Source organism: Elephas maximus, chromosome Y (assembly GCF_024166365.1).
Source record: "Elephas maximus indicus isolate mEleMax1 chromosome Y, mEleMax1 primary haplotype, whole genome shotgun sequence".
NCBI classification, from domain to species: Eukaryota; Metazoa; Chordata; class Mammalia; order Proboscidea; family Elephantidae; genus Elephas; species Elephas maximus.
The window spans coordinates 3,236,018-3,306,762 of NC_064847.1; positions in this window are offsets into that span (position 1 = coordinate 3,236,018).

Here is a 70,745-nt window from a genome sequence, read left to right on the forward strand (position 1 = left end):
CTGGGTACTGTCTCAAGGCCTTCCGTCTGAGGTAACTCTGGGTACAGTCACTGGACCTTTCTTCCGAGGTACCTCTGGGTACTGTCACCAGGCCTTCATTCCGAGGTAAATTTTTGTACTGTCACCTGGCCTTCCTTCCGAGGTACCTCTGGGTACAGTCACTAGGCCTTCCCTCTGAGGTACCTCTGAGTACAGTCAGCAGGCCTGCCTTCTCAGATACCTCTGGGTACTGTCAGCAGACCTTCCTTCTGCGGTAGCTCTGGGTACAGACACCAGGGCTTCCTTCGGAAGTACCTCTGGGTAAGGTCATCAGGGCTTCCTTCCGAGGTATGTATGGGTAGAGTCACCAGGGCTTCCTTCTAAGGTACGTCTGAGTACAGTCACCAGGCCTTCCTTCCGAGGTATCTCTGGGTACAGGCATCAGGCCTTCCCTCCGAAGAACGTCTGGGAACAGTCATCAGGCCTTCGTACCGAGTTACATCAGGGTACAGTCACCAGGCCTTCCTTCCGAGGTACCTCTGTGTTCAGTCACCAGTCCTTCCGAGGAACCTCTGGGTACAGTCACCAGGCCTTTTTTCCGAAGTACCTCTGGGAATAGTCACCAGGCCTTCGGTCTGAGGTACCTCTGGGTACAGTCAGCAGGCCTTCCTTCTCAGATACCTCTGGGCACAGTCACCAGGGCTTCCTTCTTAGGTACCTCTGAGTACAGTCACCAGCCTTTCTTCTCAGGTACCTTTTGGTACACTTACCAGGTCTTCCTTTTGAGGTACCTCTGTGGACTGTCACCAGGCCTTCCTGCTGAGGCACCTCTGGGTACAGTCACAAAGCCGTCCTTCCCAGTTACGACTGGGTACTGTCACCAGGCCTTCCTTCCGAGGTACCTCAGGGTACAGGCACCAGGCCTCGTATCCAAGGTACCTCTGGGTACAGTCACCAGGCCTTCCTTCCGAGGTACCTCTGGGTACAGTTACCAGGCCTTCATTCTCAGGCACCTCTGTTTACAGTCACCAGGCCTTCCTTCCGAGCTACCTCTGGGTACTGTCACCAGGCCTTCCTTCGCAGTTATCTCTGGGTACAGTCACCAGGCCTTCCCTCCAGGGTTTCTCTGGGTACAGTCACCAGGCCTTCCTTCCAGGTACCTCTGGGTACAGTCCGTAGGCCTTCCTTCTGAGGTAACTCTGAGTACAGTCAGGAGGCCTGCCTTCTCAGACACTTCTGGGTACTGTCACCAGGCCTTCCTTCTGAGGTACCTCTGGGTCCAGTCATCAGGCCTTCCTTCCTAGGTATGCATGGGCAGAGTCACCAGGCCTTCCTTCTGAGGTACCTCTGGGTATAGTCACCAGGCCTTCCTTCCGAGGTACGTCTGGGTACAGTCTCTAAGCCTTCCTTCCGAGGTTTGTCTTTGTACACTTTCCAGGCCTTCCTTCTGAGGTACCTCTGGGTACAGTCACCACGCCTTCCTTCTTAGGTACCTCTGGGTATAGTTACCAGGCCTTCCTTCTCAGGTACACCTGGGTACTGTCACCAGGCCTTCCTTCTGAGGTACCTCTGGGTACTGTCACCAGGCCTTCCTTCCGAGGTACCTCTGGGTACAGGCACCAGCCATTGCTTCCGAAGTAACTCTGGGTACAGTCACCAGGCCTTGTATCCAAGGTAACTCTGGGTACAGTCAGCGGGACTTCCTTCCGAGGTACTTCTCGGTATAGTCAGTAGGCCTGCCTTCTGAGGTACCTCTGGGTAATGTCTCCTGGGCTTCCTTCTCCAGTACCTTTGGGTACAGTCACCAGACCTTCATTCTCAGCTACCTCGGGGTACAGTCACCAGGCCTTCGTTCTGAGGTACCTCTGAGTAGAGTCAGCAGGCGTGCCTTCTCAGATGACTCTGGGTACTATCACCAGGCCTCTCTTCCGAGGTAACTCTGGGTACAGATAATCAGACCTTTCTTCCGAGATACCTCTCGGTAGAGTGACCAGGCCTTCCTTCCGAGATAACTCTGGGTACAGTCAGTCGGTCTTCCTTCTGAGGTACATCTGGGTGATGTCACCAGGCCTTCCTTCCGAGGTACCTCTGGGTACAGTCACCAGGCCTTCCCTTCACGGTTACTCTGGCTACACTCACAAGGCCTTCCTTCCGAGGTACCCCAGGGTACAGACACCAAACGTTTCTTCCATGGTAACTCTGGGTACAGTCACCAGACCTGCCTTCCGAGGTACCTCTGTTTACTGTCACCTGTCCTTCCTTCCGAGGTAAGTCTGGGTACAGTCACCAGGATTTCCTTCCGAGGTACCTCTGGGTTAGTCACCAGGCCTTCCTTCCGAGGTACGTCTGGGTACAGTCACCAGGCCTTTATTCTGAGGTACCTCTGGGTACAGTCACCAGGCCTTCCTTCTGAGGTACCTCTGTTACAGTCACCAGGCCTTCCTTCTGAGATACCTGTGGTTACAGTCACCAGACCTTCCTTCTCAGGTTCCTTTGGCTGCAGTCACCAGGCCTTTTTTCCGAGTACCTCTGAGCACAGTCATCAGCCCTTTCTCCCGAAGTACCTCTGGGAATAGTCACCAGGCCTTCCTTCTGAGGTACCTCTGGGTACAGTCAGCAGGCCTTCCTTCTCAGATACCTCTGGGCACAGTCACGAGGGCTTCCTTCTTAGGTACCTCTGAGTACAGTCACCAGCCTTCCTTCTGAGGTAGCTTTTGGTACACTTACCAGGTCTTCCTTTTGAGGTACATCTGTGGACTGTCACCAGGCCTTCCTGCTGAGGCACCTCTGGGTACACTCATTAGACACTCCTATTTAGGTACCTCTGGGTACAGTCACCAGGCCTTCCTTCCAAGGTATCTTTGAGTATATTCACCAGTCCTTCCTTCCGACGTACCTCTGGGTACTGTCACCAGGCCTTCCTTCTGAGGTAAGTCTGGGTACAGTCAGTAGGCCTTCCTTCTGAGGTACATCTGGGAAATGTCACCAGGCCTTCCTTCCGAGGTATCTCTGGGTACAGTTACCAGGCCTTCATTCTCAGGCACCTCTGGGTACAGTCAATAGGCCTTCCTTCTGAGGTAGCTCTGGGTACAGTCACCAGGCCTTCCTTCCTAGTTACCTCTGCGTATAGACATCTGGCCTTCCTTCTGAGGTACCTCTGGGTACAGTCACCAGGGCTTCCTTCCGAGGTACGACAGTGTACAGTCACCAGGCCTTCCTTCCGAGATACGTCAGTGTGCAGTCACCAGGCCGTCCTTCCCAGGTACCTCTGGGTACAGTCACCGGGCCTTCCTTCCAAAGAACCTCTGGGTACTGTCTCCAGGCCTTCCGTCTGAGGTAACTCTGGGTACAGTCACTGGACCTTTCTTCCGAGGTACCTCTGGGTACTGTCACCAGGCCTTCATTCCGAGGTAAATTTTTGTACTGTCACCTGGCCTTCCTTCCGAGGTACCTCTGGGTACAGTCACTAGGCCTTCCCTCTGAGGTACCTCTGAGTACAGTCAGCAGGCCTGCCTTCTCAGATACCTCTGGGTACTGTCACCAGACCTTCCTTCTGCGGTAGCTCTGGGTACAGACACCAGGGGTTCCTTCGGAGGTACCTCTGGGTAAGGTCATCAGGGCTTCCTTCCGAGGTATGTATGGGTAGAGTCACCAGGGCTTCCTTCTAAGGTACGTCTGAGTACAGTCACCAGGCCTTCCTTCCGAGGTATCTCTGGGTACAGGCATCAGGCCTTCCCTCCGAAGAACGTCTGGGTACAGTCATCAGGCCTTCGTACTGAGTTACCTCAGGGTACAGTCACCAGGCCTTCCTTCCGAGGTACCTCTGTGTTCAGTCACCAGTCCTTCCTTCCAAGGAACCTCTGGGTACAGTCACCAGGCCTTCTTTCCGAAGTACCTCTGGGAATAGTCACCAGGCCTTCGGTCTGAGGTACCTCTGGGTACAGTCAGCAGGCCTTCCTTCTCAGATACCTCTGGGCACAGTCACCAGGGCTTCCTTCTTAGGTACCTCTGAGTACAGTCACCAGCCTTTCTTCTGAGGTACCTTTTGGTACACTTACCAGGTCTTCCTTTTGAGGTACCTCTGTGGACTGTCACCAGGCCTTCCTGCTGAGGCACCTCTGGGTACACTCATTAGACACTCCTATTTAGGTACCTCTGGTACAGTCACCAGGCCTTCCTTCCAAGGTACCTTTGGGTATATTCACCAGAACTTCCTTCCGAGGTACCTCTGGGTACTGTCACCAGGCCTTCCTTCTGAGGTAAGTCTGGGTACAGTCAATAGGCCTTCCTTCTGAGGTACATCTGGGAAATGTCACCAGGCCTTCCTTCCGAGGTATCTCTGGGTACAGTTACCAGGCCTTCATTGTCAGGCACCTCTGGGTACAGTCACCAGGCCTTCCTTCTGAGGTAGCTCTGGGTACTGTCACCAGGCCTTCCTTCTGAGTTACCTCTGCGTATAGTCACCAGGCCTTCCTTCTGAGGTACCTCTGGGTACAGTCACCAGACCTTCCTTCTGAGGTACCCCTGGGTACTGTCACCAGGTTTTCCTTCTGAGGTAACTCTGCGTACTGTCACCAGGCCTTCCTTCCGAGGTACCTCTGGGTATAGTCAGTAGGCCTTCCTTCTGAGGTACCTCTGGGTAATGTCTCCAGGGATTCTATCTCCAGTACTTCTGGGTACAGTCAGCAGGCCTTCATTCTCAGGTACCTCTGGGTAGAGTTACCAGCCCTTCATTCTCTGGTACCTCAGAGTACGGTCTCCAGGCCTTCTTTCCGAGGAACCTCTGGGTACAGTCACCAGACCTTCCTTCTGAGGTACCTCTGGGTATCGTCACCAGGCCTTTCTTCTGAGGTAACTCTGGGTACAGTCAGCAGGCCTTCCTCCTCAAATACCTCTGGGCACAGTCACCAGGCCTTCCTTCTTAGGTACCTCTGGGTACAGTCACCAGGCCTTCCTTCTCAGTTACCTTTGGGTACACTTACCAGGTCTTCCTTCTGAGGTACCTCAGTGGACTGTCACCAGGCCTTCCTTCCAAGCTACCTCTGGGTATAGTCACCAGTCCTTCCTTCCGAGGTAACTCTGGGTACAGTCATCAGACTTTTTCCGAGGTAACTGTGCGTACAATCATCAGACCTTTCTTTCGAGATACCTCTGGGTAGAGTGACCAGGCCTTCCTTCCGAGGTACCTCTGAGTACAGTCAGTAGGCCTTCCTTCTGAGGTACCTCTGGGTACAGTTACCAGGCCTTCCTTCTCAGGCACCTCTGGGTACAGTCACCAGGCCTTCCTTCTCAGGCACCTCTGGGTACAGTCACCAAGCCGTCCTTCCCAGTTACGACTGGGTACTGTCACCAGGCCTTCCTTCCGAGGTACCTCAGGGTACAGGCACCAGGCCTCGTATCCAAGGTACCTCTGGGTACAGTCACCAGGCCTTCCTTCCGAGGTACCTCTGGGTACAGTTACCAGGCCTTCATTCTCAGGCACCTCTGTTTACAGTCACCAGGCCTTCCTTCCGAGCTACCTCTGGGTACTGTCACAAGGCCTTCCTTCGCAGTTATCTCTGGGTACAGTCACCAGGCCTTCCCTCCAGGGTTACTCTGGGTACAGTCACCAGGCCTTCCTTCCAGGTACCTCTGGGTACAGTCCGTAGGCCTTCCTTCTGAGGTAACTCTGAGTACAGTCAGGAGGCCTGCCTTCTCAGACACTTCTGGGTACTGTCACCAGGCCTTCCTTCTGAGGTACCTCTGGGTCCAGTCATCAGGCCTTCCTTCCTAGGTATGCATGGGTAGAGTCACCAGGCCTTCCTTCTGAGGTACCTCTGGGTATAGTCACCAGGCCTTCCTTCCGAGGTACGTCTGGGTACAGTCTCTAAGCCTTCCTTCCGAGGTTTGTCTTTGTACAGTTTCCAGGCCTTCCTTCTGAGGTACCTCTGGGTACAGTCACCACGCCTTCCTTCTTAGGTACCTCTGGGTATAGTTACCAGGCCTTCCTTCTCAGGTACGCCTGGGTATTGTCACCAGGCCTTCCTTCCGAGGTACCTGTGGGTACTGTCACCAGGCCTTCCTTCCGAGGTACCTCTGGGTACAGGCACCAGCCATTGCTTCCGAAGTAACTCTGGGTACAGTCACCAGGCCTTGTATCCAAGGTAACTCTGGGTACAGTCAGCGGGACTTCCTTCCGAGGTACTTCTTGGTATAGTCAGTAGGCCTGCCTTCTGAGGTACCTCTGGGTAATGTCTCCTGGGCTTCCTTCTCCAGTACCTTTGGGTACAGTCACCAGACCTTCATTCTCAGCTACCTCGGGGTACAGTCACCAGGCCTTCGTTCTGAGGTACCTCTGAGTAGAGTCAGCAGGCGTGCCTTCTCAGATGACTCTGGGTACTATCACCAGGCCTCTCTTCCGAGGTAACTCTGGGTACAGATAATCAGACCTTTCTTCCGAGATACCTCTCGGTAGAGTGACCAGGCCTTCCTTCCGAGATAACTCTGGGTACAGTCAGTCGGTCTTCCTTCTGAGCTACATCTGGGTGATGTCACCAGGCCTTCCTTCCGAGGTACCTCTGGGTACAGTCACCAGGCCTTCCCTTCACGGTTACTCTGGCTACACTCACAAGGCCTTCCTTCCGAGGTACCCCAGGGTACAGACACCAAACGTTTCTTCCATGGTAACTCTGGGTACAGTCACCAGACCTGCCTTCCGAGGTACCTCTGTTTACTGTCACCTGTCCTTCCTTCCGAGGTAAGTCTGGGTACAGTCACCAGGATTTCCTTCCGAGGTACCTCTGGGTTAGTCACCAGGCCTTCCTTCTGAGGTACCTCTGGGTACAGTCACCAGGGCTTCCTTCCGAGGTACCTCTGGGTACAGTCACCAGGGCTTCCTTCCGAGGTACGACAGTGTACAGTCACCAGGCCTTCCTTCCGAGATACATCAGTGTGCAGTCACCAGGCCGTCCTTCCCAGGTACCTCTGGGTACAGTCACCGGGCCTTCCTTCCAAAGAACCTCTGGGTACTGTCTCAAGGCCTTCCGTCTGAGGTAACTCTGGGTACAGTCACTGGACCTTTCTTCCGAGGTACCTCTGGGTACTGTCACCAGGCCTTCATTCCGAGGTAAATATTTGTACTGTCACCTGGCCTTCCTTCCGAGGTACCTCTGGGTACAGTCACTAGGTCTTCCCTCTGAGGTACCTGTGAGTACAGTCAGCAGGCCTGCCTTCTCAGATACCTCTGGGTACTGTCAGCAGACCTTCCTTCTGCGGTAGCTCTGGGTACAGACACCAGGGCTTCCTTCGGAAGTACCTCTGGGTAAGGTCATCAGGGCTTCCTTCCGAGGTATGTATGGGTAGAGTCACCAGGGCTTCCTTCTAAGGTACGTCTGAGTACAGTCACCAGGCCTTCCTTCCGAGGTATCTCTGGGTACAGGCATCAGGCCTTCCCTCCGAAGAACGTCTGGGAACAGTCATCAGGCCTTCGTACCGAGTTACCTCAGGGTACAGTCACCAGGCCTTCCTTCCGAGGTACCTCTGTGTTCAGTCACCAGTCCTTCCGAGGAACCTCTGGGTACAGTCACCAGGCCTTCTTTCCGAAGTACCTCTGGGAATAGTCACCAGGCCTTCGGTCTGAGGTACCTCTGGGTACAGTCAGCAGGCCTTCCTTCTCAGATACCTCTGGGCACAGTCACCAGGGCTTCCTTCTTAGGTACCTCTGAGTACAGTCACCAGCCTTTCTTCTGAGGTACCTTTTGGTACACTTACCAGGTCTTCCTTTTGAGGTACCTCTGTGGACTGTCACCAGGCCTTCCTGCTGAGGCACCTCTGGGTACAGTCACCAAGCCGTCCTTCCCAGTTACGACTGGGTACTGTCACCAGGCCTTCCTTCCGAGGTACGTCAGGGTACAGGCACCAGGCCTCGTATCCAAGGTACCTCTGGGTACAGTCACCAGGCCTTCCTTCTCAGGCACCTCTGGGTACAGTCACCAGGCCTTCCTTCTCAGGCACCTCTGGGTACAGTCACCAAGCCGTCCTTCCCAGTTACGACTGGGTACTGTCACCAGGCCTTCCTTCCGAGGTACCTCAGGGTACAGGCACCAGGCCTCGTATCCAAGGTACCTCTGGGTACAGTCACCAGGCCTTCCTTCCGAGGTACCTCTGGGTACAGTTACCAGGCCTTCATTCTCAGGCACCTCTGTTTACAGTCACCAGGCCTTCCTTCCGAGCTACCTCTGGGTACTGTCACCAGGCCTTCCTTCGCAGTTATCTCTGGGTACAGTCACCAGGCCTTCCCTCCAGGGTTACTCTGGGTACAGTCACCAGGCCTTCCTTCCAGGTACCTCTGGGTACAGCCCGTAGGCCTTCCTTCTGAGGTAACTCTGAGTACAGTCAGGAGGCCTGCCTTCTCAGACACTTCTGGGTACTGTCACCAGGCCTTCCTTCTGAGGTACCTCTGGGTCCAGTCATCAGGCCTTCCTTCCTAGGTATGCATGGGCAGAGTCACCAGGCCTTCCTTCTGAGGTACCTCTGGGTATAGTCACCAGGCCTTCCTTCCGAGGTACGTCTGGGTACAGTCTCTAAGCCTTCCTTCCGAGGTTTGTCTTTGTACAGTTTCCAGGCCTTCCTTCTGAGGTACCTCTGGGTACAGTCACCACGCCTTCCTTCTTAGGTACCTCTGGGTATAGTTACCAGGCCTTCCTTCTCAGGTACGCCTGGGTACTGTCACCAGGCCTTCCTTCTGAGGTACCTCTGGGTACTGTCACCAGGCCTTCCTTCCGAGGTACCTCTGGGTACAGGCACCAGCCATTGCTTCCGAAGTAACTCTGGGTACAGTCACCAGGCCTTGTATCCAAGGTAACTCTGGGTACAGTCAGCGGGACTTCCTTCCGAGGTACTTCTCGGTATAGTCAGTAGGCCTGCCTTCTGAGGTACCTCTGGGTAATGTCTCCTGGGCTTCCTTCTCCAGTACCTTTGGGTACAGTCACCAGACCTTCATTCTCAGCTACCTCGGGGTACAGTCACCAGACCTTCGTTCTGAGGTAACTCTGAGTAGAGTCAGCAGGTGTGCCTTCTCAGATGACTCTGGGTAGTATCACCAGGCCTCTCTTCCGAGGTAACTCTGGGTACAGATAATCAGACCTTTCTTCTGAGATACCTCTCGGTAGAGTGACCAGGCCTTCCTTCCGAGATAACTCTGGGTACAGTCAGTCGGTCTTCCTTCTGAGGTACATCTGGGTGATGTCACCAGGCCTTCCTTCCGAGGTACCTCTGGGTACAGTCACCAGGCCTTCCCTTCACGGTTACTCTGGCTACACTCACAAGGCCTTCCTTCCGAGGTACCCCAGGGTACAGACACCAAACGTTTCTTCCATGGTAACTCTGGGTACAGTCACCAGACCTGCCTTCCGAGGTACCTCTGTTTACTGTCACCTGTCCTTCCTTCCGAGGTAAGTCTGGGTACAGTCACCAGGATTTCCTTCCGAGGTACCTCTGGGTTAGTCACCAGGCCTTCCTTCCGAGGTACGTCTGGGTACAGTCACCAGGCCTTTATTCTGAGGTACCTCTGGGTACAGTCACCAGGCCTTCCTTCTGAGGTACCTCTGTTACAGTCACCAGGCCTTCCTTCTGAGATACCTGTGGTTACAGTCACCAGACCTTCCTTCTCAGGTTCCTTTGGCTGCAGTCACCAGGCCTTTTTTCCGAGTACCTCTGAGCACAGTCATCAGCCCTTTCTCCCGAAGTACCTCTGGGAATAGTCACCAGGCCTTCCTTCTGAGGTACCTCTGGGTACAGTCAGCAGGCCTTCCTTCTCAGATACCTCTGGGCACAGTCACCAGGGCTTCCTTCTTAGGTACCTCTGAGTACAGTCACCAGCCTTCCTTCTGAGGTAGCTTTTGGTACACTTACCAGGTCTTCCTTTTGAGGTACATCTGTGGACTGTCACCAGGCCTTCCTGCTGAGGCACCTCTGGGTACACTCATTAGACACTCCTATTTAGGTACCTCTGGGTACAGTCACCAGGCCTTCCTTCCAAGGTATCTTTGAGTATATTCACCAGTCCTTCCTTCCGACGTACCTCTGGGTACTGTCACCAGGCCTTCCTTCTGAGGTAAGTCTGGGTACAGTCAGTAGGCCTTCCTTCTGAGGTACATCTGGGAAATGTCACCAGGCCTTCCTTCCGAGGTATCTCTGGGTACAGTTACCAGGCCTTCATTCTCAGGCACCTCTGGGTACAGTCAATAGGCCTTCCTTCTGAGGTAGCTCTGGGTACAGTCACCAGGCCTTCCTTCCTAGTTACCTCTGCGTATAGACATCTGGCCTTCCTTCTGAGGTACCTCTGGGTACAGTCACCAGGGCTTCCTTCCGAGGTACCTCTGGGTACAGTCACCAGGGCTTCCTTCCGAGGTACGACAGTGTACAGTCACCAGGCCTTCCTTCCGAGATACGTCAGTGTGCAGTCACCAGGCCGTCCTTCCCAGGTACCTCTGGGTACAGTCACCGGGCCTTCCTTCCAAAGAACCTCTGGGTACTGTCTCCAGGCCTTCCGTCTGAGGTAACTCTGGGTACAGTCACTGGACCTTTCTTCCGAGGTACCTCTGGGTACTGTCACCAGGCCTTCATTCCGAGGTAAATTTTTGTACTGTCACCTGGCCTTCCTTCCGAGGTACCTCTGGGTACAGTCACTAGGCCTTCCCTCTGAGGTACCTCTGAGTACAGTCAGCAGGCCTGACTTCTCAGATACCTCTGGGTACTGTCACCAGACCTTCCTTCTGCGGTAGCTCTGGGTACAGACACCAGGGCTTCCTTCGGAGGTACCTCTGGGTACTGTCACCAGGCCTTCCTTCTGAGTTACCTCTGCGTATAGTCACCAGGCCTTCGTTCTGAGGTACCTCTGGGTACAGTCACCAGACCTTCCTTCTGAGGTACCTCTGGGTACTGTCACCAGGTTTTCCTCCTGAGGTAACTCTGCGTACTGTCACCAGGCCTTCCTTCCGAGGTAATTCTGTGTTCAGTCAAGAGTCCTTCCTTCCGAGGAACCTCTGGGTACACTCACGAGGCCCTGTATCCGAGGTACGTCTGGGTACAGTCACCAGGCCTTCCTTCCGAGGTACCTCTGGGTATAGTCAGTAGGCCTTCCTTCTGAGGTACCTCTGGGTAATGTCTCCAGGGATTCTATCTCCAGTACTTCTGGGTACAGTCAACAGGCCTTCATTCTCAGGTACCTCTGGGTAGAGTCACCAGCCCTTCATTCTCAGGTACCTCAGAGTACGGTCTCCAGGCCTTCTTTCCGAGGACCCTCTGGGTACAGTCACCAGACCTTCCTTCTGAGGTACCTCTGGGTATAGTCACCAGGCCTTTCTTCTGAGGTAACTCTGGGTACAGTCAGCAGGCCTTCCTCCTCAAATACCTCTGGGCACAGTCACCAGGCCTTCCTTCTTAGGTACCTCTGGGTACAGTCACCAGGCCTTCCTTCTCAGTTACCTTTGGGTACACTTACCAGGTCTTCCTTCTGAGGTACCTCAGTGGACTGTCACCAGGCCTTCCTTCCAAGCTACCTCTGGGTATAGTCACCAGTCCTTCCTTCCGAGGTAACTCTGGGTACAGTCATCAGACCTTTTTTCCGAGGTAACTGTGGGTACAATCATCAGACCTTTCTTCCGAGATACCTCTGGGTAGAGTGACCAGGCCTTCCTTCCGAGGTACCTCTGAGTACAGTCAGTAGGACTTCCTTCTGAGGTACCTCTGGGTACAGTTACCAGGCCTTCCTTCTCAGGCACCTCTGGGTACAGTCACCAGGCCTTCCTTCTCAGGCACCTCTGGGTACAGTCACCAAGCCGTCCTTCCCAGTTACGACTGGGTACTGTCACCAGGCCTTCCTTCCGAGGTACCTCAGGGTACAGGCACCAGGCCTCGTATCCAAGGTACCTCTGGGTACAGTCACCAGGCCTTCCTTCGCAGTTATCTCTGGGTACAGTCACCAGGCCTTCCCTCCAGGGTTACTCTGGGTACAGTCACCAGGCCTTCCTTCCGAGCTACCTCTGGGTACTGTCACCAGGCCTTCCTTCGCAGTTATCTCTGGGTACAGTCACCAGGCCTTCCCTCCAGGGTTACTCTGGGTACAGTCACCAGGCCTTCCTTCCAGGTACCTCTGGGTACAGTCCGTAGGCCTTCCTTCTGAGATAACTCTGAGTACAGTCAGGAGGCCTGCCTTCTCAGACACTTCTGGGTACTGTCACCAGGCCTTCCTTCTGAGGTACCTCTGGGTCCAGTCATCAGGCCTTCCTTCCTAGGTATGCATGGGCAGAGTCACCAGGCCTTCCTTCTGAGGTACCTCTGGGTATAGTCACCAGGCCTTCCTTCCGAGGTACGTCTGGGTACAGTCTCTAAGCCTTCCTTCCGAGGTTTGTCTTTGTACAGTTTCCAGGCCTTCCTTCTGAGGTACCTCTGGGTACAGTCACCACGCCTTCCTTCTTAGGTACCTCTGGGTATAGTTACCAGGCCTTCCTTCTCAGGTACGCCTGGGTCCTGTCACCAGGCCTTCCTTCCGAGGTACCTCTGGGTACTGTCACCAGGCCTTCCTTCCGAGGTACCTCTGGGTACAGGCACCAGCCATTGCTTCTGAAGTAACTCTGGGTACAGTCACCAGGCCTTGTATCCAAGGTAACTCTGGGTACAGTCAGCGGGACTTCCTTCCGAGGTACTTCTTGGTATAGTCAGTAGGCCTGCCTTCTGAGGTACCTCTGGGTAATGTCTCCTGGGCTTCCTTCTCCAGTACCTTTGGGTACAGTCACCAGACCTTCATTCTCAGCTACCTCGGGGTACAGTCACCAGGCCTTCGTTCTGAGGTACCTCTGAGTAGAGTCAGCAGGCGTGCCTTCTCAGATGACTCTGGGTACTATCACCAGGCCTCTCTTCCGAGGTAACTCTGGGTACAGATAATCAGACCTTTCTTCCGAGATACCTCTCGGTAGAGTGACCAGGCCTTCCTTCCGAGATAACTCTGGGTACAGTCAGTCGGTCTTCCTTCTGAGCTACATCTGGGTGATGTCACCAGGCCTTCCTTCCGAGGTACCTCTGGGTAGAGTCACCAGGCCTTCCCTTCACGGTTACTCTGGCTACACTCACAAGGCCTTCCTTCCGAGGTACCCCAGGGTACAGACACCAAACGTTTCTTCCGAGGTAAGTCTGGGTACAGTCACCAGGATTTCCTTCCGAGGTACCTCTGGGTTAGTCACCAGGCCTTCCTTCCGAGGTTCGTCTGGGTACAGTCACCAGGCCTTTATTCTGAGGTACCTCTGGGTACAGTCACCAGGCCTTCCTTCTGAGGTACCTCTGTTACAGTCACCAGGCCTTCCTTCTGAGATACCTGTGGTTACAGTCACCAGACCTTCCTTCTCAGGTTCCTTTGGCTGCAGTCACCAGGCCTTTTTTCCGAGTACCTCTGAGCACAGTCATCAGCCTTTTCTCCCGAAGTACCTCTGGGAATAGTCACCAGGCCTTCCTTCTGAGGTATCTCTGGGTACAGTCAGCAGGCCTTCCTTCTCAGATACCTCTGGGCACAGTCACCAGGGCTTCCTTCTTAGGTACCTCTGAGTACAGTCACCAGCCTTCCTTCTGAGGTAGCTTTTGGTACACTTACCAGGTCTTCGTTTTGAGGTACATCTGTGGACTGTCACCAGGCCTTCCTGCTGAGGCACCTCTGGGTACACTCATTAGACACTCCTATTTAGGTACCTCTGGGTACAGTCACCAGGCCTTCCTTCCAAGGTATCTTTGGGTATATTCACCAGTCCTTCCTTCCGAGGTACCTCTGGGTACTGTCACCAGGCCTTCCTTCTGAGGTAAGTCTGGGTACAGTCAGTAGGCCTTCCTTCTGAGGTACATCTGGGAAATGTCACCAGGCCTTCCTTCCGAGGTATCTCTGGGTACAGTTACCAGGCCTTCATTCTCAGGCACCTCTGGGTACAGTCAATAGGCCTTCCTTCTGAGGTAGCTCTGGGTACAGTCACCAGGTCTTCCTTCCTAGTTACCTCTGCGTATAGACATCTGGCCTTCCTTCTGAGGTACCTCTGGGTACAGTCACCAGGGCTTCCTTCCGAGGTACCTCTGGGCACAGTCACCAGGTCTTCCTTCCGAGATACGTCAGTGTGCAGTCACCAGGCCGTCCTTCCAGGTACCTCTGGGTACAGTCACCGGGCCTTCCTTCCAAAGAACCTCTGGGTACTGTCTCCAGGCCTTCCGTCTGAGGTAACTCTGGGTACAGTCACTGGACCTTTCTTCCGAGGTACCTCTGGGTACTGTCACCAGGCCTTCATTCCGAGGTAAATTTTTGTACTGTCACCTGGCCTTCCTTCCGAGGTACCTCTGGGTACAGTCACTAGGCCTTCCCTCTGAGGTACCTCTGAGTACAGTCAGCAGGCCTGCCTTCTCAGATACCTCTGGGTACTGTCACCAGACCGTCCTTCTGCGGTAGCTCTGGGTACAGACACCAGGGCTTCCTTCGGAGGTACCTCTGGGTAAGGTCATCAGGGCTTCCTTCCGAGGTATGTATGGGTAGAGTCACCAGGGCTTCCTTCTAAGGTACGTCTGAGTACAGTCACCAGGCCTTCCTTCCGAGGTATCTCTGGGTACAGGCACCAGCCATTGCTTCCGAAGTAACTCTGGGTACAGTCACCAGGCCTTGTATCCTAGGTAACTCTGGGTACAGTCAGCGGGACTTCCTTCTGAGGTACTTCTTGGTATAGTCAGTAGGCCTGCCTTCTGAGGTACCTCTGGGTAATGTCTCCTGGGCTTCCTTCTCCAGTACCTTTGGGTACAGTCACCAGGCCTTCATTCTCAGATACCTCGGGGTACAGTCACGAGGCCTTCGTTCTGAGGTACCTCTGAGTAGAGTCAGCAGGCGTGCCTTCTCAGATGACTCTGGGTACTATCACCAGGCCTCTCTTCCGAGGTAACTCTGGGTACAGATAATCAGACCTTTCTTCCGAGATACCTCTCGGTAGAGTGACCAGGCCTTCCTTCCGAGATAACTCTGGGTACAGTCAGTCGGTCTTCCTTCTGAGCTACATCTGGGTGATGTCACCAGGCCTTCCTTCCGAGGTACCTCTGGGTACAGTCACCAGGCCTTCCCTTCACGGTTACTCTGGCTACACTCACAAGGCCTTCCTTCCGAGGTACCCCAGGGTACAGACACCAAACGTTTCTTCCATGGTAACTCTGGGTACAGTCACCAGACCTGCCTTCCGAGGTACCTCTGTTTACTGTCACCTGTCCTTCCTTCCGAGGTAAGTCTGGGTACAGTCACCAGGATTTCCTTCCGAGGTACCTCTGGGTTAGTCACCAGGCCTTCCTTCCGAGGTACGTCTGGGTACAGTCACCAGGCCTTTATTCTGAGGTACCTCTGGGTACAGTCACCAGGCCTTCCTTCTGAGGTACCTCTGTTACAGTCACCAGGCCTTCCTTCTGAGATACCTGTGGTTACAGTCACCAGACCTTCCTTCTCAGGTTCCTTTGGCTGCAGTCACCAGGCCTTTTTTCCGAGTACCTCTGAGCACAGTCATCAGCCCTTTCTCCCGAAGTACCTCTGGGAATAGTCACCAGGCCTTCCTTCTGAGGTACCTCTGGGTACAGTCAGCAGGCCTTCCTTCTCAGATACCTCTGGGCACAGTCACCAGGGCTTCCTTCTTAGGTACCTCTGAGTACAGTCACCAGCCTTCCTTCTGAGGTAGCTTTGGGTACACTTACCAGGTCTTCCTTTTGATGTACATCTGTGGACTGTCACCAGGCCTTCCTGCTGAGGCACCTCTGGGTACACTCATTAGACACTCCTATTTAGGTACCTCTGGGTACAGTCACCAGGCCTTCCTTCCAAGGTATCTTTGGGTATATTCACCAGTCCTTCCTTCCGAGGTACCTCTGGGTACTGTCACCAGGCCTTAATTCTGAGGTAAGTCTGGGTACAGTCAATAGGCCTTCCTTCTGAGGTACATCTGGGAAATGTCACCAGGCCTTCCTTCCGAGGTATCTCTGGGTACAGTTACCAGGCCTTCATTCTCAGGCACCTCTGGGTACAGTCAATAGGCCTTCCTTCTGAGGTAGCTCTGGGTACAGTCACCAGGTCTTCCTTCCTAGTTACCTCTGCGTATAGACATCTGGCCTTCCTTCTGAGGTACCTCTGGGTACAGTCACCAGGGCTTCCTTCCGAGGTACCTCTGGGTACAGTCACCAGGGCTTCCTTCCGAGGTACGACAGTGTACAGTCACCAGGCCTTCCTTCCGAGATACGTCAGTGTGCAGTCACCAGGCCGTCCTTCCCAGGTACCTCTGGGTACAGTCACCGGGCCTTCCTTCCAAAGAACCTCTGGGTACTGTCTCCAGGCCTTCCGTCTGAGGTAACTCTGGGTACAGTCACTGGACCTTTCTTCCGAGGTACCTCTGGGTACTGTCACCAGGCCTTCATTCCGAGGTAAATTTTTGTACTGTCACCTGGCCTTCCTTCCGAGGTACCTCTGGGTACAGTCACTAGGCCTTCCCTCTGAGGTACCTCTGAGTACAGTCAGCAGGCCTGCCTTATCAGATACCTCTGGGCACTGTCACCAGACCTTCCTTCTGAGGTAGCTCTGGGTACAGACACCAGGGCTTCCTTCGGAGGTACCTCTGGGTAAGGTCATCAGGGCTTCCTTCCGAGGTATGTATGGGTAGAGTCACCAGGGCTTCCTTCTAAGGTACGTCTGAGAACAGTCACCAGGCCTTCCTTCCGAGGTATCTCTGGGTACAGGCATCAGGCCTTCCCTCCGAAGAACGTCTGGGTACAGTCATCAGGCCTTCGTACCGAGTTACCTCAGGGTACAGTCACCAGGCCTTCCTTCCGAGGAACCTCTGGGTACTGTCACCAGGCCTTTCTTCTCAGGTACGTCTGGGTACAGTCACCAGGCCTTCCTTCCGAGGTACGTCTGGGTACAGTTACCAGGCCTTCCTTCTCAGGTTCCTCTGTGTACAGTCACCAGGCCTTCCTTCCGACCTACCTGTGGGTACTGTCACCAGGCCTTCCTTCGGAGGTAACTCTGGGTTCAGTCACCAGGCCTTCCCTCCAGGGTTACTCTGGGTACAGTCACCAGGCCTTCCTTCCAGGTACCTCTGGGTACAGTCCGTAGGCCTTCCTTCTGAGGTAACTCTGAGTACAGTCAGGAGGCCTGCCTTCTCAGACACTTCTGGGTACAGTCAGTAGGCCTTCCTTCTGAGGTACATCTGGGAAATGTCACCAGGCCTTCCTTCCGAGGTATCTCTGGGTACAGTTACCAGGCCTTCATTCTCAGGCACCTCTGGGTACAGTCACCAGGCCTTCCTTCTGAGGTAGCTCTGGGTACTGTCACCAGGCCTTCCTTCTGAGTTACCTCTGCGTATAGTCACCAGGCCTTCCTTCTGAGGTACCTCTGGGTACAGTCACCAGACCTTCCTTCTGAGGTACCTCTGGGTACTGTCACCAGGTTTTCCTTCTGAGGTAACTCTGCGTACTGTCACCAGGCCTTCCTTCCGAGGTAATTTTGTGTTCAGTCAAGAGTCCTTCCTTCCGAGGAACCTCTGGGTACACTCACGAGGCCCTGTATCCGAGGTACGTCTGGGTACAGTCACCAGGCCTTCCTTCCGAGGTACCTCTGGGTATAGTCAGTAGGCCTTCCTTCTGAGGTACCTCTGGGTAATGTCTCCAGGGATTCTATCTCCAGTACTTCTGGGTACAGTCAACAGGCCTTCATTCTCAGGTACCTCTGGGTAGAGTCACCAGCCCTTCATTCTCAGGTACCTCAGAGTACGGTCTCCAGGCCTTCTTTCCGAGGAACCTCTGGGTACAGTCACCAGACCTTCCTTCTGAGGTACCTCTGGGTATAGTCACCAGGCCTTTCTTCTGAGGTAACTCTGGGTACAGTCAGCAGGCCTTCCTCCTCAAATACCTCTGGGCACAGTCACCAGGCCTTCCTTCTTAGGTACCTCTGGGTACAGTCACCAGGCCTTCCTTCTCAGTTACCTTTGGGTACACTTACCAGGTCTTCCTTCTGAGGTACCTCAGTGGACTGTCACCAGGCCTTCCTTCCAAGCTACCTCTGGGTATAGTCACCAGTCCTTCCTTCCGAGGTAACTCTGGGTACAGTCATCAGACCTTTTTTCCGAGGTAACTGTGGGTACAATCATCAGACCTTTCTTCCGAGATACCTCTGGGTAGAGTGACCAGGCCTTCCTTCCGAGGTACCTCTGAGTACAGTCAGTAGGACTTCCTTCTGAGGTACCTCTGGGTACAGTTACCAGGCCTTCCTTCTCAGGCACCTCGGGGTACAGTCACCAGGCCTTCCTTCTCAGGCACCTCTGGGTACAGTCACCAAGCCGTCCTTCCCAGTTACGACTGGGTACTGTCACCAGGCCTTCCTTCCGAGGTACCTCAGGGTACAGGCACCAGGTCTCGTATCCAAGGTACCTCTGGGTACAGTCACCAGGTCTTCCTTCCGAGCTACCTCTGGGTACAGTTACCAGGCCTTCATTCTCAGGCACCTCTGTTTACAGTCACCAGGCCTTCCTTCCGAGCTACCTCTGGGTACTGTCACCAGGCCTTCCTTCGCAGTTATCTCTGGGTACAGTCACCAGGCCTTCCCTCCAGGGTTACTCTGGGTACAGTCACCAGGCCTTCCTTCCAGGTACCTCTGGGTACAGTCCGTAGGCCTTCCTTCTGAGGTAACTCTGAGTACAGTCAGGAGGCCTGCCTTCTCAGACACTTCTCGGTACTGTCACCAGGCCTTCCTTCTGAGGTACCTCTGGGTCCAGTCATCAGGCCTTCCTTCCTAGGTATGCATGGGCAGAGTCACCAGGCCTTCCTTCTGAGGTACCTCTGGGTATAGTCACCAGGCCTTCCTTCCGAGGTACGTCTGGGTACAGTCTCTAAGCCTTCCTTCCGAGGTTTGTCTTTGTACAGTTTCCAGGCCTTCCTTCTGAGGTACCTCTGGGTACAGTCACCACGCCTTCCTTCTTAGGTACCTCTGGGTATAGTTACCAGGCCTTCCTTCTCAGGTACGCCTGGGTCCTGTCACCAGGCCTTCCTTCCGAGGTACCTCTGGGTACTGTCACCAGGCCTTCCTTCCGAGGTACCTCTGGGTACAGGCACCAGCCATTGCTTCTGAAGTAACTCTGGGTACAGTCACCAGGCCTTGTATCCAAGGTAACTCTGGGTACAGTCAGCGGGACTTCCTTCCGAGGTACTTCTTGGTATAGTCAGTAGGCCTGCCTTCTGAGGTACCTCTGGGTAATGTCTCCTGGGCTTCCTTCTCCAGTACCTTTGGGTACAGTCACCAGACCTTCATTCTCAGCTACCTCGGGGTACAGTCACCAGGCCTTCGTTCTGAGGTACCTCTGAGTAGAGTCAGCAGGCGTGCCTTCTCAGATGACTCTGGGTACTATCACCAGGCCTCTCTTCCGAGGTAACTCTGGGTACAGATAATCAGACCTTTCTTCCGAGATACCTCTCGGTAGAGTGACCAGGCCTTCCTTCCGAGATAACTCTGGGTACAGGCAGTCGGTCTTCCTTCTGAGCTACATCTGGGTGATGTCACCAGGCCTTCCTTCCGAGGTACCTCTGGGTACAGTCACCAGGCCTTCCCTTCACGGTTACTCTGGCTACACTCACAAGGCCTTCCTTCCGAGGTACCCCAGGGTACAGACACCGAACGTTTCTTCCGAGGTAAGTCTGGGTACAGTCACCAGGATTTCCTTCCGAGGTACCTCTGGGTTAGTCACCAGGCCTTCCTTCCGAGGTTCGTCTGGGTACAGTCACCAGGCCTTTATTCTGAGGTACCTCTGGGTACAGTCACCAGGCCTTCCTTCTGAGGTACCTCTGTTACAGTCACCAGGCCTTCCTTCTGAGTTACCTGTGGTTACAGTCACCAGACCTTCCTTCTCAGGTTCCTTTGGCTGCAGTCACCAGGCCTTTTTTCCGAGTACCTCTGAGCACAGTCATCAGCCTTTTCTCCCGAAGTACCTCTGGGAATAGTCACCAGGCCTTCCTTCTGAGGTACCTCTGGGTACAGTCAGCAGGCCTTCCTTCTCAGATACCTCTGGGCACAGTCACCAGGGCTTCCTTCTTAGGTACCTCTGAGTACAGTCACCAGCCTTCCTTCTGAGGTAGCTTTTGGTACACTTACCAGGTCTTCCTTTTGAGGTACATCTGTGGACTGTCACCAGGCCTTCCTGCTGAGGCACGTCTGGGTACACTCATTAGACACTCCTATTTAGGTACCTCTGGGTACAGTCACCAGGCCTTCCTTCCAAGGTATCTTTGGGTATATTCACCAGTCCTTCCTTCCGAGGTACCTCTGGGTACTGTCACCAGGCCTTCCTTCTGAGGTAAGTCTGGGTACAGTCAGTAGGCCTTCCTTCTGAGGTACATCTGGGAAATGTCACCAGGCCTTCCTTCCGAGGTATCTCTGGGTACAGTTACCAGGCCTTCATTCTCAGGCACCTCTGGGTACAGTCAATAGGCCTTCCTTCTGAGGTAGCTCTGGGTACAGTCACCAGGTCTTCCTTCCAAGGTATCTTTGGGTATATTCACCAGTCCTTCCTTCCGAGGTACCTCTGGGTACTGTCACCAGGCCTTCCTTCTGAGGTAAGTCTGGGTACAGTCAGTAGGCCTTCCTTCTGAGGTACATCTGGGAAATGTCACCAGGCCTTCCTTCCGAGGTATCTCTGGGTACAGTTACCAGGCCTTCATTCTCAGGCACCTCTGGGTACAGTCAATAGGCCTTCCTTCTGAGGTAGCTCTGGGTACAGTCACCAGGTCTTCCTTCCTAGTTACCTCTGCGTATAGACATCTGGCCTTCCTTCTGAGGTACCTCTGGGTACAGTCACCAGGGCTTCCTTCCGAGGTACCTCTGGGTACAGTCACCAGGGCTTCCTTCCGAGGTACCTCTGGGTACAGTCACCAGGCCTTCCTTCCGAGATACGTCAGTGTGCAGTCACCAGGCCGTCCTTCCCAGGTACCTCTGGGTACAGTCACCGGGCCTTCCTTCCAAAGAACCTCTGGGTACTGTCTCCAGGCCTTCCGTCTGAGGTAACTCTGGGTACAGTCACTGGACCTTTCTTCCGAGGTACCTCTGGGTACTGTCACCAGGCCTTCATTCCGAGGTAAATTTTTGTACTGTCACCTGGCCTTCCTTCCGAGGTACCTCTGGGTACAGTCACTAGGCCTTCCCTCTGAGGTACCTCTGAGTACAGTCAGCAGGCCTGCCTTCTCAGATACCTCTGGGTACTGTCACCAGACCTTCCTTCTGCGGTAGCTCTGGGTACAGACACCAGGGCTTCCTTCGGAGGTACCTCTGGGTAAGGTCATCAGGGCTTCCTTCCGAGGTATGTATGGGTAGAGTCACCAGGGCTTCCTTCTAAGGTACGTCTGAGTACAGTCACCAGGCCTTCCTTCCGAGGTATCTCTGGGTACAGGCATCAGGCCTTCCCTCCGAAGAACGTCTGGGTACAGTCATCAGGCCTTCGTACCGAGTTACCTCAGGGTACAGTCACCAGGCCTTCCTTCCGAGGTACCTCTGTGTTCAGTCACCAGTCCTTCCTTCCGAGGAACCTCTGGGTACAGTCACCAGGCCTTCTTTCCGAAGTACCTCTGGGAATAGTCACCAGGCCTTCGGTCTGAGGTACCTCTGGGTACAGTCAGCAGGCCTTCCTTCTCAGATACCTCTGGGCACAGTCACCAGGGCTTCCTTCTTAGGTACCTCTGAGTACAGTCACCAGCCTTTCTTCTGAGGTACCTTTTGGTACACTTACCAGGTCTTCCTTTTGAGGTACCTCTGTGGACTGTCACCAGGCCTTCCTGCTGAGGCACCTCTGGGTACACTCATTAGACACTCCTATTTAGGTACCTCTGGTACAGTCACCAGGCCTTCCTTCCAAGGTACCTTTGGGTATATTCACCAGAACTTCCTTCCGAGGTACCTCTGGGTACTGTCACCAGGCCTTCCCTCTGAGGTAAGTCTGGGTACAGTCAGTAGGCCTTCCTTCTGAGGTACATCTGGGAAATGTCACCAGGCCTTCCTTCCGAGGTATCTCTGGGTACAGTTACCAGGCCTTCATTCTCAGGCACCTCTGGGTACAGTCACCAGGCCTTCCTTCTGAGGTAGCTCTGGGTACTGTCACCAGGCCTTCCTTCTGAGTTACCTCTGCGTATAGTCACCAGGCCTTCCTTCTGAGGTACCTCTGGGTACAGTCACCAGACCTTCCTTCTGAGGTACCTCTGGGTACTGTCACCAGGTTTTCTTCTGAGGTAACTCTGCGTACTGTCACCAGGCCTTCCTTCCGAGGTAATTCTATGTTCAGTCAAGAGTCCTTCCTTCCGAGGAACCTCTGGGTACACTCACGAGGCCCTGTATCCGAGGTACGTCTGGGTACAGTCACCAGGCCGTCCTTCCGAGGTACCTCTGGGTATAGTCAGTAGGCCTTCCTTCTGAGGTACCTCTGGGTAATGTCTCCAGGGATTCTATCAACAGTACTTCTGGGTACAGTCAACAGGCCTTCATTCTCAGGTACCTCTGGGTAGAGTCACCAGCCCTTCATTCTCAGGTACCTCAGAGTACGGTCTCCAGGCCTTCTTTCCGAGGAAACTCTGGGTACAGTCACCAGAAATTCCTTCTGAGGTACCTCTGGGTATCGTCACCAGGCCTTTCTTCTGAGGTAACTCTGGGTACAGTCAGCAGGCCTTCCTCATCAAATACCTCTGGGCACAGTCACCAGGCCTTCCTTCTGAGGTACCTCTGGGTCCAGTCATCAGGCCTTCCTTCCTAGGTATGCATGGGCAGAGTCACCAGGCCTTCCTTCTGAGGTACCTCTGGGTATAGTCACCAGGCCTTCCTTCCGAGGTACGTCTGGGTACAGTCTCTAAGCCTTCCTTCCGAGGTTTGTCTTTGTACAGTTTCCAGGCCTTCCTTCTGAGGTACCTCTGGGTACAGTCACCACGCCTTCCTTCTTAGGTACCTCTGGGTATAGTTACCAGGCCTTCCTTCTCAGGTAAGCCTGGGTACTGTCACCAGGCCTTCCTTCCGAGGTACCTCTGGGTACTGTCACCAGGCCTTCCTTCCGAGGTACCTCTGGGTACAGGCACCAGCCATTGCTTCCGAAGTAACTCTGGGTACAGTCACCAGGCCTTGTATCCAAGGTAACTCTGGGTACAGTCAGCGGGACTTCCTTCCGAGGTACTTCTTGGTATAGTCAGTAGGCCTGCCTTCTGAGGTACCTCTGGGTAATGTCTCCTGGGCTTCCTTCTCCAGTACCTTTAGGTACAGTCACCAGACCTTCATTCTCAGCTACCTCTGGGTACAGTCACCAGGCCTTCGTTCTGAGGTACCTCTGAGTAGAGTCAGCAGGCGTGCCTTCTCAGATGACTCTGGGTACTATCACCAGGCCTCTCTTCCGAGGTAACTCTGGGTACAGATAATCAGACCTTTCTTCCGAGATACCTCTCGGTAGAGTGACCAGGCCTTCCTTCCGAGATAACTCTGGGTACAGTCAGTCGGTCTTCCTTCTGAGCTACATCTGGGTGATGTCACCAGGCCTTCCTTCCGAGGTACCTCTGGGTACAGTCACCAGGCCTTCCCTTCACGGTTACTCTGGCTACACTCACAAGGCCTTCCTTCCGAGGTACCCCAGGGTACAGACACCAAACGTTTCTTCCATGGTAACTCTGGGTACAGTCACCAGACCTGCCTTCCGAGGTACCTCTGTTTACTGTCACCTGTCCTTCCTTCCGAGGTAAGTCTGGGTACAGTCACCAGGATTTCCTTCCGAGGTACCTCTGGGTTAGTCACCAGGCCTTCCTTCCGAGGTACGTCTGGGTACAGTCACCAGGCCTTTATTCTGAGGTACCTCTGGGTACAGTCACCAGGCCTTCCTTCTGCGGTACCTCTGTTACAGTCACCAGGCCTTCCTTCTGAGATACCTGTGGTTACAGTCACCAGACCTTCCTTCTCAGGTTCCTTTGGCTGCAGTCACCAGACATTTTTTCCGAGTACCTCTGAGCACAGTCATCAGCCCTTTCTCCCGAAGTACCTCTGGGAATAGTCACCAGGCCTTCCTTCTGAGGTACCTCTGGGTACAGTCAGCAGGCCTTCCTTCTCAGATACCTCTGGGCACAGTCACGAGGGCTTCCTTCTTAGGTACCTCTGAGTACAGTCACCAGCCTTCCTTCTGAGGTACCTTTGGGTACACTTACCAGGTCTTCCTTTTGAGGTACATCTGTGGACTGTCACCAGGCCTTCCTGCTGAGGAACCTCTGGGTACACTCATTAGACACTCCTATTTAGGTACCTCTGGGTACAGTCACCAGGCCTTCCTTCCAAGGTATCTTTGGGTATATTCACCAGTCCTTCCTTCCGAGGTACCTCTGGGTACTGTCACCAGGCCTTCCTTCTGAGGTAAGTCTGGGTACAGTCAGTAGGCCTTCCTTCTGAGGTACATCTGGGAAATGTCACCAGGCCTTCCTTCCGAGGTATCTCTGGGTACAGTTACCAGGCCTTCATTCTCAGGCACCTCTGGGTACAGTCAATAGGCCTTCCTTCTGAGGTAGCTCTGGGTACAGTCACCAGGTCTTCCTTCCTAGTTACCTCTGCGTATAGACATCTGGCCTTCCTTCTGAGGTACCTCTGGGTACAGTCACCAGGGCTTCCTTCCGAGGTACCTCTGGGTACAGTCACCAGGGCTTCCTTCCGAGGTACCTCTGGGTACAGTCACCAGGCCTTCCTTCCGAGATACGTCAGTGTGCAGTCACCAGGCCGTCCTTCCCAGGTACCTCTGGGTACAGTCACCGGGCCTTCCTTCCAAAGAACCTCTGGGTACTGTCTCCAGGCCTTCCGTCTGAGGTAACTCTGGGTACAGTCACTGGACCTTTCTTCCGAGGTACCTCTGGGTACTGTCACCAGGCCTTCATTCCGAGGTAAATTTTTGTACTGTCACCTGGCCTTCCTTCCGAGGTACCTCTGGGTACAGTCACTAGGCCTTCCCTCTGAGGTACCTGTGAGTACAGTCAGCAGGCCTGCCTTCTCAGATACCTCTGGGTACTGTCACCAGACCTTCCTTCTGCGGTAGCTCTGGGTACAGACACCAGGGCTTCCTTCGGAGGTACCTCTGGGTAAGGTCATCAGGGCTTCCTTCCGAGGTATGTATGGGTAGAGTCACCAGGGCTTCCTTCTAAGGTACGTCTGAGTACAGTCACCAGGCCTTCCTTCCGAGGTATCTCTGGGTACAGGCATCAGGCCTTCCCTCCGAAGAACGTCTGGGTACAGTCATCAGGCCTTCGTACCGAGTTACCTCAGGGTACAGTCACCAGGCCTTCCTTCCGAGGTACCTCTGTGTTCAGTCACCAGTCCTTCCTTCCGAGGAACCTCTGGGTACAGTCACCAGGCCTTCTTTCCGAAGTACCTCTGGGAATAGTCACCAGGCCTTCGGTCTGAGGTACCTCTGGGTACAGTCAGCAGGCCTTCCTTCTCAGATACCTCTGGGCACAGTCACCAGGGCTTCCTTCTTAGGTACCTCTGAGTACAGTCACCAGCTTTTTTTCTGAGGTACCTTTTGGTACACTTACCAGGTCTTCCTTTTGAGGTACCTCTGTGGACTGTCACCAGGCCTTCCTGCTGAGGCACCTCTGGGTACACTCATTAGACACTCCTATTTAGGTACCTCTGGTACAGTCACCAGGCCTTCCTTCCAAGGTACCTTTGGGTATATTCACCAGAACTTCCTTCCGAGGTACCTCTGGGTACTGTCACCAGGCCTTCCTTCTGAGGTAAGTCTGGGTACAGTCAATAGGCCTTCCTTCTGAGGTACATCTGGGAAATGTCACCAGGCCTTCCTTCCGAGGTATCTCTGGGTACAGTTACCAGGCCTTCATTGTCAGGCACCTCTGGGTACAGTCACCAGGCCTTCCTTCTGAGGTAGCTCTGGGTACTGTCACCAGGCCTTCCTTCTGAGTTACCTCTGCGTATAGTCACCAGGCCTTCCTTCTGAGGTACCTCTGGGTACAGTCACCAGACCTTCCTTCTGAGGTACCTCTGGGTACTGTCACCAGGTTTTCCTTCTGAGGTAACTCTGCGTACTGTCACCAGGCCTTCCTTCCGAGGTAATTCTGTGTTCAGTCAAGAGTCCTTCCTTCCGAGGAACCTCTGGGTACACTCACGAGGCCCTGTATCCGAGGTACGTCTGGGTACAGTCACCAGGCCTTCCTTCCGAGGTACCTCTGGGTATAGTCAGTAGGCCTTCCTTCTGAGGTACCTCTGGGTAATGTCTCCAGGGATTCTATCTCCAGTACTTCTGGGTACAGTCAACAGGCCTTCATTCTCAGGTACCTCTGGGTAGAGTCACCAGCCCTTCATTCTCAGGTACCTCAGAGTACGGTCTCCAGGCCTTCTTTCCGAGGAACCTCTGGGTACAGTCACCAGACATTCCTTCTGAGGTACCTCTGGGTATCGTCACCAGGCCTTTCTTCTGAGGAAACTCTGGGTACAGTCAGCAGGCCTTCCTCCTCAAATACCTCTGGGCACAGTCACCAGGCCTTCCTTCTTAGGTACCTCTGGGTACAGTCACCAGGCCTTCCTTCTCAGTTACCTTTGGGTACACTTACCAGGTCTTCCTTCTGAGGTACCTCAGTGGACTGTCACCAGGCCTTCCTTCCAAGCTACCTCTGGGTATAGTCACCAGTCCTTCCTTCCGAGGTAACTCTGGGTACAGTCATCAGACCTTTTTTCCGAGGTAACTGTGGGTACAATCATCAGACCTTTCTTCCGAGATACCTCTGGGTAGAGTGACCAGGCCTTCCTTCCGAGGTACCTCTGAGTACAGTCAGTAGGACTTCCTTCTGAGGTACCTCTGGGTACAGTTACCAGGCCTTCCTTCTCAGGCACCTCTGGGTACAGTCACCAGGCCTTCCTTCTCAGGCACCTCTGGGTACAGTCACCAAGCCGTCCTTCCCAGTTACGACTGGGTACTGTCACCAGGCCTTCCTTCCGAGGTACCTCAGGGTACAGGCACCAGGTCTCGTATCCAAGGTACCTCTGGGTACAGTCACCAGGTCTTCCTTCCGAGGTACCTCTGGGTACAGTTACCAGGCCTTCATTCTCAGGCACCTCTGTTTACAGTCACCAGGCCTTCCTTCCGAGCTACCTCTGGGTACTGTCACCAGGCCTTCCTTCGCAGTTATCTCTGGGTACAGTCACCAGGCCTTCCCTCCAGGGTTACTCTGGGTACAGTCACCAGGCCTTCCTTCCAGGTACCTCTGGGTACAGTCCGTAGGCCTTCCTTCTGAGGTAACTCTGAGTACAGTCAGGAGGCCTGCCTTCTCAGACACTTCTGGGTACTGTCACCAGGTCTTCCTTCTGAGGTACCTCTGGGTCCAGTCATCAGGCCTTCCTTCCTAGGTATGCATGGGCAGAGTCACCAGGCCTTCCTTCTGAGGTACCTCTGGGTATAGTCACCAGGCCTTCCTTCCGAGGTACGTCTGGGTACAGTCTCTAAGCCTTCCTTCCGAGGTTTGTCTTTGTACAGTTTCCAGGCCTTCCTTCTGAGGTACCTCTGGGTACAGTCACCACGCCTTCCTTCTTAGGTACCTCTGGGTATAGTTACCAGGCCTTCCTTCTCAGGTACGCCTGGGTCCTGTCACCAGGCCTTCCTTCCGAGTTACCTCTGGGTACTGTCACCAGGCCTTCCTTCCGAGGTACCTCTGGGTACAGGCACCAGCCATTGCTTCTGAAGTAACTCTGGGTACAGTCACCAGGCCTTGTATCCAAGGTAACTCTGGGTACAGTCAGCGGGACTTCCTTCCGAGGTACTTCTTGGTATAGTCAGTAGGCCTGCCTTCTGAGGTACCTCTGGGTAATGTCTCCTGGGCTTCCTTCTCCAGTACCTTTGGGTACAGTCACCAGACCTTCATTCTCAGCTACCTCGGGGTACAGTCACCAGGCCTTCGTTCTGAGGTACCTCTGAGTAGAGTCAGCAGGCGTGCCTTCTCAGATGACTCTGGGTACTATCACCAGTCCTCTCTTCCGAGGTAACTCTGGGTACAGATAATCAGACCTTTCTTCTGAGATACCTCTCGGTAGAGTGACCAGGCCTTCCTTCCGAGATAACTCTGGGTACAGGCAGTCGGTCTTCCTTCTGAGGTACATCTGGGTGATGTCACCAGGCCTTCCTTCCGAGGTACCTCTGGGTACAGTCACCAGGCCTTCCCTTCACGGTTACTCTGGCTACACTCACAAGGCCTTCCTTCCGAGGTACCCCAGGGTACAGACACCAAACGTTTCTTCCGAGGTAAGTCTGGGTACAGTCACCAGGATTTCCTTCCGAGGTACCTCTGGGTTAGTCACCAGGCCTTCCTTCCGAGGTTCGTCTGGGTACAGTCACCAGGCCTTTATTCTGAGGTACCTCTGGGTACAGTCACCAGGCCTTCCTTCTGAGGTACCTCTGTTACAGTCACCAGGCCTTCCTTCTGAGATACCTGTGGTTACAGTCACCAGACCTTCCTTCTCAGGTTCCTTTGGCTGCAGTCACCAGGCCTTTTTTCCGAGTACCTCTGAGCACAGTCATCAGCCTTTTCTCCCGAAGTACCTCTGGGAATAGTCACCAGGCCTTCCTTCTGAGGTACCTCTGGGTACAGTCAGCAGGCCTTCCTTCTCAGATACCTCTGGGCACAGTCACCAGGGCTTCCTTCTTAGGTACCTCTGAGTACAGTCACCAGCCTTCCTTCTGAGGTAGCTTTTGGTACACTTACCAGGTCTTCCTTTTGAGGTACATCTGTGGACTGTCACCAGGCCTTCCTGCTGAGGCACGTCTGGGTACACTCATTAGACACTCCTATTTAGGTACCTCTGGGTACAGTCACCAGGCCTTCCTTCCAAGGTATCTTTGGGTATATTCACCAGTCCTTCCTTCCGAGGTACCTCTGGGTACTGTCACCAGGCCTTCCTTCTGAGGTAAGTCTGGGTACAGTCAGTAGGCCTTCCTTCTGAGGTACATCTGGGAAATGTCACCAGGCCTTCCTTCCGAGGTATCTCTGGGTACAGTTACCAGGCCTTCATTCTCAGGCACCTCTGGGTACAGTCAATAGGCCTTCCTTCTGAGGTAGCTCTGGGTACAGTCACCAGGTCTTCCTTCCTAGTTACCTCTGCGTATAGACATCTGGCCTTCCTTCTGAGGTACCTCTGGGTACAGTCACCAGGGCTTCCTTCCGAGGTACCTCTGGGTACAGTCACCAGGGCTTCCTTCCGAGGTACCTCTGGGTACAGTCACCAGGCCTTCCTTCCGAGATACGTCAGTGTGCAGTCACCAGGCCGTCCTTCCCAGGTACCTCTGGGTACAGTCACCGGGCCTTCCTTCCAAAGAACCTCTGGGTACTGTCTCCAGGCCTTCCGTCTGAGGTAACTCTGGGTACAGTCACTGGACCTTTCTTCCGAGGTACCTCTGGGTACTGTCACCAGGCCTTCATTCCGAGGTAAATTTTTGTACTGTCACCTGGCCTTCCTTCCGAGGTACCTCTGGGTACAGTCACTAGGCCTTCCCTCTGAGGTACCTCTGAGTACAGTCAGCAGGCCTGCCTTCTCAGATACCTCTGGGTACTGTCACCAGACCTTCCTTCTGCGGTAGCTCTGGGTACAGACACCAGGGCTTCCTTCGGAGGTACCTCTGGGTAAGGTCATCAGGGCTTCCTTCCGAGGTATGTATGGGTAGAGTCACCAGGGCTTCCTTCTAAGGTACGTCTGAGTACAGTCACCAGGCCTTCCTTCCGAGGTATCTCTGGGTACAGGCATCAGGCCTTCCCTCCGAAGAACGTCTGGGTACAGTCATCAGGCCTTCGTACCGAGTTACCTCAGGGTACAGTCACCAGGCCTTCCTTCCGAGGTACCTCTGTGTTCAGTCACCAGTCCTTCCTTCCGAGGAACCTCTGGGTACAGTCACCAGGCCTTCTTTCCGAAGTACCTCTGGGAATAGTCACCAGGCCTTCGGTCTGAGGTACCTCTGGGTACAGTCAGCAGGCCTTCCTTCTCAGATACCTCTGGGCACAGTCACCAGGGCTTCCTTCTTAGGTACCTCTGAGTACAGTCACCAGCCTTTCTTCTGAGGTACCTTTTGGTACACTTACCAGGTCTTCCTTTTGAGGTACCTCTGTGGACTGTCACCAGGCCTTCCTGCTGAGGCACCTCTGGGTACACTCATTAGACACTCCTATTTAGGTACCTCTGGTACAGTCACCAGGCCTTCCTTCCAAGGTACCTTTGGGTATATTCACCAGAACTTCCTTCCGAGGTACCTCTGGGTACTGTCACCAGGCCTTCCCTCTGAGGTAAGTCTGGGTACAGTCAGTAGGCCTTCCTTCTGAGGTACATCTGGGAAATGTCACCAGGCCTTCCTTCCGAGGTATCTCTGGGTACAGTTACCAGGCCTTCATTCTCAGGCACCTCTGGGTACAGTCACCAGGCCTTCCTTCTGAGGTAGCTCTGGGTACTGTCACCAGGCCTTCCTTCTGAGTTACCTCTGCGTATAGTCACCAGGCCTTCCTTCTGAGGTACCTCTGGGTACAGTCACCAGACCTTCCTTCTGAGGTACCTCTGGGTACTGTCACCAGGTTTTCCTACTGAGGTAACTCTGCGTACTGTCACCAGGCCTTCCTTCCGAGGTAATTCTATGTTCAGTCAAGAGTCCTTCCTTCCGAGGAACCTCTGGGTACACTCACGAGGCCCTGTATCCGAGGTACGTCTGGGTACAGTCACCAGGCCGTCCTTCCGAGGTACCTCTGGGTATAGTCAGTAGGCCTTCCTTCTGAGGTACCTCTGGGTAATGTCTCCAGGGATTCTATCAACAGTACTTCTGGGTACAGTCAACAGGCCTTCATTCTCAGGTACCTCTGGGTAGAGTCACCAGCCCTTCATTCTCAGGTACCTCAGAGTACGGTCTCCAGGCCTTCTTTCCGAGGAAACTCTGGGTACAGTCACCAGAAATTCCTTCTGAGGTACCTCTGGGTATCGTCACCAGGCCTTTCTTCTGAGGTAACTCTGGGTACAGTCAGCAGGCCTTCCTCATCAAATACCTCTGGGCACAGTCACCAGGCCTTCCTTCTGAGGTACCTCTGGGTCCAGTCATCAGGCCTTCCTTCCTAGGTATGCATGGGCAGAGTCACCAGGCCTTCCTTCTGAGGTACCTCTGGGTATAGTCACCAGGCCTTCCTTCCGAGGTACGTCTGGGTACAGTCTCTAAGCCTTCCTTCCGAGGTTTGTCTTTGTACAGTTTCCAGGCCTTCCTTCTGAGGTACCTCTGGGTACAGTCACCACGCCTTCCTTCTTAGGTACCTCTGGGTATAGTTACCAGGCCTTCCTTCTCAGGTAAGCCTGGGTACTGTCACCAGGCCTTCCTTCCGAGGTACCTCTGGGTACTGTCACCAGGCCTTCCTTCCGAGGTACCTCTGGGTACAGGCACCAGCCATTGCTTCCGAAGTAACTCTGGGTACAGTCACCAGGCCTTGTATCCAAGGTAACTCTGGGTACAGTCAGCGGGACTTCCTTCCGAGGTACTTCTTGGTATAGTCAGTAGGCCTGCCTTCTGAGGTACCTCTGGGTAATGTCTCCTGGGCTTCCTTCTCCAGTACCTTTGGGTACAGTCACCAGACCTTCATTCTCAGCTACCTCTGGGTACAGTCACCAGGCCTTCGTTCTGAGGTACCTCTGAGTAGAGTCAGCAGGCGTGCCTTCTCAGATGACTCTGGGTACTATCACCAGGCCTCTCTTCCGAGGTAACTCTGGGTACAGATAATCAGACCTTTCTTCCGAGATACCTCTCGGTAGAGTGACCAGGCCTTCCTTCCGAGATAACTCTGGGTACAGTCAGTCGGTCTTCCTTCTGAGCTACATCTGGGTGATGTCACCAGGCCTTCCTTCCGAGGTACCTCTGGGTACAGTCACCAGGCCTTCCCTTCACGGTTACTCTGGCTACACTCACAAGGCCTTCCTTCCGAGGTACCCCAGGGTACAGACACCAAACGTTTCTTCCATGGTAACTCTGGGTACAGTCACCAGACCTGCCTTCCGAGGTACCTCTGTTTACTGTCACCTGTCCTTCCTTCCGAGGTAAGTCTGGGTACAGTCACCAGGATTTCCTTCCGAGGTACCTCTGGGTTAGTCACCAGGCCTTCCTTCCGAGGTACGTCTGGGTACAGTCACCAGGCCTTTATTCTGAGGTACCTCTGGGTACAGTCACCAGGCCTTCCTTCTGCGGTACCTCTGTTACAGTCACCAGGCCTTCCTTCTGAGATACCTGTGGTTACAGTCACCAGACCTTCCTTCTCAGGTTCCTTTGGCTGCAGTCACCAGACATTTTTTCCGAGTACCTCTGAGCACAGTCATCAGCCCTTTCTCCCGAAGTACCTCTGGGAATAGTCACCAGGCCTTCCTTCTGAGGTACCTCTGGGTACAGTCAGCAGGCCTTCCTTCTCAGATACCTCTGGGCACAGTCACGAGGGCTTCCTTCTTAGGTACCTCTGAGTACAGTCACCAGCCTTCCTTCTGAGGTACCTTTGGGTACACTTACCAGGTCTTCCTTTTGAGGTACATCTGTGGACTGTCACCAGGCCTTCCTGCTGAGGAACCTCTGGGTACACTCATTAGACACTCCTATTTAGGTACCTCTGGGTACAGTCACCAGGCCTTCCTTCCAAGGTATCTTTGGGTATATTCACCAGTCCTTCCTTCCGAGGTACCTCTGGGTACTGTCACCAGGCCTTCCTTCTGAGGTAAGTCTGGGTACAGTCAGTAGGCCTTCCTTCTGAGGTACATCTGGGAAATGTCACCAGGCCTTCCTTCCGAGGTATCTCTGGGTACAGTTACCAGGCCTTCATTCTCAGGCACCTCTGGGTACAGTCAATAGGCCTTCCTTCTGAGGTAGCTCTGGGTACAGTCACCAGGTCTTCCTTCCTAGTTACCTCTGCGTATAGACATCTGGCCTTCCTTCTGAGGTACCTCTGGGTACAGTCACCAGGGCTTCCTTCCGAGGTACCTCTGGGTACAGTCACCAGGGCTTCCTTCCGAGGTACCTCTGGGTACAGTCACCAGGCCTTCCTTCCGAGATACGTCAGTGTGCAGTCACCAGGCCGTCCTTCCCAGGTACCTCTGGGTACAGTCACCGGGCCTTCCTTCCAAAGAACCTCTGGGTACTGTCTCCAGGCCTTCCGTCTGAGGTAACTCTGGGTACAGTCACTGGACCTTTCTTCCGAGGTACCTCTGGGTACTGTCACCAGGCCTTCATTCCGAGGTAAATTTTTGTACTGTCACCTGGCCTTCCTTCCGAGGTACCTCTGGGTACAGTCACTAGGCCTTCCCTCTGAGGTACCTCTGAGTACAGTCAGCAGGCCTGCCTTCTCAGATACCTCTGGGTACTGTCACCAGACCTTCCTTCTGCGGTAGCTCTGGGTACAGACACCAGGGCTTCCTTCGGAGGTACCTCTGGGTAAGGTCATCAGGGCTTCCTTCCGAGGTATGTATGGGTAGAGTCACCAGGGCTTCCTTCTAAGGTACGTCTGAGTACAGTCACCAGGCCTTCCTTCCGAGGTATCTCTGGGTACAGGCATCAGGCCTTCCCTCCGAAGAACGTCTGGGTACAGTCATCAGGCCTTCGTACCGAGTTACCTCAGGGTACAGTCACCAGGCCTTCCTTCCGAGGTACCTCTGTGTTCAGTCACCAGTCCTTCCTTCCGAGGAACCTCTGGGTACAGTCACCAGGCCTTCTTTCCGAAGTACCTCTGGGAATAGTCACCAGGCCTTCGGTCTGAGGTACCTCTGGGTACAGTCAGCAGGCCTTCCTTCTCAGATACCTCTGGGCACAGTCACCAGGGCTTCCTTCTTAGGTACCTCTGAGTACAGTCACCAGCTTTTTTTCTGAGGTACCTTTTGGTACACTTACCAGGTCTTCCTTTTGAGGTACCTCTGTGGACTGTCACCAGGCCTTCCTGCTGAGGCACCTCTGGGTACACTCATTAGACACTCCTATTTAGGTACCTCTGGTACAGTCACCAGGCCTTCCTTCCAAGGTACCTTTGGGTATATTCACCAGAACTTCCTTCCGAGGTACCTCTGGGTACTGTCACCAGGCCTTCCTTCTGAGGTAAGTCTGGGTACAGTCAATAGGCCTTCCTTCTGAGGTACATCTGGGAAATGTCACCAGGCCTTCCTTCCGAGGTATCTCTGGGTACAGTTACCAGGCCTTCATTCTCAGGCACCTCTGGGTACAGTCACCAGGCCTTCCTTCTGAGGTAGCTCTGGGTACTGTCACCAGGCCTTCCTTCTGAGTTACCTCTGCGTATAGTCACCAGGCCTTCCTTCTGAGGTACCTCTGGGTACAGTCACCAGACCTTCCTTCTGAGGTACCTCTGGGTACTGTCACCAGGTTTTCCTTCTGAGGTAACTCTGCGTACTGTCACCAGGCCTTCCTTCCGAGGTAATTCTGTGTTCAGTCAAGAGTCCTTCCTTCCGAGGAACCTCTGGGTACACTCACGAGGCCCTGTATCCGAGGTACGTCTGGGTACAGTCACCAGGCCTTCCTTCCGAGGTACCTCTGGGTATAGTCAGTAGGTCTTCCTTCTGAGGTACCTCTGGGTAATGTCTCCAGGGATTCTATCTCCAGTACTTCTGGGTACAGTCAACAGGCCTTCATTCTCAGGTACCTCTGGGTAGAGTCACCAGCCCTTCATTCTCAGGTACCTCAGAGTACGGTCTCCAGGCCTTCTTTCCGAGGAACCTCTGGGTACAGTCACCAGACATTCCTTCTGAGGTACCTCTGGGTATCGTCACCAGGCCTTTCTTCTGAGGAAACTCTGGGTACAGTCAGCAGGCCTTCCTCCTCAAATACCTCTGGGCACAGTCACCAGGCCTTCCTTCTTAGGTACCTCTGGGTACAGTCACCAGGCCTTCCTTCTCAGTTACCTTTGGGTACACTTACCAGGTCTTCCTTCTGAGGTACCTCAGTGGACTGTCACCAGGCCTTCCTTCCAAGCTACCTCTGGGTATAGTCACCAGTCCTTCCTTCCGAGGTAACTCTGGGTACAGTCATCAGACCTTTTTTCCGAGGTAACTGTGGGTACAATCATCAGACCTTTCTTCCGAGATACCTCTGGGTAGAGTGACCAGGCCTTCCTTCCGAGGTACCTCTGAGTACAGTCAGTAGGACTTCCTTCTGAGGTACCTCTGGGTACAGTTACCAGGCCTTCCTTCTCAGGCACCTCTGGGTACAGTCACCAGGCCTTCCTTCTCAGGCACCTCTGGGTACAGTCACCAAGCCGTCCTTCCCAGTTACGACTGGGTACTGTCACCAGGCCTTCCTTCCGAGGTACCTCAGGGTACAGGCACCAGGTCTCGTATGCAAGGTACCTCTGGGTACAGTCACCAGGTCTTCCTTCCGAGGTACCTCTGGGTACAGTTACCAGGCCTTCATTCTCAGGCACCTCTGTTTACAGTCACCAGGCCTTCCTTCCGAGCTACCTCTGGGTACTGTCACCAGGCCTTCCTTCGCAGTTATCTCTGGGTACAGTCACCAGGCCTTCCCTCCAGGGTTACTCTGGGTACAGTCACCAGGCCTTCCTTCCAGGTACCTCTGGGTACAGTCCGTAGGCCTTCCTTCTGAGGTAACTCTGAGTACAGTCAGGAGGCCTGCCTTCTCAGACACTTCTGGGTACTGTCACCAGGTCTTCCTTCTGAGGTACCTCTGGGTCCAGTCATCAGGCCTTCCTTCCTAGGTATGCATGGGCAGAGTCACCAGGCCTTCCTTCTGAGGTACCTCTGGGTATAGTCACCAGGCCTTCCTTCCGAGGTACGTCTGGGTACAGTCTCTAAGCCTTCCTTCCGAGGTTTGTCTTTGTACAGTTTCCAGGCCTTCCTTCTGAGGTACCTCTGGGTACAGTCACCACGCCTTCCTTCTTAGGTACCTCTGGGTATAGTTACCAGGCCTTCCTTCTCAGGTACGCCTGGGTCCTGTCACCAGGCCTTCCTTCCGAGGTACCTCTGGGTACTGTCACCAGGCCTTCCTTCCGAGGTACCTCTGGGTACAGGCACCAGCCATTGCTTCTGAAGTAACTCTGGGTACAGTCACCAGGCCTTGTATCCAAGGTAACTCTGGGTACAGTCAGCGGGACTTCCTTCCGAGGTACTTCTTGGTATAGTCAGTAGGCCTGCCTTCTGAGGTACCTCTGGGTAATGTCTCCTGGGCTTCCTTCTCCAGTACCTTTGGGTACAGTCACCAGACCTTCATTCTCAGCTACCTCGGGGTACAGTCACCAGGCCTTCGTTCTGAGGTACCTCTGAGTAGAGTCAGCAGGCGTGCCTTCTCAGATGACTCTGGGTACTATCACCAGTCCTCTCTTCCGAGGTAACTCTGGGTACAGATAATCAGACCTTTCTTCTGAGATACCTCTCGGTAGAGTGACCAGGCCTTCCTTCCGAGATAACTCTGGGTACAGGCAGTCGGTCTTCCTTCTGAGGTACATCTGGGTGATGTCACCAGGCCTTCCTTCCGAGGTACCTCTGGGTACAGTCACCAGGCCTTCCCTTCACGGTTACTCTGGCTACACTCACAAGGCCTTCCTTCCGAGGTACCCCAGGGTACAGACACCAAACGTTTCTTCCGAGGTAAGTCTGGGTACAGTCACCAGGATTTCCTTCCGAGGTACCTCTGGGTTAGTCACCAGGCCTTCCTTCCGAGGTTCGTCTGGGTACAGTCACCAGACCTTTATTCTGAGGTACCTCTGGGTACAGTCACCAGGCCTTCCTTCTGAGGTACCTCTGTTACAGTCAACAGTCCTTCTTTCCGAGGAACCTCTGGGTACAGTCACCAGACCTTCCTTCTGAGGTACCTCTGGGTATTGTCACCAGGCCTTTCTTCTGAGGGAACTCTGGGTACAGTCAGCAGGCCTTCCTCCTCAAATACCTCTGGGCACAGTCACCAGGCCTTCCTTCTTAGGTACCTCTGGGTACAGTCACCAGGCCTTCCTTCTCAGTTACCTTTGGGTACACTTACCAGGTCTGCCTTCTGAGGTACCTCAGTGGACTGTCACCAGGCCTTCCTTCCAAGCTACCTCTGGGTATAGTCACCAGTCCTTCCTTCCGAGGTAACTCTGGGTACAGTCATCAGACCTTTTTTCCGAGGTAACTGTGGGTACAATCATCAGACCTTTCTTCCGAGATACCTCTGGGTAGAGTGACCAGGCCTTCCTTCCGAGGTACCTCTGAGTACAGTCAGTAGGCCTTCCTTCTGAGGTACCTCTGGGTACAGTTACCAGGCCTTCCTTCTCAGGCACCTCTGGGTACAGTCACCAGGCCTTCCTTCTCAGGCACCTCTGGGTACAGTCACCAAGCCGTCCTTCCCAGTTACGACTGGGTACTGTCACCAGGCCTTCCTTCCGAGGTACCTCAGGGTACAGGCACCAGGTCTCGTATCCAAGGTACTTCTGGGTACAGTCACCAGGTCTTCCTTCCGAGCTACCTCTGGGTACAGTTACCAGGCCTTCATTCTCAGGCACCTCTGTTTACAGTCACCAGGCCTTCCTTCCGAGCTACCTCTGGGTACTGTCACCAGGCCTTCCTTCGCAGTTATCTCTGGGTACAGTCACCAGGCCTTCCCTCCAGGGTTACTCTGGGTACAGTCACCAGGCCTTCCTTCCAGGTACCTCTGGGTACAGTCCGTAGGCCTTCCTTCTGAGGTAACTCTGAGTACAGTCAGGAGGCCTGCCTTCTCAGACACTTCTGGGTACTGTCACCAGGCCTTCCTTCTGAGGTACCTAAGGGTCCAGTCATCAGGCATTCCTTCCTAGGTATGCATGGGCAGAGTCACCAGGCCTTCCTTCTGAGATACCTCTGGGTATAGTCACCAGGCCTTCCTTCCGAGGTACGTCTGGGTACAGTCTCTAAGCCTTCCTTCCGAGGTTTGTCTTTGTACAGTTTCCAGGCCTTCCTTCTGAGGTACCTCTGGGTACAGTCACCACGCCTTCCTTCTTAGGTACCTCTGGGTATAGTTACCAGGCCTTCCTTCTCAGGTACGCCTGGGTACTGTCACCAGGCGTTCCTTCCGAGGTACCTCTGGGTACAGGCACCAGCCATTGCTTCCGAAGTAACTCTGGGTACAGTCACCAGGCCTTGTATCCAAGGTAACTCTGGGTACAGTCAGCGGGACTTCCTTCCGAGGTACTTCTTGTTATAGTCAGTAGGCCTGCCTTCTGAGGTACCTCTGGGTAATGTCTCCTGGGCTTCCTTCTCCAGTACCTTTGGGTACAGTCACCAGACCTTCATTCTCAGCTACCTCTGGGTACAGTCACCAGGCCTTCGTTCTGAGGTACCTCTGAGTAGAGTCAGCAGGCGTGCCTTCTCAGATGACTCTGGGTACTATCACCAGGCCTCTCTTCCGAGGTAACTCTGGGTACAGATAATCAGACCTTTCTTCCGAGATACCTCTCGGTAGAGTGACCAGGCCTTCCTTCCGAGATAACTCTGGGTACAGTCAGTCGGTCTTCCTTCTGAGCTACATCTGGGTGATGTCACCAGGCCTTCCTTCCGAGGTACCTCTGGGTACAGTCACCAGGCCTTCCCTTCACGGTTACTCTGGCTACACTCACAAGGCCTTCCTTCCGAGGTACCCCAGGGTACAGACACCAAACGTTTCTTCCATGGTAACTCTGGGTACAGTCACCAGACCTGCCTTCCGAGGTACCTCTGTTTACTGTCACCTGTCCTTACTTCCGAGGTAAGTCTGGGTACAGTCACCAGGATTTCCTTCCGAGGTACCTCTGGGTTAGTCACCAGGCCTTCCTTCCGAGGTACGTCTGGGTACAGTCACCAGGCCTTTATTCTGAGGTACCTCTGGGTACAGTCACCAGGCCTTCCTTCTGCGGTACCTCTGTTACAGTCACCAGGCCTTCCTTCTGAGATACCTGTGGTTACAGTCACCAGACCTTCCTTCTCAGGTTCCTTTGGCTGCAGTCACCAGACATTTTTCCGAGTACCTCTGAGCACAGTCATCAGCCCTTTCTCCCGAAGTACCTCTGGGAATAGTCACCAGGCCTTCCTTCTGAGGTACCTCTGGGTACAGTCAGCAGGCCTTCCTTCTCAGATACCTCTGGGCACAGTCACGAGGCCTTCCTTCTTAGGTACCTCTGAGTACAGTCACCAGCCTTCCTTCTGAGGTACCTTTGGGTACACTTACCAGGTCTTCCTTTTGAGGTACATCTGTGGACTGTCACCAGGCCTTCCTGCTGAGGCACCTCTGGGTACACTCATTAGACACTCCTATTTAGGTACCTCTGGGTACAGTCACCAGGCCTTCCTTCCAAGGTATCTTTGGGTATATTCACCAGTCCTTCCTTCCGAGGTACCTCTGGGTACTGTCACCAGGCCTTCCTTCTGAGGTAAGTCTGGGTACAGTCAGTAGGCCTTCCTTCTGAGGTACATCTGGGAAATGTCACCAGGCCTTCCTTCCGAGGTATCTCTGGGTACAGTTACCAGGCCTTCATTCTCAGGCACCTCTGGGAACAGTCAATAGGCCTTCCTTCTGAGGTAGCTCTGGGTACAGTCACCAGGTCTTCCTTCCTAGTTACCTCTGCGTATAGACATCTGGCCTTCCTTCTGAGGTACCTCTGTGTACAGTCACCAGGGCTTCCTTCCGAGGTACCTCTGGGTACAGTCACCAGGGCTTCCTTCCGAGGTACGACAGTGTACAGTCACCAGGCCTTCCTTCCGAGATACGTCAGTGTGCAGTCACCAGGCCGTCCTTCCCAGGTACCTGTGGTTACAGTCACCGGGCCTTCCTTCCAAAGAACCTCTGGGTACTGTCTCTAGGCCTTCCGTCTGAGGTAACTCTGGGTACAGTCACTGGACCTTTCTTCCGAGGTACCTCTGGGTACTGTCACCAGGCCTTCATTCCGAGGTAAATTTTTGTACTGTCACCTGGCCTTCCTTCCGAGGTACCTCTGGGTACAGTCACTAGGCCTTCCCTCTGAGGTACCTCTGAGTACAGTCAGCAGGCCTGCCTTCTCAGATACCTCTGGGTACTGTCACCAGACTTTCCTTCTGCGGTAGCTCTGGGTACAGACACCAGGGCTTCCTTCGGAGGTACCTCTGGGTAAGGTCATCAGGGCTTCCTTCCGAGGTATGTATGGGTAGAGTCACCAGGGCTTCCTTCTAAGGTACGTCTGAGTACAGTCACCAGGCCTTCCTTCCGAGGTATCTCTGGGTACAGGCATCAGGCCTTCCCTCCGAAGAACGTCTGGGTACAGTCATCAGGCCTTCGTACCGAGTTACATCAGGGTACAGTCACCAGGCTTTCCTTCCGAGGTACCTCTGTGTTCAGTCACCAGTCCTTCCTTCCGAGGAACCTCTGGGTACAGTCACCAGGCCTTCTTTCCGAAGTACCTCTGGGAATAGTCACCAGGCCTTCGGTCTGAGGTACCTCTGGGTACAGTCAGCAGGCCTTCCTTCTCAGATACCTCTGGGAACAGTCACCAGGGCTTCCTTCTTAGGTACCTCTGAGTACAGTCACCAGCTTTTCTTCTGAGGTACCTTTTGGTACACTTACCAGGTCTTCCTTTTGAGGTACCTCTGTGGACTGTCACCAGGCCTTCCTGCTGAGGCACCTCTGGGTACACTCATTAGACACTCCTATTTAGGTACCTCTGGTACAGTCACCAGGCCTTCCTTCCAAGGTACCTTTGGGTATATTCACCAGAACTTCCTTCCGAGGTACCTCTGGGTACTGTCACCAGGCCTTCCTTCTGAGGTAAGTCTGGGTACAGTCAATAGGCCTTCCTTCTGAGGTACATCTGGGAAATGTCACCAGGCCTTCCTTCCGAGGTATCTCTGGGTACAGTTACCAGGCCTTCATTGTCAGGCACCTCTGGGTACAGTCACCAGGCCTTCCTTCTGAGGTAGCTCTGGGTACTGTCACCAGGCCTTCCTTCTGAGTTACCTCTGCGTATAGTCACCAGGCCTTCCTTCTGAGGTACCTCTGGGTACAGTCACCAGACCTTCCTTCTGAGGTACCTCTGGGTACTGTCACCAGGTTTTCCTTCTGAGGTAACTCTGCGTACTGTCACCAGGCCTTCCTTCCGAGGTAATTCTGTGTTCAGTCAAGAGTCCTTCCTTCCGAGGAACCTCTGGGTACACTCACGAGGCCCTGTATCCGAGGTACGTCTGGGTACAGTCACCAGGCCTTCCTTCCGAGGTACCTCTGGGTATAGTCAGTAGGCCTTCCTTCTGAGGTACCTCTGGGTAATGTCTCCAGGGATTCTATCTCCAGTACTTCTGGGTACAGTCAACAGGCCTTCATTCTCAGGTACCTCTGGGTAGAGTCACCAGCCCTTCATTCTCAGGTACCTCAGAGTACGGTCTCCAGGCCTTCTTTCCGAGGAACCTCTTGGTACAGTCACCAGACCTTCCTTCTGAGGTACCTCTGGGTATCGTCACCAGGCCTTTCTTCTGAGGTAACTCTGGGTACAGTCAGCAGGCCTTCCTCCTCAAATACCTCTGGGCACAGTCACCAGGCCTTCCTTCCTAGGTACCTCTGGGTACAGTCACCAGGCCTTCCTTCTCAGTTACCTTTGGGTACACTTACCAGGTCTTCCTTCTGAGGTACCTCAGTGGACTGTCACCAGGCCTTCCTTCCAAGCTACCTCTGGGTATAGTCACCAGTCCTTCCTTCCGAGGTAACTCTGGGTACAGTCATCAGACCTTTTTTCCGAGGTAACTGTGGGTACAATCATCAGACCTTTCTTTCGAGATACCTCTGGGTAGAGTGACCAGGTCTTCCTTCCGAGGTACCTCTGAGTACAGTCAGTAGGCCTTCCTTCTGAGGTACCTCTGGGTACAGTTACCAGGCCTTCCTTCTCAGGCACCTCTGGGTACAGTCACCAGGCCTTCCTTCTCAGGCACCTCTGGGTACAGTCACCAAGCCGTCCTTCCCAGTTACGACTGGGTACTGTCACCAGGCCTTCCTTCCGAGGTACCTCAGGGTACAGGCACCAGGGCTCGTATCCAAGGTACCTCTGGGTACAGTCACCAGGCCTTCCTTCCGAGGTACCTCTGGGTACAGTTACCAGGCCTTCATTCTCAGGCACCTCTGTTTACAGTCACCAGGCCTTCCTTCCGAGCTACCTCTGGGTACTGTCACCAGGCCTTCCTTCGCAGTTATCTCTGGGTACAGTCACCAGGCCTTCCCTCCAGGGTTACTCTGGGTACAGTCACCAGGCCTTCCTTCCAGGTACCTCTGGGTACAGTCCGTAGGCCTTCCTTCTGAGGTAACTCTGAGTACAGTCAGGAGGCCTGCCTTCTCAGACACTTCTGGGTACTGTCACCAGGCCTTCCTTCTGAGGTACCTCTGGGTCCAGTCATCAGGCCTTCCTTCCTAGGTATGCATGGGCAGAGTCACCAGGCCTTCCTTCTGAGGTACCTCTGGGTATAGTCACCAGGCCTTCCTTCCGAGGTACGTCTGGTTACAGTCTCTAAGCCTTCCTTCCGAGGTTTGTCTTTGTACACTTTCCAGGCCTTCCTTCTGAGGTACCTCTGGGTACAGTCACCACGCCTTCCTTCTTAGGTACCTCTGGGTATAGTTACCAGGCCTTCCTTCTCAGGTACGCCTGGGTACTGTCACCAGGCCTTCCTTCCGAGGTACCTCTGGATACTGTCACCAGGCCTTCCTTCTGAGGTAGCTCTGGGTACACTCACCAAGCCTTCCTTCCCAGTTACGCCTGGGTACTGTCACCAGGCCTTCCTTCCGAGGTACCTCTGGGTACTGTCACCAGGCCTTCCTTCCGAGGTACCTCTGGGTACAGGCACCAGCCATTGCTTCCGAAGTAACTCTGGGTACAGTCACTAGGCCTTGTATCCAAGGTAACTCTGGGTACAGTCAGCGGGACTTCCTTCCGAGGTACGTCTTGGTATAGTCAGTAGGCCTTCCTTCTGAGGTACCTCTGGGTATAGTCACCAGGCCTTCCTTCCGAGGTACGTCTGGGTACAGTCTCTAAGCCTTCCTTCCGAGGTTTGTCTTTGTACAGTTTCCAGGCCTTCCTTCTGAGGTACCTCTGGGTACAGTCACCACGCCTTCCTTCTTAGGTACCTCTGGGTACAGTCACCAGGCCTTCCTTCTCAGGTACGCCTGGGTACTGTCACCAGGCCTTCCTTCCGAGGTACCTCTGGGTACTGTCACCAGGCCTTCCTTCCGAGGTACCCCTGGGTACAGGCACCAGCCATTGCTTCCGAAGTAACTCTGGGTACAGTCACCAGGCCTTGTATCCAAGGTAACTCTGGGTACAGTCAGCGGGACTTCCTTCCGAGGTACTTCTTGGTATAGTCAGTAGGCCTGCCTTCTGAGGTACCTCTGGGTAATGTCTCCTGGGCTTCCTTCTCCAGTACCTTTGGGTACAGTCACCAGACCTTCATTCTCAGCTACCTCGGGGTACAGTCACCAGGCCTTCGTTCTGAGGTACCTCTGAGTAGAGTCAGCAGGCGTGCCTTCTCAGATGACTCTGGGTACTATCACCAGGCCTCTCTTCCGAGGTAACTCTGGGTACAGATAATCAGACCTTTCTTCCGAGATACCTCTCGGTAGAGTGACCAGGCCTTCCTTCCGAGGTACCTCTGGGTACAGTCACCAGGCCTTCCCTTCACGGTTACTCTGGCTACACTCACAAGGCCTTCCTTCCGAGGTACCCCAGGGTACAGACACCAAACGTTTCTTCCATGGTAACTCTGGGTACAGTCACCAGACCTGCCTTCCGAAGTACCTCTGTTTACTGTCACCTGTCCTTCCTTCCGAGGTAAGTCTGGGTACAGTCACCAGGATTTCCTTCCGAGGTACCTCTGGGTTAGTCACCAGGCCTTCCTTCCGAGGTACGTCTGGGTACAGTCACCAGGCCTTTATTCTGAGGTACCTCTGGGTACAGTCACCAGGCCTTCCTTCTGAGATACCTGTGGTTACAGTCACCAGACCTTCCTTCTCAGGTTCCTTTGGCTGCAGTCACCAGGCCTTTTTTCCGAGTATCTCTGAGCACAGTCATCAGCCCTTTCTCCCGAGGTACCTCTGGGAATAGTCACCAGGCCTTCCTTCTGAGGTACCTCTGGGTACAGTCAGCAGGCCTTCCTTCTCAGATACCTCTGGGCACAGTCACGAGGGCTTCCTTCTTAGGTACCTCTGAGTACAGTCACCAGCCTTCCTTCTGAGGTAGCTTTTGGTACACTTACCAGGTCTTCCTTTTGAGGTACATCTGTGGACTGTCACCAGGCCTTCCTGCTGAGGCACCTCTGGGTACACTCATTAGACACTCCTATTTAGGTACCTCTGGGTACAGTCACCAGGCCTTCCTTCCAAGGTATCTTTGGGTATATTCACCAGTCCTTCCTTCCGAGGTACCTCCGGGTACTATCACCAGGCCTCCCTTCTGAGGTAAGTCTGGGTACAGTCAGTAGGCCTTCCTTCTGAGGTACATCTGGGAAATGTCACCAGGCCTTCCTTCTGAGGTATCTCTGGGTACAGTTACCAGGCCTTCATTCTCAGGCACCTCTGGGTACAGTCAATAGGCCTTGCTTCTGAGGTAGCTCTGGGTACAGTCACCAGACCTTCCTTCTGAGGTACCCCTGGGTACTGTCACCAGGTTTTCCTTCTGAGGTAACTCTGCGTACTGTCACCAGGCCTTCCTTCCGAGGTAATTCTGTGTTCAGTCAAGAGTCCTTCCTTCCGAGGAACCTCTGGGTACACTCACGAGGCCCTGTATCCGAGGTACGTCTGGGTACAGTCACCAGGCCTTCCTTCCGAGGTACCTCTGGGTATAGTCAGTAGGCCTTCCTTCTGAGGTACCTCTGGGTAATGTCTCCAGGGATTCTATCTCCAGTACTTCTGGGTACAGTCAACAGGCCTTCATTCTCAGGTACCTCTGGGTAGAGTCACCAGCCCTTCATTCTCAGGTACCTCAGAGTACGGTCTCCAGGCCTTCTTTCCGAGGAACCTCTGGGTACAGTCACCAGACCTTCCTTCTGAGGTACCTCTGGGTATCGTCACCAGGCCTTTCTTCTGAGGTAACTCTGGGTACAGTCAGCAGGCCTTCCTCCTCAAATACCTCTGGGCACAGTCACCAGGCCTTCCTTCTTAGGTACCTCTGGGTACAGTCACCAGGCCTTCCTTCTCAGTTACCTTTGGGTACACTTACCAGGTCTTCCTTCTGAGGTACCTCAGTGGACTGTCACCAGGCCTTCCTTCCAAGCTACCTCTGGGTATAGTCACCAGTTCTTCCTTCCGAGGTAACTCTGGGTACAGTCATCAGACCTTTTTTCCGAGGTAACTGTGGGTACAATCATCAGACCTTTCTTCCGAGATACCTCTGGGTAGAGTGACCAGGCCTTCCTTCCGAGGTACCTCTGAGTACAGTCAGTAGGCCTTCCTTCTGAGGTACCTCTGGGTACAGTTACCAGGCCTTCCTTCTCAGGCACCTCTGGGTACAGTCACCAGGCCTTCCTTCTCAGGCACCTCTGGGTACAGTCACCAAGCCGTCCTTCCCAGTTACGACTGGGTACTGTCACCAGGCCTTCCTTCCGAGGTACCTCAGGGTACAGGCACCAGGCCTCGTATCCAAGGTACCTCTGGGTACAGTCACCAGGCCTTCCTTCCGAGGTACCTCTGGGTACAGTTACCAGGCCTTCATTCTCAGGCACCTCTGTTTACAGTCACCAGGCCTTCCTTCCGAGCTACCTCTGGGTACTGTCACCAGGCCTTCCTTCGCAGTTATCTCTGGGTACAGTCACCAGGCCTTCCCTCCAGGGTTACTCTGGGTACAGTCACCAGGCCTTCCTTCCAGGTACCTCTGGGTACAGTCCGTAGGCCTTCCTTCTGAGATAACTCTGAGTACAGTCAGGAGGCCTGCCTTCTCAGACACTTCTGGGTACTGTCACCAGGCCTTCCTTCTGAGGTACCTCTGGGTCCAGTCATCAGGCCCTCCTTCCTAGGTATGCATGGGCAGAGTCACCAGGCCTTCCTTCTGAGGTACCTCTGGGTATAGTCACCAGGCCTTCCTTCCGAGGTACGTCTGGGTACAGTCTCTAAGCCTTCCTTCCGAGGTTTGTCTTTGTACAGTTTCCAGGCCTTCCTTCTGAGGTACCTCTGGGTACAGTCACCACGCCTTCCTTCTTAGGTACCTCTGGGTATAGTTACCAGGCCTTCCTTCTCAGGTACGCCTGGGTACTGTCACCAGGCCTTCCTTCCGAGGTACCTCTGGGTACTGTCACCAGGCCTTCCTTCCGAGGTACCTCTGGGTACAGGCACCAGCCATTGCTTCCGAAGTAACTCTGGGTACAGTCACCAGGCCTTGTATCCAAGGTAACTCTGGGTACAGTCAGCGGGACTTCCTTCCGAGGTACTTCTTGGTATAGTCAGTAGGCCTGCCTTCTGAGGTACCTCTGGGTAATGTCTCCTGGGCTTCCTTCTCCAGTACCTTTGGGTACAGTCACCAGACCTTCATTCTCAGCTACCTCGGGGTACAGTCACCAGGCCTTCGTTCTGAGGTACCTCTGAGTAGAGTCAGCAGGCGTGCCTTCTCAGATGACTCTGGGTACTATCACCAGGCCTCTCTTCCGAGGTAACTCTGGGTACAGATAATCAGACCTTTCTTCCGAGATACCTCTCGGTAGAGTGACCAGGCCTTCCTTCCGAGGTACCTCTGGGTACAGTCACCAGGCCTTCCCTTCACGGTTACTCTGGCTACACTCACAAGGCCTTCCTTCCGAGGTACCCCAGGGTACAGACACCAAACGTTTCTTCCATGGTAACTCTGGGTACAGTCACCAGACCTGCCTTCCGAAGTACCTCTGTTTACTGTCACCTGTCCTTCCTTCCGAGGTAAGTCTGGGTACAGTCACCAGGATTTCCTTCCGAGGTACCTCTGGGTTAGTCACCAGGCCTTCCTTCCGAGGTACGTCTGGGTACAGTCACCAGGCCTTTATTCTGAGGTACCTCTGGGTACAGTCACCAGGCCTTCCTTCTGAGATACCTGTGGTTACAGTCACCAGACCTTCCTTCTCAGGTTCCTTTGGCTGCAGTCACCAGGCCTTTTTTCCGAGTATCTCTGAGCACAGTCATCAGCCCTTTCTCCCGAGGTACCTCTGGGAATAGTCACCAGGCCTTCCTTCTGAGGTACCTCTGGGTACAGTCAGCAGGCCTTCCTTCTCAGATACCTCTGGGCACAGTCACGAGGGCTTCCTTCTTAGGTACCTCTGAGTACAGTCACCAGCCTTCCTTCTGAGGTAGCTTTTGGTACACTTACCAGGTCTTCCTTTTGAGGTACATCTGTGGACTGTCACCAGGCCTTCCTGCTGAGGCACCTCTGGGTACACTCATTAGACACTCCTATTTAGGTACCTCTGGGTACAGTCACCAGGCCTTCCTTCCAAGGTATCTTTGGATATATTCACCAGTCCTTCCTTCCGAGGTACCTCCGGGTACTGTCACCAGGCCTCCCTTCTGAGGTAAGTCTGGGTACAGTCAGTAGGCCTTCCTTCTGAGGTACATCTGGGAAATGTCACCAGGCCTTCCTTCTGAGGTATCTCTGGGTACAGTTACCAGGCCTTCATTCTCAGGCACCTCTGGGTACAGTCAATAGGCCTTGCTTCTGAGGTAGCTCTGGGTACAGTCACCAGACCTTCCTTCTGAGGTACCCCTGGGTACTGTCACCAGGTTTTCCTTCTGAGGTAACTCTGCGTACTGTCACCAGGCCTTCCTTCCGAGGTAATTCTGTGTTCAGTCAAGAGTCCTTCCTTCCGAGGAACCTCTGGGTACACTCACGAGGCCCTGTATCCGAGGTACGTCTGGGTACAGTCACCAGGCCTTCCTTCCGAGGTACCTCTGGGTATAGTCAGTAGGCCTTCCTTCTGAGGTACCTCTGGGTAATGTCTCCAGGGATTCTATCTCCAGTACTTCTGGGTACAGTCAACAGGCCTTCATTCTCAGGTACCTCTGGGTAGAGTCACCAGCCCTTCATTCTCAGGTACCTCAGAGTACGGTCTCCAGGCCTTCTTTCCGAGGAACCTCTGGGTACAGTCACCAGACCTTCCTTCTGAGGTACCTCTGGGTATCGTCACCAGGCCTTTCTTCTGAGGTAACTCTGGGTACAGTCAGCAGGCCTTCCTCCTCAAATACCTCTGGGCACAGTCACCAGGCCTTCCTTCTTAGGTACCTCTGGGTACAGTCACCAGGCCTTCCTTCTCAGTTACCTTTGGGTACACTTACCAGGTCTTCCTTCTGAGGTACCTCAGTGGACTGTCACCAGGCCTTCCTTCCAAGCTACCTCTGGGTATAGTCACCAGTTCTTCCTTCCGAGGTAACTCTGGGTACAGTCATCAGACCTTTTTTCCGAGGTAACTGTGGGTACAATCATCAGACCTTTCTTCCGAGATACCTCTGGGTAGAGTGACCAGGCCTTCCTTCCGAGGTACCTCTGAGTACAGTCAGTAGGCCTTCCTTCTGAGGTACCTCTGGGTACAGTTACCAGGCCTTCCTTCTCAGGCACCTCTGGGTACAGTCACCAGGCCTTCCTTCTCAGGCACCTCTGGGTACAGTCACCAAGCCGTCCTTCCCAGTTACGACTGGGTACTGTCACCAGGCCTTCCTTCCGAGGTACCTCAGGGTACAGGCACCAGGCCTCGTATCCAAGGTACCTCTGGGTACAGTCACCAGGCCTTCCTTCCGAGGTACCTCTGGGTACAGTTACCAGGCCTTCATTCTCAGGCACCTCTGTTTACAGTCACCAGGCCTTCCTTCCGAGCTACCTCTGGGTACTGTCACCAGGCCTTCCTTCGCAGTTATCTCTGGGTACAGTCACCAGGCCTTCCCTCCAGGGTTACTCTGGGTACAGTCACCAGGCCTTCCTTCCAGGTACCTCTGGGTACAGTCCGTAGGCCTTCCTTCTGAGATAACTCTGAGTACAGTCACGAGGCCTGCCTTCTCAGACACTTCTGGGTACTGTCACCAGGCCTTCCTTCTGAGGTACCTCTGGGTCCAGTCATCAGGCCCTCCTTCCTAGGTATGCATGGGCAGAGTCACCAGGCCTTCCTTCTGAGGTACCTCTGGGTATAGTCACCAGGCCTTCCTTCCGAGGTACGTCTGGGTACAGTCTCTAAGCCTTCCTTCCGAGGTTTGTCTTTGTACAGTTTCCAGGCCTTCCTTCTGAGGTACCTCTGGGTACAGTCACCACGCCTTCCTTCTTAGGTACCTCTGGGTATAGTTACCAGGCCTTCCTTCTCAGGTACGCCTGGGTACTGTCACCAGGCCTTCCTTCCGAGGTACCTCTGGGTACTGTCACCAGGCCTGCCTTCCGAGGTACCTCTGGGTACAGGCACCAGCCATTGCTTCCGAAGTAACTCTGGGTACAGTCACCAGGCCTTGTATCCAAGGTAACTCTGGGTACAGTCAGCGGGACTTCCTTCCGAGGTACTTCTTGGTATAGTCAGTAGGCCTGCCTTCTGAGGTACCTCTGGGTAATGTCTCCTGGGCTTCCTTCTCCAGTACCTTTGGGTACAGTCACCAGACCTTCATTCTCAGCTACCTCGGGGTACAGTCACCAGGCCTTCGTTCTGAGGTACCTCTGAGTAGAGTCAGCAGGCGTGCCTTCTCAGATGACTCTGGGTACTATCACCAGTCCTCTCTTCCGAGGTAACTCTGGGTACAGATAATCAGACCTTTCTTCCGAGATACCTCTCGGTAGAGTGACCAGGCCTTCCTTCCGAGATAACTCTGGGTACAGGCAGTCGGTCTTCCTTCTGAGGTACATCTGGGTGATGTCACCAGGCCTTCCTTCCGAGGTACCTCTGGGTACAGTCACCAGGCCTTCCCTTCACGGTTACTCTGGCTACACTCACAAGGCCTTCCTTCCGAGGTACCCCAGGGTACAGACACCAAACGTTTCTTCCATGGTAACTCTGGGTACAGTCACCAGACCTGCCTTCCGAGGTACCTCTGTTTACTGTCACCTGTCCTTCCTTCCGAGGTAAGTCTGGGTACAGTCACCAGGATTTCCTTCCGAGGTACCTCTGGGTTAGTCACCAGGCCTTCCTTCCGAGGTACGTCTGGGTACAGTCACCAGGCCTTTATTCTGAGGTACCTCTGGGTACAGTCACCAGGCCTTCCTTCTGAGATTCCTGTGGTTACAGTCACCAGACCTTCCTTCTCAGGTTCCTTTGGCTGCAGTCACCAGGCCTTTTTTCCGAGTATCTCTGAGCACAGTCATCAGCCCTTTCTCCCGAGGTACCTCTGGGAATAGTCACCAGGCCTTCCTTCTGAGGTACCTCTGGGTACAGTCAGCAGGCCTTCCTTCTCAGATACCTCTGGGCACAGTCACGAGGGCTTCCTTCTTAGGTACCTCTGAGTACAGTCACCAGCCTTCCTTCTGAGGTACCTTTTGGTACACTTACCAGGTCTTCCTTTTGAGGTACATCTGTGGACTGTCACCAGGCCTTCCTGCTGAGGCACCTCTGGGTACACTCATTAGACACTCCTATTTAGGTACCTCTGGGTACAGTCACCAGGCCTTCCTTCCAAGGTATCTTTGGGTATATTGACCAGTCCTTCCTTCCGAGGTACCTCTGGGTACTGTCACCAGGCCTCCCTTCTGAGGTAAGTCTGGGTACAGTCAGTAGGCCTTCCTTCTGAGGTACATCTGGGAAATGTCACCAGGCCTTCCTTCTGAGGTATCTCTGGGTACAGTTACCAGGCCTTCATTCTCAGGCACCTCTGGGTACAGTCAATAGGCCTTCCTTCTGAGGTAGCTCTGGGTAGAGTCACCAGGTCTTCCTTCTTAGTTACCTCTGCGTATAGACATCTGGCCTTCCTTCTGAGGTACCTCTGGGTACAGTCACCAGGGCTTCCTTCCGAGGTACCTCTGGGTACAGTCACCAGGGCTTCCTTCCGAGGTACGACAGTGTACAGTCACCAGGCCTTCCTTCCGAGATACGTCAGTGTGCAGTCACCAGGCCGTCCTTCCCAGGTACCTGTGGTTACAGTCACCGGGCCTTCCTTCCAAAGAACCTCTGGGTACTGTCTCCAGGCCTTCCGTCTGAGGTAACTCTGGGTACAGTCACTGGACCTTTCTTCCGAGGTACCTCTGGGTACTGTCACCAGGCCTTCATTCCGAGGTAAATTTTTGTACTGTCACCTGGCCTTCCTTCCGAGGTACCTCTGGGTACAGTCACTAGGCCTTCCCTCTGAGGTACCTCTGAGTACAGTCAGCAGGCCTGCCTTCTCAGATACCTCTGGGCACTGTCACCAGACCTTCCTTCTGCGGTAGCTCTGGGTACAGACACCAGGGCTTCCTTCGGAGGTACCTCTGGGTAAGGTCATCAGGGCTTCCTTCCGAGGTATGTATGGGTAGAGTCACCAGGGCTTCCTTCTAAGGTACGTCTGAGTACAGTCACCAGGCCTTCCTTCCGAGGTATCTCTGGGTACAGGCATCAGGCCTTCCCTCCGAAGAAGGTCTGGGTACAGTCATCAGGCCTTCGTACCGAGTTACCTCAGGGTACAGTCACCAGGCCTTCCTTCCGAGGTACCTCTGTGTTCAGTCACCAGTCCTTCCTTCCGAGGAACCTCTGGGTACAGTCACCAGGCCTTCTTTCCGAAGTACCTCTGGGAATAGTCACCAGGCCTTCGGTCTGAGGTACCTCTGGGTACAGTCAGCAGGCCTTCCTTCTCAGATACCTCTGGGCACAGTCACCAGGGCTTCCTTCTTAGGTACCTCTGAGTACAGTCACCAGCCTTTCTTCTGAGGTACCTTTTGGTACACTTACCAGGTCTTCCTTTTGAGGTACCTCTGTGGACTGTCACCAGGCCTTCCTGCTGAGGCACCTCTGGGTACACTCATTAGACACTCCTATTTAGGTACCTCTGGTACAGTCACCAGGCCTTCCTTCCAAGGTACCTTTGGGTATATTCACCAGAACTTCCTTCCGAGGTACCTCTGGGTACTGTCACCAGGCCTTCCTTCTGAGGTAAGTCTGGGTACAGTCAATAGGCCTTCCTTCTGAGGTACATCTGGGAAATGTCACCAGGCCTTCCTTCCGAGGTATCTCTGGGTACAGTTACCAGGCCTTCATTGTCAGGCACCTCTGGGTACAGTCACCAGGCCTTCCTTCTGAGGTAGCTCTGGGTACTGTCACCAGGCCTTCCTTCTGAGTTACCTCTGCGTATAGTCACCAGGCCTTCCTTCTGAGGTACCTCTGGGTACAGTCACCAGACCTTCCTTCTGAGGTACCTCTGGGTACTGTCACCAGGTTTTCCTTCTGAGGTAACTCTGCGTACTGTCACCAGGCCTTCCTTCCGAGGTAATTCTGTGTTCAGTCAAGAGTCCTTCCTTCCGAGGAACCTCTGGGTACACTCACGAGGCCCTGTATCCGAGGTACGTCTGGGTACAGTCACCAGGCCTTCCTTCCGAGGTACCTCTGGGTATAGTCAGTAGGCCTTCCTTCTGAGGTACCTCTGGGTAATGTCTCCAGGGATCCTATCTCCAGTACTTCTGGGTACAGTCAACAGGCCTTCATTCTCAGGTACCTCTGGGTAGAGTCACCAGCCCTTCATTCTCAGGTACCTCAGAGTACGGTCTCCAGGCCTTCTTTCCGAGGAACCTCTGGGTACAGTCACCAGACCTTCCTTCTGAGGTACCTCTGGGTATCGTCACCAGGCCTTTCTTCTGAGGTAACTCTGGGTACAGTCAGCAGGCCTTCCTCCTCAAATACCTCTGGGCACAGTCACCAGGCCTTCCTTCTTAGGTACCTCTGGGTACAGTCACCAGGCCTTCCTTCTCAGTTACCTTTGGGTACACTTACCAGGTCTTCCTTCTGAGGTACCTCAGTGGACTGTCACCAGGCCTTCCTTCCAAGCTACCTCTGGGTATAGTCACCAGTCCTTCCTTCCGAGGTAACTCTGGGTACAGTCATCAGACCTTTTTTCCGAGGTAACTTTGGGTACAATCATCAGACCTTTCTTCCGAGATATCTCTGGGTAGAGTGACCAGGCCTTCCTTCCGAGGTAACTCTGAGTACAGTCAGTAGGCCTTCCTTCTGAGGCACCTCTGGGTACAGTTACCAGGCCTTCTTCTCAGGCACCTCTGGGTACAGTCACCAGGCCTTCCTTCTCAGGCACCTCTGGGTACAGTCACCAAGCCGTCCTTCCCAGTTACGACTGGGTACTGTCACCAGGCCTTCCTTCCGAGGTACCTCAGGGTACAGGCACCAGGCCTCGTATCCAAGGTACCTCTGGGTACAGTCACCAGGCCTTCCTTCCGAGGTACCTCTGGGTACAGTTACCAGGCCTTCCCTCCAGGGTTACTCTGGGTACAGTCACCAGGCCTTCCTTCCAGGTACCTCTGGGTACAGTCCGTAGGCCTTCCTTCTGAGGTAACTCTGAGTACAGTCAGGAGGCCTGCCTTCTCAGACACTTCTGGGTACTGTCACCAGGCCTTCCTTCTGAGGTACCTCTGGGTCCAGTCATCAGGCCTACCTTCCTAGGTATGCATGGGCAGAGTCACCAGGCCTTCCTTCTGAGGTACCTCTGGGTATAGTCACCAGGCATTCCTTCTGAGGTACGTCTGGGTACAGTCTCTAAGCCTTCCTTCCGAGGTTTGTCTTTGTACAGTTTCCAGACCTTCCTTCTGAGGTACCTCTGGGTACAGTCACCACGCCTTCCTTCTTAGGTACCTCTGGGTATAGTTACCAGGCCTTCCTTCTCAGGTACGCCTGGGTATTGTCACCAGGCCTTCCTTCCGAGGTACCTCTGTGTTCAGTCACCAGTCCTTCCTTCCGAGGAACCTCTGGGTACAGTCACCAGGCCTTCTTTCCGAAGTACCTCTGGGAATAGTCACCAGGCCTTCGGTCTGAGGTACCTCTGGGTACAGTCAGCAGGCCTTCCTTCTCAGATACCTCTGGGCACAGTCACCAGGGCTTCCTTCTTAGGTACCTCTGAGTACAGTCACCAGCCTTTCTTCTGAGGTACCTTTTGGTACACTTACCAGGTCTTCCTTTTGAGGTACCTCTGTGGACTGTCACCAGGCCTTCCTGCTGAGGCACCTCTGGGTACACTCATTAGACACTCCTATTTAGGTACCTCTGGGTACAGTCACCAGGCCTTCCTTCCAAGGTACCTTTGGGTATATTCACCAGAACTTCCTTCCGAGGTACCTCTGGGTACTGTCACCAGGCCTTCCTTCTGAGGTAAGTCTAGGTACAGTCAATAGGCCTTCCTTCTGAGGTACATCTGGGAAATGTCACCAGGCCTTCCTTCCGAGGTATCTCTGGGTACAGTTACCAGGCCTTCATTGTCAGGCACCTCTGGGTACAGTCACCAGGCCTTCCTTCTGAGGTAGCTCTGGGTACTGTCACCAGGCCTTCCTTCTGAGTTACCTCTGCGTATAGTCACCAGGCCTTCCTTCTGAGGTACCTCTGGGTACAGTCACCAGACCTTCCTTCTGAGGTACCTCTGGGTACTGTCACCAGGTTTTCCTTCTGAGGTAACTCTGCGTACTGTCACCAGGCCTTCCTTCCGAGGTAATTCTGTGTTCAGTCAAGAGTCCTTCCTTCCGAGGAACCTCTGGGTACACTCACGAGGCCCTGTATCCGAGGTACGTCTGGGTACAGTCACCAGGCCTTCCTTCCGAGGTACCTCTGGGTATAGTCAGTAGGCCTTCCTTCTGAGGTACCTCTGGGTAATGTCTCCAGGGATTCTATCTCCAGTACTTCTGGGTACAGTCAACAGGCCTTCATTCTCAGGTACCTCTGGGTAGAGTCACCAGCCCTTCATTCTCAGGTACCTCAGAGTACGGTCTCCAGGCCTTCTTTCCGAGGAACCTCTGGGTACAGTCACCAGACCTTCCTTCTGAGGTACCTCTGGGTATCGTCACCAGGCCTTTCCTCTGAGGTAACTCTGGGTACAGTCAGCAGGCCTTCCTCCTCAAATACCTCTGGGCACAGTCACCAGGCCTTCCTTCTTAGGTACCTCTGGGTACAGTCACCAGGCCTTCCTTCTCAGTTACCTTTGGGTACACTTACCAGGTCTTCCTTCTGAGGTACCTCAGTGGACTGTCACCAGGCCTTCCTTCCAAGCTACCTCTGGGTATAGTCACCAGTCCTTCCTTCCGAGGTAACTCTGGGTACAGTCATCAGACCTTTTTTCCGAGGTAACTTTGGGTACAATCATCAGACCTTTCTTCCGAGATACCTCTGGGTAGAGTGACCAGGCCTTCCTTCCGAGGTACCTCTGAGTACAGTCAGTAGGCCTTCCTTCTGAGGTACCTCTGGGTACAGTTACCAGGCCTTCTTCTCAGGCACCTCTGGGTACAGTCACCAGGCCTTCCTTCTCAGGCACCTCTGGGTACAGTCACCAAGACGTCCTTCCCAGTTACGACTGGGTACTGTCACCAGGCCTTCCTTCCGAGGTACCTCAGGGTACAGGCACCAGGCCTCGTATCCAAGGTACCTCTGGGTACAGTCACCAGGCCTTCCTTCCGAGGTACCTCTGGGTACAGTTACCAGGCCTTCCCTCCAGGGTTACTCTGGGTACAGTCACCAGGCCTTCCTTCCAGGTACCTCTTGGTACAGTCCGTAGGCCTTCCTTCTGAGGTAACTCTGAGTACAGTCAGGAGGCCTGCCTTCTCAGACACTTCTGGGTACTGTCACCAGGCCTTCCTTCTGAGGTACCTCTGGTTCCAGTCATCAGGCCTTCCTTCCTAGGTATGCATGATCAGAGTCACCAGGCCTTCCTTCTGAGGTACCTCTGGGTATAGTCACCAGGCATTCCTTCCGAGGTACGTCTGGGTACAGTCTCTAAGCCTTCCTTCCGAGGTTTGTCTTTGTACAGTTTCCAGGCCTTCCTTCTGAGGTACCTCTGGGTACAGTCACCACGCCTTCCTTCTTAGGTACCTCTGGGTATAGTTACCAGGCCTTCCTTCTCAGGTACGCCTGGGTATTGTCACCAGGCCTTCCTTCCGAGGTACCTCTGGGTACTGTCACCAGGCCTTCCTTCCGAGGTACCTCTGGGTACAGGCACCAGCCATTGCTTCTGAAGTAACTCTGGGTACAGTCACCAGGCCTTGTATCCAAGGTAACTCTGGGTACAGTCAGCGGGACTTCCTTCCGAGGTACTTCTTGGTATAGTCAGTAGGCCTGCCTTCTGAGGTACCTCTGGGTAATGTCTCCTGGGCTTCCTTCTCCAGTACCTTTGGGTACAGTCACCAGACCTTCATTCTCAGCTACCTCGGGGTACAGTCACCAGGCCTTCGTTCTGAGGTACCTCTGAGTAGAGTCAGCAGGCGTGCCTTCTCAGATGACTCTGGGTACTATCACCAGGCCTCTCTTCCGAGGTAACTCTGGGTACAGATAATCAGACCTTTCTTCCGAGATACCTCTCGGTAGAGTGACCAGGCCTTCCTTCCGAGATAACTCTGGGTACAGGCAGTCGGTCTTCCTTCTGAGCTACATCTGGGTGATGTCACCAGGCCTTCCTTCCGAGGTACCTCTGGGTACAGTCACCAGGCCTTCCCTTCACGGTTACTCTGGCTACACTCACAAGGCCTTCCTTCCGAAGTACCCCAGGGTACAGACACCAAACGTTTCTTCCATGGTAACTCTGGGTACAGTCACCAGACCTGCCTTCCGAGGTACCTCTGTTTACTGTCACCTGTCCTTCCTTCCGAGGTAAGTCTGGGTACAGTCACCAGGATTTCCTTCCGAGGTACCTCTGGGTTAGTCACCAGGCCTTCCTTCCGAGGTACGTCTGGGTACAGTCACCAGGCCTTTATTCTGAGGTACCTCTGGGTACAGTCACCAGGCCTTCCTTCTGAGATACCTGTGGTTACAGTCACCAGACCTTCCTTCTCAGGTTCCTTTGGCTGCAGTCACCAGGCCTTTTTTCCGAGTATCTCTGAGCACAGTCATCACCCCTTTCTCCCGAGGTACCTCTGGGAATAGTCACCAGGCCTTCCTTCTGAGGTACCTCTGGGTACAGTCAGCAGGCCTTCCTTCTCAGATACCTCTGGGCACAGTCACGAGGGCTTCCTTCTTAGGTACCTCTGAGTAAAGTCACCAGCCTTCCTTCTGAGGTAGCTTTTGGTACACTTACCAGGTCTTACTTTTGAGGTACATCTGTGGACTGTCACCAGGCCTTCCTGCTGAGGCACCTCTGGGTACACTCATTAGACACTCCTATTTAGGTACCTCTGGGTACAGTCACCAGGCCTTCCTTCCAAGGTATCTTTGGGTATATTGACCAGTCCTTCCTTCCGAGGTACCTCTGGGTACTGTCACCAGGCCTCCCTTTTGAGGTAAGTCTGGGTACAGTCAGTAGGCCTTCCTTCTGAGGTACATCTGGGAAATGTCACCAGGCCTTCCTTCTGAGGTATCTCTGGGTACAGTTACCAGGCCTTCATTCTCAGGCACCTCTGGGTACAGTCAATAGGCCTTCCTTCTGAGGTAGCTCTGGGTACAGTCACCAGGTCTTCCTTCCTAGTTACCTCTGCGTATAGACATCTGGCCTTCCTTCTGAGGTACCTCTGGGTACAGTCACCAGGGCTTCCTTCCGAGGTACCTCTGGGTACAGTCACCAGGGCTTCCTTCCGAGGTACGACAGTGTACAGTCACCAGGCCTTCCTTCCGAGATACGTCAGTGTGCAGTCACCAGGCCGTCCTTCCCAGGTACCTCTGGGTACAGTCACCGGGCCTTCCTTCCAAAGAACCTCTGGGTACTGTCTCCAGGCCTTCCGTCTGAGGTAACTCTGGGTACAGTCACTGGACCTTTCTTCCGAGGTACCTCTGGGTACTGTCACCAGGCCTTCATTCCGAGGTAAATTTTTGTACTGTCACCTGGCCTTCCTTCCGAGGTACCTCTGGGTACAGTCACTAGGCCTTCCCTCTGAGGTACCTCTGAGTACAGTCAGCAAGCCTGCCTTCTCAGATACCTCTGGGTACTGTCACCAGACCTTCCTTCTGCGGTAGCTCTGGGTACAGACACCAGGGCTTCCTTCGGAGGTACCTCTGGGTAAGGTCATCAGGGCTTCCTTCCGAGGTATGTATGGGTAGAGTCACCAGGGCTTCCTTCTAAGGTACGTCTGAGTACAGTCACCAGGCCTTCCTTCCGAGGTATCTCTGGGTACAGGCATCAGGCCTTCCCTCTGAAGAACGTCTGGGTACAGTCATCAGGCCTTCGTAAAGAGTTACCTCAGGGTACAGTCACCAGGCCTTCCTTCCGAGGTACCTCTGTGTTCAGTCACCAGTCCTTCCTTCCGAGGAATCTCTGGGTACAGTCACCAGGCCTTCTTTCCGAAGTACCTCTGGGAATAGTCACCAGGCCTTCGGTCTGAGGTACCTCTGGGTACAGTCAGCAGGCCTTCCTTCTCAGATACCTCTGGGCACAGTCACCAGGGCTTCCTTCTTAGGTACCTCTGAGTACAGTCACCAGCCTTTCTTCTGAGGTACCTTTTGGTACACTTACCAGGTCTTCCTTTTGAGGTACCTCTGTGGACTGTCACCAGGCCTTCCTGCTGAGGCACCTCTGGGTACACTCATTAGACACTCCTATTTAGGTACCTCTGGTACAGTCACCAGGCCTTCCTTCCAAGGTACCTTTGGGTATATTCACCAGAACTTCCTTCCGAGGTACCTCTGGGTACTGTCACCAGGCCTTCCTTCTGAGGTAAGTCTGGGTACAGTCAATAGGCCTTCCTTCTGAGGTACATCTGGGAAATGTCACCAGACCTTCCTTCCGAGGTATCTCTGGGTACAGTTACCAGGCCTTCATTGTCAGGCACCTCTGGGTACAGTCACCAGGCCTTCCTTCTGAGGTAGCTCTGGGTACTGTCACCAGGCCTTCCTTCTGAGTTACCTCTGCGTATAGTCACCAGGCCTTCCTTCTGAGGTACCTCTGGGTACAGTCACCAGACCTTCCTTCTGAGGTACCTCTGGGTACTGTCACCAGGTTTTCCTTCTGAGGTAACTCTGCGTACTGTCACCAGGCCTTCCTTCCGAGGTAATTCTGTGTTCAGTCAAGAGTCCTTCCTTCCGAGGAACCTCTGGGTACACTCACGAGGCCCTGTATCCGAGGTACGTCTGGGTACAGTCACCAGGCCTTCCTTCCGAGGTACCTCTGGGTATAGTCAGTAGGCCTTCCTTCTGAGGTACCTCTGGGTAATGTCTCCAGGGATTCTATCTCCAGTACTTCTGGGTACAGTCAACAGGCCTTCATTCTCAGGTACCTCTGGGTAGAGTCACCAGCCCTTCATTCTCAGGTACCTCAGAGTACGGTCTCCAGGCCTTCTTTCCGAGGAACCTCTGGGTACAGTCACCAGACCTTCCTTCTGAGGTACCTCTGGGTATCGTCACCAGGCCTTTCCTCTGAGGTAACTCTGGGTACAGTCAGCAGGCCTTCCTCCTCAAATACCTCTGGGCACAGTCACCAGGCCTTCCTTCTTAGGTACCTCTGGGTACAGTCACCAGGCCTTCCTTCTCAGTTACCTTTGGGTACACTTACCAGGTCTTCCTTCTGAGGTACCTCAGTGGACTGTCACCAGGCCTTCCTTCCAAGCTACCTCTGGGTATAGTCACCAGTCCTTCCTTCCGAGGTAACTCTGGGTACAGTCATCAGACCTTTTTTCCGAGGTAACTGTGGGTACAATCATCAGAACTTTCTTCCGAGATACCTCTGGGTAGAGTGACCAGGCCTTCCTTCCGAGGTACCTCTGAGTACAGTCAGTAGGCCTTCCTTCTGAGGTACCTCTGGGTACAGTCACCACGCCTTCCTTCTTAGGTACCTCTGGGTATAGTTACCAGGCCTTCCTTCTCAGGTACGCCTGGGTACTGTCACCAGGCCTTCCTTCCGAGGTACCTCTGGGTACTGTCACAAGGCCTTCCTTCTGAGGTAGCTCTGGGTACAGTCACCAAACCTTCCTTCCCAGTTACGCCTGGGTACTGTCACCAGGCCTTCCTTCCGAGGTACTTCTGGGTACTGTCACCAGGCCTTCCTTCCGAGGTACCTCTGGGTACAGGCACCAGCCATTGCTTCCGAAGTAACTCTGGGTACAGTCACCAGGCCTTGTATCCAAGGTAACTCTGGGTACAGTCAGCGGGACTTCCTTCCGAGGTACTTCTTGGTATAGTCAGTAGGCCTGCCTTCTGAGGTACCTCTGGGTAATGTCTCCTGGGCTTCCTTCTCCAGTACCTTTGGGTACAGTCACCAGACCTTCATTCTCAGCTACCTCGGGGTACAGTCACCAGGCCTTCGTTCTGAGGTACCTCTGAGTAGAGTCAGCAGGCGTGCCTTCTCAGATGACTCTGGGTACTATCACCAGGTCTCTCTTCCGAGGTAACTCTGGGTACAGATAATCAGACCTTTCTTCCGAGATACCTCTCGGTAGAGTGACCAGGCCTTCCTTCCGAGATAACTCTGGGTACAGGCAGTCGGTCTTCCTTCTGAGGTACATCTGGGTGATGTCACCAGGCCTTCCTTCCGAGGTACCTCTGGGTACAGTCACCAGGCCTTCCCTTCACGGTTACTCTGGCTACACTCACAAGGCCTTCCTTCCGAGGTACCCCAGGGTACAGACACCAAACGTTTCTTCCATGGTAACTCTGGGTACAGTCACCAGACCTGCCTTCCGAGGTACCTCTGTTTACTGTCACCTGTCCTTCCTTCCGAGGTAAGTCTGGGTACAGTCACCAGGATTTCCTTCCGAAGTACCTCTGGGTTAGTCACCAGGCCTTCCTTCCGAGGTACGTCTGGGTACAGTCACCAGGCCTTTATTCTGAGGTACCTCTGGGTACAGTCACCAGGCCTTCCTTCTGAGATACCTGTGGTTACAGTCACCAGACCTTCCTTCTCAGGTTCCTTTGGCTGCAGTCACCAGGCCTTTTTTCCGAGTACCTCTGAGCACAGTCATCAGCCCTTTCTCCCGAAGTACCTCTGGGAATAGTCACCAGGCCTTCCTTCTGAGGTACCTCTGGGTACAGTCAGCAGGCCTTCCTTCTCAGATACCTCTGGGCACAGTCACGAGGGCTTCCTTCTTAGGTACCTCTGAGTACAGTCACCAGCCTTCCTTCTTAGGTAGCTTTTGGTACACTTACCAGGTCTTCCTTTTGAGGTACATCTGTGGACTGTCACCAGGCCTTCCTGCTGAGGCACCTCTGGGTACACTCATTAGACACTCCTATTTAGGTACCTCTGGGTACAGTCACCAGGCCTTCCTTCCAAGGTATCTTTGGGTATATTCACCAGTCCTTCCTTCCGAGGTACCTCTGGGTACTGTCACCAGGCCTCCCTTCTGAGGTAAGTCTGGGTACAGTCAGTAGGCCTTCCTTCTGAGGTACATCTGGGAAATGTCACCAGGCCTTCCTTCTGAGGTATCTCTGGGTACAGTTACCAGGCCTTCATTCTCAGGCACCTCTGGGTACAGTCAATAGGCCTTCCTTCTGAGGTAGCTCTGGGTACAGTCACCAGGTCTTCCTTCCTAGTTACCTCTGCGTATAGACATCTGGCCTTCCTTCTGAGGTACCTCTGTGTACAGTCACCAGGGCTTCCTTCCGAGGTACCTCTGGGTACAGTCACCAGGGCTTCCTTCCGAGGTACGACAGTGTACAGTCACCAGGCCTTCCTTCTGAGATACGTCAGTGTGCAGTCACCAGGCCGTCCTTCCCAGGTACCTCTGGGTACCGTCACCAGGCCTTCCCTTCACGGTTACTCTGGCTACACTCACAAGGCCTTCCTTCCGAGGTACCCCAGGGTACAGACACCAAACGTTTCTTCCATGGTAACTCTGGGTACAGTCACCAGAGCTGCCTTCCGAGGTACCTCTGTTTACTGTCACCTGTCCTTCCTTCCGAGGTAAGTCTGGGTACAGTCACCAGGATTTCCTTCCGAGGTACCTCTGGGTTAGTCACCAGGCCTTCCTTCCGAGGTACGTCTGGGTACAGTCACCAGGCCTTTATTCTGAGGTACCTCTGGGTACAGTCACCAGGCCTTCCTTCTGAGGTACCTCTGTTACAGTCACCAGGCCTTCCTTCTGAGATACCTGTGGTTACAGTCACCAGACCTTCCTTCTCAGGTTCCTTTGGCTGCAGTCACCAGGCCTTTTTTCCGAGTACCTCTGAGCACAGTCATCAGCCCTTTCTCCCGAAGTACCTCTGGGAATAGTCACCAGGCCTTCCTTCTGAGGTACCTCTGGGTACAGTCAGCAGGCCTTCCTTCTCAGATACCTCTGGGCACAGTCACGAGGGCTTCCTTCTTAGGTACCTCTGAGTACAGTCACCAGCCTTCCTTCTGAGGTAGCTTTTGGTACACTTACCAGGTCTTCCTTTTGAGGTACATCTGTGGACTGTCACCAGGCCTTCCTGCTGAGGCACCTCTGGGTACACTCATTAGACACTCCTATTTAGGTACCTCTGGGTACAGTCACCAGGCCTTCCTTCCAAGGTATCTTTGGGTATATTCACCAGTCCTTCCTTCCGAGGTACCTCTGGGTACTGTCACGAGGCCCTTCTTCTGAGGTAAGTCTGGGTACAGTCAGTAGGCCTTCCTTCTGAGGTACATCTGGGAAATGTCACCAGGCCTTCCTTCCGAGGTATCTCTGGGTACAGTTACCAGGCCTTCATTCTCAGGCACCTCTGGGTACAGTCAATAGGCCTTCCTTCTGAGGTAGCTCTGGGTACAGTCACCAGGCCTTCCTTCCTGGTTACCTCTGCGTATAGACATCTGGCCTTCCTTCTGAGGTACCTCTGGGTACAGTCACCAGGGCTTTCTTCCGAGGTACCTCTGGGTACAGTCACCAGGGCTTCCTTCCGAGGTACGACAGTGTACAGTCACCAGGCCTTCCTTCCGAGATACATCAGTGTGCAGTCACCAGGCCGTCCTTCCCAGGTACCTCTGGGTACAGTCACCGGGCCTTCCTTCCAAAGAACCTCTGGGTACTGTCTCCAGGCCTTCCGTCTGAGGTAACTCTGGGTACAGTCACTGGACCTTTCTTCCGAGGTACCTCTGGGTACTGTCACCAGGCCTTCATTCCGAGGTAAATTTTTGTACTGTCACCTGGCCTTCCTTCCGAGGTACCTCTGGGTACAGTCACTAGGCCTTCCCTCTGAGGTACCTCTGAGTACAGTCAGCAGGCCTGCCTTCTCAGATACCTCTGGGTACTGTCAGCAGACCTTCCTTCTGCGGTAGCTCTGGGTACAGACACCAGGGCTTCCTTTGGAGGTACCTCTGGGTACTGTCACCAGGCCTTCCTTCTGAGTTACCTCTGCGTATAGTCACCAGGCCTTCCTTCTGAGGTACCTCTGGGTACAGTCACCAGACCTTCCTTCTGAGGTACCTCTGGGTACAGTCACCAGGTTTTCCTTCTGAGGTAACTCTGCGTACTGTCACCAGGCCTTCCTTCCGAGGTAATTCTGTGTTCAGTCAAGAGTCCTTCCTTCCGAGGAACCTCTGGGTACACCCACGAGGCCCTGTATCCGAGGTACGTCTGGGTACAGTCACCAGGCCTTCCTTCCGGGGTACCTCTGGGTATAGTCAGTAGGCCTTCCTTCTGAGGTACCTCTGGGTAATGTCTCCAGGGATTCTATCTCCAGTACTTCTGGGTACAGTCAACAGGCCTTCATTCTCAGGTACCTCTGAGTAGAGTTACCAGCCCTTCATTCTCAGGTACCTCAGAGTACGGTCTCCAGGCCTTCTTTCCGAGGAACCTCTGGGTACAGTCACCAGACCTTCCTTCTGAGGTACCTCTGGGTATCGTCACCAGGCCTTTCTTCTGAGGTAACTCTGGGTACAGTCAGCAGGCCTTCCTCCTCAAATACCTCTGGGCACAGTCACCAGGCCTTCCTTCTTAGCTACCTCTGGGTACAGTCACCAGGCCTTCCTTCTCAGTTACCTTTGGGTACACTTACCAGGTCTTCCTTCTGAGGTACCTCAGTGGACTGTCACCAGGCCTTCCTTCCAAGCTACCTCTGGGTATAGTCACCAGTTCTTCCTTCCGAGGTAACTCTGGGTACAGTCATCAGACCTTTTTTCCGAGGTAACTGTGGGTACAATCATCAGACCTTTCTTTCGAGATACCTCTGGGTAGAGTGACCAGGCCTTCCTTCCGAGGTACCTCTGAGTACAGTCAGTAGGCCTTCCTTCTGAGGTACCTCTGGGTACAGTTACCAGGCCTTCCTTCTCAGGCACCTCTGGGTACAGTCACCAGGCCTTCCTTCTCAGGCACCTCTGGGTACAGTCACCAAGCCGTCCTTCCCAGTTACGACTGGGTACTGTCACCAGGCCTTCCTTCCGAGGTACCTCAGGGTACAGGCACCAGGCCTCGTATCCAAGGTACCTCTGGGTACAGTCACCAGGCCTTCCTTCCGAGGTACCTCTGGGTACAGTTACCAGGCCTTCATTCTCAGGCACCTCTGTTTACAGTCACCAGGCCTTCCTTCCGAGCTACCTCTGGGTACTGTCACCAGGCCTTCCTTCGCAGTTATCTCTGGGTACAGTCACCAGGCCTTCCCTCCAGGGTTACTCTGGGTACAGTCACCAGGCCGTCCTTCCAGGTACCTCTGGGTACAGTCCGTAGGCCTTCCTTCTGAGGTAACTCTGAGTACAGTCAGGAGGCCTGCCTTCTCAGACACTTCTGGGTACTGTCACCAGGCCTTCCTTCTGAGGTACCTCTGGGTCCAGTCATCAGGCCTTCCTTCCTAGGTATGCATGGGCAGAGTCACCAGGCCTTCCTTCTGAGGTACCTCTGGGTATAGTCACCAGGCCTTCCTTCCGAGGTACGTCTGGGTACAGTCTCTAAGCCTTCCTTCCGAGGTTTGTCTTTGTACAGTTTCCAGGCCTTCCTTCTGAGGTACCTCTGGGTACAGTCACCACGCCTTCCTTCTTAGGTACCTCTGGGTATAGTTACCAGGCCTTCCTTCTCAGGTACGCCTGGGTACTGTCACCAGGCCTTCCTTCCGAGGTACCTCTGGGTACTGTCACAAGGCCTTCCTTCTGAGGTAGCTCTGGGTACAGTCACCAAACCTTCCTTCCCAGTTACGCCTGGGTACTGTCACCAGGCCTTCCTTCCGAGGTACTTCTGGGTACTGTCACCAGGCCTTCCTTCCGAGGTACCTCTGGGTACAGGCACCAGCCATTGCTTCCGAAGTAACTCTGGGTACAGTCACCAGGCCTTGTATCCAAGGTAACTCTGGGTACAGTCAGCGGGACTTCCTTCCGAGGTACTTCTTGGTATAGTCAGTAGGCCTGCCTTCTGAGGTACCTCTGGGTAATGTCTCCTGGGCTTCCTTCTCCAGTACCTTTGGGTACAGTCACCAGACCTTCATTCTCAGCTACCTCGGGGTACAGTCACCAGGCCTTCGTTCTGAGGTACCTCTGAGTAGAGTCAGCAGGCGTGCCTTCTCAGATGACTCTGGGTACTATCACCAGGTCTCTCTTCCGAGGTAACTCTGGGTACAGATAATCAGACCTTTCTTCCGAGATACCTCTCGGTAGAGTGACCAGGCCTTCCTTCCGAGATAACTCTGGGTACAGGCAGTCGGTCTTCCTTCTGAGGTACATCTGGGTGATGTCACCAGGCCTTCCTTCCGAGGTACCTCTGGGTACAGTCACCAGGCCTTCCCTTCACGGTTACTCTGGCTACACTCACAAGGCCTTCCTTCCGAGGTACCCCAGGGTACAGACACCAAACGTTTCTTCCATGGTAACTCTGGGTACAGTCACCAGACCTGCCTTCCGAGGTACCTCTGTTTACTGTCACCTGTCCTTCCTTGCGAGGTAAGTCTGGGTACAGTCACCAGGATTTCCTTCCGAGGTACCTCTGGGTTAGTCACCAGGCCTTCCTTCCGAGGTACGTCTGGGTACAGTCACCAGGCCTTTATTCTGAGGTACCTCTGGGTACAGTCACCAGGCCTTCCTTCTGAGATACCTGTGGTTACAGTCACCAGACCTTCCTTCTCAGGTTCCTTTGGCTGCAGTCACCAGGCCTTTTTTCCGAGTACCTCTGAGCACAGTCATCAGCCCTTTCTCCCGAAGTACCTCTGGGAATAGTCACCAGGCCTTCCTTCTGAGGTACCTCTGGGTACAGTCAGCAGGCCTTCCTTCTCAGATACCTCTGGGCACAGTCACGAGGGCTTCCTTCTTAGGTACCTCTGAGTACAGTCACCAGCCTTTCTTCTGAGGTAGCTTTTGGTACACTTACCAGGTCTTCCTTTTGAGGTACATCTGTGGACTGTCACCAGGCCTTCCTGCTGAGGCACCTCTGGGTACACTCATTAGACACTCCTATTTAGGTACCTCTGGGTACAGTCACCAGGCCTTCCTTCCAAGGTATCTTTGGGTATATTCACCAGTCCTTCCTTCCGAGGTACCTCTGGGTACTGTCACCAGGCCTCCCTTCTGAGGTAAGTCTGGGTACAGTCAGTAGGCCTTCCTTCTGAGGTACATCTGAGAAATGTCACCAGGCCTTCCTTCTGAGGTATCTCTGGGTACAGTTACCAGGCCTTCATTCTCAGGCACCTCTGGGTACAGTCAATAGGCCTTCCTTCTGAGGTAGCTCTGGGTGCAGTCACCAGGTCTTCCTTCCTAGTTACCTCTGCGTATAGACATCTGGCCTTCCTTCTGAGGTACCTCTGTGTACAGTCACCAGGGCTTCCTTCCGAGGTACCTCTGGGTACAGTCACCAGGGCTTCCTTCCGAGGTACGACAGTGTACAGTCACCAGGCCTTCCTTCTGAGATACGTCAGTGTGCAGTCACCAGGCCGTCCTTCCCAGGTACCTCTGGGTACAGTCACCGGGCCTTCCTTCCAAAGAACCTCTGGGTACTGTCTCCAGGCCTTCCGTCTGAGGTAACTCTGGGTACAGTCACTGGACCTTTCTTCCGAGGTACCTCTGGGTACTGTCACCAGGCCTTCATTCCGAGGTAAATTTTTGTACTGTCACCTGGCCTTCCTTCCGAGGTACCTCTGGGTACAGTCACTAGGCCTTCCCTCTGAGGTACCTCTGAGTACAGTCAGCAGGCCTGCCTTCTCAGATACCTCTGGGTACTGTCACCAGACCTTCCTTCTGCGGTAGCTCTGGGTACAGACACCAGGGCTTCCTTCGGAGGTACCTCTGGGTAAGGTCATCAGGGCTTCCTTCCGAGGTATGTATGGGTAGAGTCACCAGGGCTTCCTTCTAAGGTACGTCTGAGTACAGTCACCAGGCCTTCCTTCCGAGGTATCTCTGGGTACAGGCATCAGGCCTTCCCTCCGAAGAACGTCTGGGTACAGTCATCAGGCCTTCGTAAAGAGTTACCTCAGGGTACAGTCACCAGGCCTTCCTTCCGAGGTACCTCTGTGTTCAGTCACCAGTCCTTCCTTCCGAGGAACGTCTGGGTACAGTCACCAGGCCTTCTTTCCGAAGTACCTCTGGGAATAGTCACCAGGCCTTCGGTCTGAGGTACCTCTGGGTACAGTCAGCAGGCCTTCCTTCTCAGATACCTCTGGGCACAGTCACCAGTGCTTCCTTCTTAGCTACCTCTGAGTACAGTCACCAGCCTTTCTTCTGAGGTACCTTTTGGTACACTTACCAGGTCTTCCTTTTGAGGTACCTCTGTGGACTGTCACCAGGCCTTCCTGCTGAGGCACCTCTGGGTACACTCATTAGACACTCCTATTTAGGTACCTCTGGTACAGTCACCAGGCCTTCCTTCCAAGGTACCTTTGGGTATATTCACCAGAACTTCCTTCCGAGGTACCTCTGGGTACTGTCACCAGGCCTTCCTTCTGAGGTAAGTCTGGGTACAGTCAATAGGCCTTCCTTCTGAGGTACATCTGGGAAATGTCACCAGGCCTTCCTTCCGAGGTATCTCTGGGTACAGTTACCAGGCCTTCATTCTCAGGCACCTCTGGGTACAGTCACCAGGCCTTCCTTCTGAGGTAGCTCTGGGTACTGTCACCAGGCCTTCCTTCTGAGTTACCTCTGCGTATAGTCACCAGGCCTTCCTTCTGAGGTACCTCTGGGTACAGTCACCAGACCTTCCTTCTGAGGTACCTCTGGGTACTGTCACAAGGTTTTCCTTCTGAGGTAACTCTGCGTACTGTCACCAGGTCTTCCTTCCGAGGTAATTCTGTGTTCAGTCAAGAGTCCTTCCTTCCAAGGAACCTCTGGGTACACTCAAGAGGCCCTGTATCCGAGGTACGCCTGGGTACAGTCACCAGGCCTTCCTTCCGAGGTACCTCTGGGTATAGTCAGTAGGCCTTCCTTCTGAGGTACCTCTGGGTAATGTCTCCAGGGATTCTATCTCCAGTACTTCTGGGTACAGTCAACAGGCCTTCATTCTCAGGTACCTCTGGGTAGAGTCACCAGCCCTTCATTCTCAGGTACCTCAGAGTACGGTCTCCAGGCCTTCTTTCCGAGGAACCTCTGGGTACAGTCACCAGACCTTCCTTCTGAGGTACCTCTGGGTATCGTCACCAGGCCTTTCTTCTGAGGTAACTCTGGGTACAGTCAGCAGGCCTTCCTCCTCAAATACCTCTGGGCACAGTCACCAGGCCTTCCTTCTTAGGTACCTCTGGGTACAGTCACCAGGCCTTCCTTCTCAGTTACCTTTGGGTACACTTACCAGGTCTTCCTTCTGAGGTACCTCAGTGGACTGTCACCAGGCCTTCCTTCCAAGCTACCTCTGGGTATAGTCACCAGTCCTTCCTTCCGAGGTAACTCTGGGTACAGTCATCAGACCTTTTTTCCGAGGTAACTGTGGGTACAATCATCAGACCTTTCTTCCGAGATACCTCTGGGTAGAGTGACCAGGCCTTCCTTCCAAGGTACCTCTGAGTACAGTCAGTAGGCCTTCCTTCTGAGGTACCTCTGGGTACAGTTACCAGGCCTTCCTTCTCAGGCACCTCTGGGTACAGTCACAGGCCTTCCTTCTCAGGCACCTCTGGGTACAGTCACCAAGCCGTCCTTCCCAGTTACGACTGGGTACTGTCACCAGGCCTTCCTTCCGAGGTACCTCAGGGTACATGCACCAGGCCTCGTATCCAAGGTACCTCTGGGTACAGTCACCAGGCCTTCCTTCCGAGGTACCTCTGGGTACAGTTACCAGGCCTTCATTCTCAGGCACCTCTGTTTACAGTCACCAGGCCTTCCTTCCGAGCTACCTCTGGGTACTGTCACCAGGCCTTCCTTCGCAGTTATCTCTGGGTACAGTCACCAGGCCTTCCCTCCAGGGTTACTCTGGGTACAGTCACCAGGCCTTCCTTCCAGGTACCTCTGGGTACAGTCCGTAGGCCTTCCTTCTGAGGTAACTCTGAGTACAGTCAGGAGGCCTGCCTTCTCAGACACTTCTGGGTACTGTCACCAGGCCTTCCTTCTGAGGTACCTCTGGGTCCCGTCATCAGGCCTTCCTTCCTAGGTATGCATGGGCAGAGTCACCAGGCCTTCCTTCTGAGGTACCTCTGGGTATAGTCACCAGGCCTTCCTTCCGAGGTACGTCTGGGTACAGTCTCTAAGCCTTCCTTCCGAGGTTTGTCTTTGTACAGTTTCCAGGCCTTCCTTCTGAGGTACCTCTGGGTACAGTCACCACGCCTTCCTTCTTAGGTACCTCTGGGTATAGTTACCAGGCCTTCCTTCTGAGGTACCTCTGGGTACTGTCACCAGGCCTTCCTTCCGAGGTACCTCTGGGTACAGGCACCAGCCATTGCTTCCGAAGTAACTCTGGGTACAGTCACCAGGCCTTTTATCCAAGGTAACTCTGGGTACAGTCAGCGGGACTTCCTTCCGAGGTACTTCTTGGTATAGTCAGTAGGCCTGCCTTCTGAGGTACCTCTGGGTAATGTCTCCTGGGCTTCCTTCTCCAGTACCTTTGGGTACAGTCACCAGACCTTCATTCTAAGCTACCTCGGGGTACAGTCACGAGGCCTTCGTTCTGAGGTACCTCTGAGTAGAGTCAGCAGGCGTGCCTTCTCAGATGACTCTGGGTACTATCACCAGGCCTCTCTTCCGAGGTAACTCTGGGTACAGATAATCAGACCTTTCTTCTGAGATACCTCTCGGTAGAGTGACCAGGCCTTCCTTCCGAGATAACTCTGGGTACAGTCAGTCGGTCTTCCTTCTGAGCTACATCTGGGTGATGTCACCAGGCCTTCCTTCCGAGGTACCTCTGGGTACAGTCACCAGGCCTTCCCTTCACGGTTACTCTGGCTACACTCACAAGGCCTTCCTTCCGAGGTACCCCAGGGTACAGACACCAAACGTTTCTTCCATGGTAACTCTGGGTACAGTCACCAGACCTGCCTTCCGAGGTACCTCTGTTTACTGTCACCAGTCCTTCCTTCCGAGGTAAGTCTGGGTACAGTCACCAGGATTTCCTTCCGAGGTACCTCTGGGTTAGTCACCAGGCCTTCCTTCCGAGGTACGTCTGGGTACAGTCACCAGGCCTTTATTCTGAGGTACCTCTGGGTACAGTCACCAGGCCTTCCTTCTGAGGTACCTCTGTTACAGTCACCAGGCCTTCCTTCTGAGATACCTGTGGTTACAGTCACCAGACCTTCCTTCTCAGGTTCCTTTGGCTGCAGTCACCAGGCCTTTTTTCCGAGTACCTCTGAGCACAGTCATCAGCCCTTTCTCCCGAAGTACCTCTGGGAATAGTCACCAGGCCTTCCTTCTGAGGTACCTCTGGGTACAGTCAGCAGGCCTTCCTTCTCAGATACCTCTGGGCACAGTCACCAGGGCTTCCTT